At 35.1% G+C, this 72,089-nt stretch overlaps 1 protein-coding gene across 1 annotated transcript; it reads left to right on the plus strand.

Annotated features, from left to right (window-relative positions):
* Positions 1 to 3,107: 3,107 nt before the first annotated feature.
* GC (GC vitamin D binding protein) lies at positions 3,108 to 58,679 on the plus strand. Its single transcript, XM_007495659.3, has 13 exons — positions 3,108 to 3,265; positions 24,625 to 24,694; positions 25,350 to 25,482; positions 26,993 to 27,204; positions 29,069 to 29,201; positions 35,544 to 35,638; positions 37,712 to 37,841; positions 39,179 to 39,381; positions 41,345 to 41,477; positions 42,028 to 42,125; positions 48,324 to 48,456; positions 54,193 to 54,246; positions 58,230 to 58,679. The coding sequence occupies exons 1-13, from the start codon at positions 3,187 to 3,189 to the stop codon at positions 58,239 to 58,241; spliced, it is 1,485 nt and encodes a 494-aa protein (XP_007495721.2). The 5' UTR covers positions 3,108 to 3,186; the 3' UTR covers positions 58,242 to 58,679.
* The last annotated feature ends 13,410 nt before the right edge of the window (positions 58,680 to 72,089 follow it).

Below are 72,089 nucleotides of genomic sequence, written 5' to 3' on the forward strand. Positions count from 1 at the left end.
TAAGGCAACAAATATGGCAATCTAGGTGATATGGATGACTACTTACAAAAATATAAATTGCCTAGACTAAAATAGGAAGAAATAAGTTACTTAAACAACCCCATATCAGAAAAAAAAATTGAACAAGCCATCAAAGAACTCCCTAAGAAAAAATCCCCAGGTCCAGATGGATTCACAAATGAATTCTATCAAACATTCAAAGAACAACTAATCTCAATATTATACAAACTATTTGACAGAATAAGCCAAGAAGGGGTTCTACCAAATTCTTTTTACGACACAAACATGGTACTGATCCCAAAGCTAGGCAGATCAAAAACAGAGAAAGAAAACTACAGACCAATTTCCTTAATGAACATAGATGCAAAAATCTTAAATAGGATACTAGCAAAAAGACCCCAGCAAGTCATCGTGAGTGTTATTCACTATAATGAGGTGGGATTTATACCAGGAATGCAAGGATGGTTCAATATCAGGAAAAAATTTCCACATAATTGACCATATCAACAAGTAAACCAACAGAAATCACATGATTACTTCAATAGATGTAGAAAAAGCCTTTGACAAATACAACACTAATTCGTGTTGAAAACACAAGAAAGTATAGGAATAGAAGGGTCATTCCTAAAGATAATAAACATTATCTATCTAAAACCATCAGTCAACATCATATACAATGGGGCTAAACTAGATGCATTCCCAATAAGATCAGGAGTGAAACAAGATGCCCATTGTCACCTCTATTATTTAACATTGTACTATAAACACTAGCAGTAGAAATTAGAGAAGAAAAAGAAAGAAGGGATTAAAATTGGCATTGAAGAGACCAAGCTATCACTCTTTGCAGATGATATGGTGGTCTACTTAAAGAATCCTAGAGAATCAACTAAAAAGCTAGTGGAAATAATCAACAACTTCAGCAAAGTTGCAGGAAACAAAATAAACCCACATAAGTCATCAGCATTTTTATATATCTCCAACACATCTCAGTAGCAGAAGTTAGAAAGATAAATTCCATTCAAAATCACCTTAGACAATATAAAATACTCAGGAATCTATCTGCCGAGACAAACACAGGAACTATATGAACACAACTACAAAACATTTTCCAAACAACTAAAACTAAATCTGAGCAATTTGAAAAACATAAATTGCTCATGGGTAGGACGAGCTAACATAATAAAAATGACCATCCTACCCAAACTTATCTATTTAGTGCCATACCCATTGAATTTCCAAATTTTCTTTTTTACTGAATTAGAAAAAACCATAACAACATTCATTTGGAAGAGCAAAAGATCAAGATATCCAGGGAAATAATAAAAAAAATGCAAAAGAAGGTGGCCTTTCAGTACCACATCTCAAACTATATCATAAAGCAGTGTTTATTAAAACAATTTGGTACTGGCTAAGAGAGAGAAAGGAGGATCAGTGGAATAGACTTGGGGTAAGTGACCTCAGCAAGGCCATCTATGACAAGCCCAAAGATCCCAGCTTTTGGGGCAAAAACTCACTATTTGATAAAAACTGGTGGGGAAATTGGAAGACAGTTTGGGAGAGATTAGGTTTGGATCAACACCTCACACCCTACACAAAGATAAACTCAGAATGGGTGAATGATATGAATGTAAAGAAATAAAAAATAAGTAAATTATGTGAACACAGAATAGTATACATCAGACCTTTGGGAAAGGAAAGATTGTAAAACCAAGCAAGACTTTGAAATAGTCACAAAATGTAAAATAAATAATTTTGACTACATCAAATTAAAAAGGTTTGATACAAACAACACCAATGTAACCAAAATCAGAAGGGAAATAACAAACTGGGAAACAATCTTCAGAACAAAAACCTTTAAAAAAAGTCTAATTACTCAAATTTACAAAGAGCTAAATCGATTGTACAAAATAATCAAGCTAATCCCCAATTGATGAATGGGCAAGGGACATGAATAGGCAATTTTCAATCAAAGAAATCAAAACCATTAATAAGCACATGAAAAAGTGTTCTAAATATCTTAAAATCAGAGAGATGGAAATCAAACAACTCTGAAGTATCACCTCACCCCTAGCAGACTGGCTAACATGACAACAACAGAAAGTAATGAATGCTGGAGGGGATGTGGCAAAGTCGGGACACTAATGCATTGCTGGTGGAGTTGTGAATTGATCTAACCATTCTGGGGGACAATTTGGCAGTATGAGCAAAGGGCACTAAAAGACTGTCTACCTTCTGACCCAGCCATAGCACTGCTGGGCTTGTATCCCAGAGATAATAAGGAAAACGTCTTGTACAAGAATATTCAGAGCTGCGCTCTTTGTGGTGGCCAAAAATTGGAAAATGAGTGTATGCCCTTCAATTGGGGAATGGCTGAACAAATTGTGGTATATGTTGGTGATGGAATACTATTGTGCTCAAAGGAGTAATAAAGTGGAGGAATTCCATGTGAACTGGAAAAACCTCCAGGAACTGATGCAGAGTGAAAAGAGCAGAACCAGGAGAACAATGTACACAGAGACTGATACACTATGGTACAATCAAATGTAATGGACTTCTCCATTAATGGCAATGCTATGTCCCTGAACAATCTGGAGGGATCTATGAGAAAGAACACATGCAGAGGAAAAACTGTGGGAGTAAAAACACCGAAGAAAAGCTATTGCTTGACTACAGGAGTTGAGGGGATATTATTGGGGATGTAGACTCTAAATGAACATCCTAGTGCAAATACCAACAACATTGGAATGGGTTTGGATCAAGGACACATGTAATACCCAGTGTAATTGCGCAGCAATGGGAGGGATGGTAGGTGGGGAGGGAGGAACTGAAAATGATTTTTCTATCCAAGGAATAATGTTTGAAATGGACCAAATAAAAAATTGTTATAAAATTAAAAAAAAAAAGAAATCTAGTGGCAGAGAATAATGCAAGACACTCTTTTTTGTTCACATTGGCTTAACAAAGTTAATGATTAAAATGTTCTAGATTTTCCCCACCATTGCCCTCTAGGATATCTATTTACATTTATATGGTTTTATCTCCAGTGTCCAAGGATGTTTTCCACTCCCATGTACTTCAATGTGGATTAATAATTGATTTGCTCCTATCTTAAGTGGAAGGTTCATTGGAAAGAAGGCAATCATTTTTGAGATTTCTTTTCATACAGGTCATACCCATGACATCAATATGAATTCACATAGTCTACAAAAGATGAAAGTCCTCATTTTGCTGCTTTCTGTAACATTTATCCATGCTGAACACAGAGGTAAGATTTTTAAAGCAGTGATCAGGAGCTGGAAATCTTTTCTGTGTATATATTCCATTTTTTAAAATCTGAAATAAATTTTAATAAAGAACAATGGGTTTTCCCTTTTTCAGAGATGCACAGTCAGTGCTTAATTGGATTTTAAATATTTAGAAGCTTTGTAATTAGGGTATGTGCTTTGTATAAGACATTGGAGGCAAAGTATCGGTTGTAGTTTTTTTATGTTGCTCTGACAATAGGGAGTGGTGTCAAACTCATGGGTTTCAACTATGAAATTTAACCAGATGGCTAACACAGTACCTATATCATTATGGTTATATGTTTGTTGAGTTTAAATTGACATGAATTCATAGGTCCAAGAAGATGCTAAATTATTCCTTAAGAAATTCATATTTCTGCAGAAAACTAGTGAAGATGGGTAATAGCAAATATGATCCAAAATGATACTAAGTATTTTTTCAAATAGCAATTTGTACCACATTCAGCTGGATCCTTTGTCTAGAAACCGAGAAAATGTTTCTGGACAGAAAGGTTTTAGGCAGTGGCCTAATGATATCTTTACCATGTGGGCAGCTGTGCAGTCCTTTTGAAAAATCTATTCAATTCCCTTATGACTGATTGCAATCAGTGGTTAGAATGGTTTCATATAAGGAAGATCCAAGTTCAAATCATAGCTTAGACATCTATCAGATGCCTGACTCTGGACAAATCATTTATCCCATTCAGGTTCAGTTTCCTCATCTATAAAATGAGGATAATAATACCCCCTGCCTTCTAAAGTTGTTCACTACAATCCTCATAGGATCAAATGAACTAAGACAAATTGAAAACTTTAAAGTGATATGTAAATGTTATCTACTTGTTAGGACCAAAATTAAAATAAATAATAACTTTGAATTGAAACAAAATTATTTACATATACATATATTTGTGCATGCTGTGTGTTTATATGTATGTATGCAAAAATATATTTTCATTGACATTCTTACCTTTATGCTATTTTTAAACTTTTAGCAGAAATTATATTATTAAAAGGATGTAAAGAAAAAACTTCATTCTGACTGATAAAATATTCTCTATTTCCCATTGCATTGCTTCTTTACCACCTTCTGAGTGATCTACATATCTTGGTTTTTCAGTTATGAAATTATTTTTTTATTCTTGCAGAGTTACTAAATAGAAGTTCAGAATCCATTTTAGGTAATATCCACGATGAAATGAGAATGGAGTTTGCCTTAGGAGTCATCTATTAGCCAATAAAACATTAAATATAATGAAGCAAATATTTATTAAACACCCAATCTTGGAAGAGCTTCAGACTAAGGACTAGGAGAGGACACAAAATGAAAATCAGATAGAGGCCCCTGACATCATGCAATTTATAGTCAAGAAACAGTATATATCCCCAGATGAATGCATTACCAAATAATTATTGAAGGAAGATGGAGTCAAGGCTTCATATGATGTGAAAGTGAATTCAAGAAAGTGAATGAATTCTGTGATCATCTGGATAAACTAGCCATTCAAGACAATGACAGAATTTATTCACTTTTTTGAAAGCTGTCAGAGCCAAGAGTAGTACCAGAATAGACCCCTCATGGTTAGTTCAAATTAAGATGGACCCATCCAGAAATAACCTACAGAGTATAAATGGCAGTGAAGGGTGTACTCTATATAATGGGTGACCTCTCCAGACACTTGCTGATTCAATATATACTTGATGGTTTCATGCCAGGATATTTCAGCACCAACTGTCCAGTGAGAAAAACCAGAATAGTCTATAATTCTAGGACAAATGGTAGATTGGATAGAGAGCTGTCCTCAAAATGAGGCAGACCTGGGTTCAAATTCTGTCTCTGATACATACTACCTTCATGATCACTTAACTTCTCTCTGAGGCATCTCTAATACTATAAATTACAGGGAAAGTATAGACCTGCACTGGATGAGAATATTTCTCTTCCAGAAAGTTCACTTATAGCAATGAAATCACAGATCAATCTCTACCCCCTATTTAATTCTAAATATTCCTAAAGAATATTTAGAGAGAGAGAAGGAAAGTATTTGATGAGAAGGGGATATTTGGTGTGTCCACCTTACATAAGTCCATCAAGAAGCAAAGTTTTAATTTTCTAACCCCTCACCCCCCAACATTCTTCCTCAGCCTGGAAATGTAAGGCGAATCTGCATAAAAGAATTTATTTTGAGAATTACCACACCTCATCCCCAGTAGAATCTGTAAAACTAGATACTACATCTACAAACTTATCCATGAAAGCTTTCCAGAGGCAAGAAGCAATTGCATATTCCCAATGACTTCTTGGAAAATTGGACATTCTCTTTTCTGGTTGAGTAATTGCCTATCCAACTTGTCATATTTTAACTGATTTTGTCAGCAAGTAGCAACAGTAGCAATAGAATAATTTCCATTTGGGTTCTGAAAGGAAATCTTTGAAGCCATTTCTATGTTATCTTCACCTTGACCTTTTCAAAACAGCCCTAGGACCTTGTTCCATTGTCCCACTGATTTGATCTATTAGATAGTTTCTCCGACAACATGGCCTTTTTACCAATTGCCTATGTAATTGCTGAGTTATCCCAGTTGTGAGCCTGAAAGATTCCCTTGAGTAAAATAAAAATGAAAACTACTTTGTTCTTTGCCAGGACACAAATAAGCAATTTCACACTCAGCAAAGAACCTTGTGTCCCTTCCCTACTGCATACAAGCATGCTCATGTTCCATAGGAGCAAAGGACCCCAGATTAAGTGTTACAAAAGCTCATTTTACAAATGAGGAAACTGAGGCTTAGGAAGACTTATTGACTCGCCAAAAGTCACATTGATAGTCAGTGTCTGAAGCTGGAAACTCAAGGAAAACTAAAGAGACAGAGGTTTGAGGATGATAAGCATTCTGGGCATTGGGGTTAGCCAGTATAAAGAATCAGAGGTAGACAATGGAGTACTCTGTTAAAGGAATTTCAAGAAAGCCAATGGTGCCAGATGATAGAAAGGTAGGAAGGGGCCATGTTTATAATATCTAAGACATCAAACAGGAGGCTATACTTTACCCTGGAAGTAGTAGGAAACCATTGGAATTTGAGCTCATTGAACAAGTAATATGATCAGATCTATGCTTTAGAAAAATCAATTCTTAATCCCTTAATTAGCAAAGTTGTTTTTGTTATGTTTTGTCATCCGTGTATGTTTTATTTCATTCAAGCTTGAACCATTGGATAGCCTCAACGTAAATGTGACTTCAAATAATATTGCTACTCTAACTATAGCTTTATTCCAAAAATTTCTTTTAACCTCTCCTTTTCTCCGTTTATGCCCTCTCTTTTGATGATTTCATTAGCTCTCATTGACTCAACTAGATGATTCCAACTCTACTATCTCTTGTGTGTTGTAATCTTGCAATTTCCACATAACTACCCATTATATATTTCCTACCAGGTATCCCCTGAAATCTCAAACTCAATGTTTCCAAACCAGAATTTATTCTTTTTCCACTTACACCTTCACCTAAAATTCCTTTTTTTCTGCTAAGGGCACAATCAGTTATCCCAGTTCTCAACCTTAGAGCCATACTTGGCTTTTCATTTTCCTTACCTCCCCATATAAAAGTATTTGCTCCAAGTCATATATATTCTCCCTTTATGACATCTTTAAGATACATCCTTTTCCATCTATTGTCACAGTTAGCTCAGGCCCCCATCATCTTTTGCCTGGACTACTATAATACTACAATGATAATTTCAATACTATGGTAATTACTATATTATATTGTTATACTGTGTAACTACAATAATAATTACAACAGTATATTACAATAATAGTTTTGCTTATTATATATCTCTCTCTTTTCTAACCATAGTCTATTAAGTTGCCAAACTGATACCCCTAATTCACAGGCTTGACCATGCCTCTTTACTCACTAAAACAATTTCAAAGGATTCATAATTCCTATATATTTTAGTTCTATATGTGTCTGGAGAGCTTCAACCCTCATTAGAGTCCCTTGAGCTACAAGTTAGACCATCCAATGGTTATTGTACATGTCTGCCCACATTAGTTTCTCTTGCTCTGTATCATTGTGGGGGGGAAACAGTTCAGGATCATAGCTTTAGATGTGGAAGTGACCCTAAAGTTTATCTATTATAACCCCTTCACTTTATAGACAGAGACACTGAGGCCCAACAGGGCTAACTGATTTATCTAAGATAATTCAAGTGGTAAAAGGTTGAGTTCAAATTTTTATTTATTTTTAAATGTTAAAAATCCTTACTTTGTGCCCTGGTAACAACTCCAAGACAGATGGGCAAATAGGATTTAGTAATTTGCCCAGGGTCACATAGCTAGGAAATGTTTGAGGCCAGATAAGAACCCAGGTCCTTCAGACTCCAGTTCTGGTACTCAATCTGCTATGCCACCCAGTTATACCAGAATTAGAAACCAGGTATTCTGACTCTAAATTGGGCCAAAATATGATGAGGCATCTGCTTGGTCCATTCTCATATTTATGTTTTCATTTTTGTAACAGTTGAAAAAAATTCCAAGCAGAAATAAAATTTAGAATTTAATACCTGCTAGGTGTCCCTCAGGCATGAGTAGAATGGTTTTCTCTTACTGTTACTGGCATTGCTCATATATAATACAGTTATTATAAATATCTTCCATGTTCCACTAGGGAAGATGTCATAATTACAAAGGCACTTAAAAAATTTAGTTACAATGTTTTCTACAGAATAATACTGAGAACTTATCAATTATTTTTAAAAAATCATTCAAAGGCAAGACTTTTATTAAAAAGAGTCCTCATTAAAAAAAAAAACCTGTTTATGGAGGAAAAATGCCAGCCATTAGATAAATAACTTTTTTAGACCCCAGTTATCATATGAAATGAAAATACATGATTCTTCTCAGAACTGCTTAATTTATAAAAATTGAACCAGCTTCACTTTTTACAACCATTGAATAGTACATAATTCTGGTGAGTTAGGGACTGGGCTTTTGATTTCACTGTATAAGGAGTGAAAAGTTGAAGAAGCCTCCTCCATCAGAGTAGGTCAGAATTTTCTCTCTTCCAGTCTTGGGCTTTCTTAGAGCATCAAAAACTTAAGTTATTTACCTTCCCCTATCAGAAGTAGATAAATAAAACCAAAAAATAAATCAGAAAAAGTAAGGATAGTGAATGAAGTACTAGAAAAATTCAATTGATATACAGAGAAAATTGGAATAGTGATAAAAAGGAATATATCTTCTTTTCATTAGCACATGGCACATATTCAAAGATCAACCATCTACTAGGGTATTAAAACATCACAAACAAATACAGAAAAGCAGAAACACTGAATGCAGCAGATCATAAAGCAATAAAATTAAAATTAATAAAGGGTTCATGGAGAGGCAAATTTAAAATTAATTGGAAACTAAATATTCTAATCCTTCAAAACTGGCAGGTAAAAGAACAAATCATAGAAACAATTTCTGATTTCATTGAAGAGAATAACAATGAGGACACAACATATCAAAATCTATGGGATACAGTCATGGCTTTACGAAGGGGAAAATTTATATCCATGGGTCCCTATATCAACAAAGTAGAAAGTGAAGAGATCAAGGAATTCGATTTGCAACTTAAAATACTAGAATGACAACAAATTAAAAATCCTCAGATAACAATGAAATTGGAAATCCTAAAAATTAAAAGAGAAATTAATAAAATTGAATGTAAAAGAACCAGTGAACTAATAAATAAGACTAGGAGAATGTTCTTTGAAAAAAACAAAATACATAAAGTAATGGTTAATCTAATAAAAACAAAAAGAAGAGGACCAAAAACAGAGAAAGAAAACTACAGATCACAATACTTCAGCAGGTTATCAGAAGGATATTCACACTGACCAGGTGGTATTCATACTAGGAATTCAAGGATGGTTTAATATTAGGAAAACCATTCACACAATTGACCATATCAACAAGCAAACTAACAGAAATCACATGATTATCTCAACAGATGCAGAAAAAGCCTTTGACAAAATGTAACACCCATTTTTATGTAAACACTAGAAAGTTTAGGAATAGAAGGACCATTTCTCAAAATAATAAAGTTTTTATTTAAAATAATCAGCAAATAAGGATGCCCATTATCACCACTATTATTTAATATTGAACTAGAAATACTAGCAGTAGACATTAGAGAAGAAAAAGAAATTGAAGGGATTAAAGTAGGCAATGAGTAAATTAAACTATTACTCTTTGCAGATGATATGCCATATTTAAAAGAATCCTAGAAATCAACTAAAAAGCTAGTAGAAATAAATAATAATTTTAGAAAAGTTGCAGTATACAAAATAAACCCACATAAATCATCAGCATTTCTATTTATTTCCAACAAAACCCAGCAGCAAGAGGTAGATAGAGAAACTCCATTTAAAATCACTCTAAACAATATAAAATATTTGGGAATTTATGTGCCAAGACAAACTCAAAAACTCAAAAACTAAACAACACAACTAAAAAACACTTTTGATACAAATGAAGCTAGATCTAAATAATTGGAAACCATTAATTGCTCATGGGTAGAATGAGCTAATATAATAAAAACAGTGATTCAAACTAAACTAATTTATCTATTCAGTGCCATACCTATCAAACTGCCAAAATTTTTTTATAAAATTAAAATATATATATATGTATATATATATATATATATATACATATATATATATAACAAAGTTCATCCGTAAGAACAAAAGATCAAGAATATCAAGGAAACTAATAAAAAAAAATGTAAAGTATGGGTCCCCAGTAGTACTAGATCTTAAACTGTGCTATAAAGCAGTGATAATCAAAATAATATAGTACTAAGCAAGAGTTAGAAGGGTACATCAATGGAGTAGACTATGTGTAAATGACCTGAGAAAGCTAATATTTGATAAATCCAATGATCCTAGATTTTCAAACAAGAACTCACTATTTGTCAAAAACTGCTGGGAAAATTGGAAAAAAGTATGGGAAAAATTAGGTTTAGATCAACATCTTACCCTCTATACCAAGATAAATTCAAAATAGGTAAATGACTTAAATATAAAGACTAAAAGTATAACCAAATTAGGTGAATATAGACTAGTATACCCATCAGATTTATGGGAAAAGAAGGAATTTAAGACCAAGCAAGAGACAAAGAACATTATAAAATGTAAAATAAATAATTTTCATTATGTCATATTATTATATTATGTTATGCTATGTTATGTTATGTTATGTCATGTCATGTCATGTCATATTATTATATTATATTATATTATATTGTATTGTATTGTATTATATTATATTATATTGTATTGTATTGTATTATATTATATTATATTATATTATATTGTATTGTATTGTATTGTATTGTATTATATTATATTATATTATATTATATTATATTATATTATATTGTATTATATTATATTATATTATATTATATTATATTATATTATATTATATTATATTATATTATATTATATTATATTATATTATATTATATTATATTATATTATATTATATTATATTATATTATATTATATTATACCAAGCAGTTTTTGTACAAACAAGACCAACGCAACCAAAATTAGAAGGGAAGGAACAAACTGGAAAAATTTTTCATAACAAAATTCTCTGATAAAGTTCTACTTTCCCAAATATATAAGGAAATAAAGTCAGACATAAAAGAAATCAAGACATTCTCCATTTATCAAATGGTCAAAGGATATGAATAGGCAGTTTTCAGATGAAGAAAACAAAAATATTAATAATTACATGAAAAAGTGTTCTAAATCCCTCCTGATTAGAGAAATGCAAATTTAAACAACTCTGATGTACCACCTTACACCTAGCAGACTGACCTATATGGCAATAAAGGAAAATAATAAATGTGGAAGAAGATGTGGTAAAATTGTGACACTAACACATTGCTGGTAGATTTGTGAATTGATCCAACCATTCTGCAACCATTTGGAATTATGCCCAAAAAGGCTTTAAAATATTGCATACTCTCTGGATTGTCCTGTGTCACTGCATTGCTGCTAGTAGAAAAGTCCATTACATTCAATTATACCATAATGTATCAGTCTCTGTGTACAGTGTTCTCCTGTTTCTGCTCCTTTAACTCTGCATTAATTCCTGGAGGTCTTTCCAGTTCACATGGAATTCCTCCAGTTCATTATTTCTTTAAGCACAATAATATACCACCACATCATATCTCAATTTATTCAGTCATTTTCCAATTGATCCTCCTCATTTTCCAATTTTTTTGCCACCACAAAAAATACAGCTATATATATTTTTGAACAAGTCTTTTTCCTTTGTATCTCTATGGGGTACAAACCCAGTAGTGGTATGGATGTGTTAAAAGGCAGACATTATTTTATAGCCCTTTCTGTATAATTCCAAATTGTTCCCCAGAATGGTTAGACAACTCCACCAGAAGTTTATTAGTGTTCCATTTTTGCCACATTCCCTCCAACATTTATTACTTTCCTTTTTTTGCCATATTGGTCAGTCTGCTAGGCATAAGGTGGTACCTCAGAATTGTTTTAATTAGCATTTCTCTAATCAGTAGGTATTTAGAACACTTTTTCATGTGCTTATTGATAGTTTTGATTTCTTCATATGAAAACTGCCTATTCATGTCCCTTGACCATTTGTCAATTGGGGAATGGCTTGATTTTTATACATTTGACTTAGTTCCTTATATATTTGGGAAATTAAATCTTTTTCAGAAAGTTTTATTATAAAAATGTTCTCCCAGGTTGCTGGTTTTTTTCTAATTTTGGTTGCATTGGTTTTGCTTGTACAAAACCTTTTTTATTTGATATAATCAAAGTCATTTCATTTTACATTTTGCAATGTTCTCTATCTCTTACTTGGTCTTAAATTCCTTCCTTTCCTATAGATTGGACAGGTATACTATTCTATGTTCACATAATTTATTTATGATTTCACTCTTTATATTTAAGTCATATACCCATTTTTAATTTATCTTGGCATACAAAGGGTGTAAGATGTTAATCTACACTTAATCTTTTCCATACTGTTTTCCAATTTTCTCAGCAGTTCTTGTCAAAGAGTAAGTTCTTGTCCCAAAAGCTTGCATCTTTGGGTTTATCAAACACCAGCTTGCCAATATCATTTTTGGTGGATTTGATAGGTATGGCACTGAGTAAGTAGATTAATTTGGTTAGGATTGTCATTTTTTGTATTAGCTTGTCCTACCCAGGAACAATTAATGTTTTTCTAATTGTTTAGATCTAGTTTTAATTGTGTGAAAAGTTTTTTTGTAGTTGTGTTTATGTAGTTCCTGTGTTTGTCTTGCCAGATAGGTTCCTAAATATTTTATGTAGTCTAGAGTTATTTTAAATGGAGTTTCTCTTTCTAACTCCTGCTGCTGATTTTTGTTGGAAATATATTTATAAATGCTGATGATTTATGTGGGTTTATTTTTTACCCTGCAACTTTGCTAAAGTTGTTAATTATTTCCATTAGTCTTTTAATTGATTTTCTGGGGTTCTTTATGTATCAATAGTTCTTTTATTGTTAATTTTATTAATCTCCTCTTTAATTTTTAGGATTTTTAATTTTGTTTTCATCTGGGAATTTTTCATTTGTTCTTTTTCTAATTTTTAAGTTGTGATTTATGGTATATATTATGTTATTTATGGTATATATATTATAAATATGTTATTTCCTCATTATATTCTCTTTAATGAAGTTCATAATTGTTTTTATGATTTGTTTTTGACTCATCAGTTTTGAAGAATTAGATTATTTAGTTTCCAATTAATTTTAAATTTGACTTTCCAAGTTAATTATAATTTTTATTGTTTTATGATCTGAAAATATTGCATTCATTATTTCTGCTTTTCTACATTTGTTTGCCATGTATTTATGACCTCGTACAGTCTTTGTATATGTACCATGTACTTCTGAGAAGGTTTATTCCTTTTTATCCCTGTTCAGTTTTCTCCAGATATCTATTTTTCTTTAAATAATAAAAATTTAATGTTATAAAATTATAAAGAAAAAGCTGAGCCTCAAAGAAGACATTTTTCCCTTCTCATTTTTAAGTTAATTTATTTAGTCAAGTAAGAACATTATTCCTCATTACAAGAATTATATTATTTCCCTTCCCCCCTCTCCCTACATGGGTATTACATGTGTCCTTGATCAAAACCTATTTCCATGTTGTTGGTGTTTGCATTAGGATGTTCATTTAGAGTCTACATCCCCAACCCTATCCCCCTTGGCCCATGTAATGAAGCAATTGTTTTTCTTCTGTGTTTCTATTCCCACAGTTTTTCTTCTGAATATGGATAGTGCTTTTTCTCATAGATTCCTCCCGGTTGTTCAGGATCACTGCATTGCCACTAATGGAGAAGTCCATTATATTCTATTGTACCACAGTGTATCAGTCTCTGTGTACAATGTTCTCCTGGTTCTGCTCCTTTCACTCTGCATCAGTTCCTGGAGGTTGTTCCAGTTCACATGGAATTCCTCCACTGTATTATTCCTTTGAGCTCAATAGTATTCCATCACCAACATATACCACAGTTTGTTCAGCCATTCCCCAATTGAAGGGCATACACTCATTTTCCAATTTTTTTTTTTTGCTACCAGAAAGAGCACAGTAATGAATATTCTTGTACATGCCTTTTTCCTTATTATCTCTTTGGGGTACAAACCCAGCAGTGCTATGACTGGATGAAAGGGCAGGCCATCTTTTATTACCATTTGGGCATAGTTCCAAATTGCCTTCCACAATGGTTGAATCAATTCACAACTCTACCAGCAATGCATTAATGTCCCAACTTTGCCACATCCCCTCCAACATTCATTACTTTCCTTTGCTGTCATGTTAGCCAATCTGCTAGGTGTGAGATGATACCTCAGAGTTGTTTTGATTTGCATTTCTCTGATTATAAGAGATTTAGAACACTTTTTCATGTGCTTATTAATAGTTTTGATTTCTTTAACTGAAAATTGCCTTTCCATGTCCCTTGCTCATTTATCAATTGGAGAATGGCTTGATTTTTTTGTACAATTGGTTTAGCTCTTTGTAAATTTAAGTAATTAGACTTTTGTCAGAGGTTTTATTTATGAAGATTGTTTCCCAATTGGTTGCTACCCTTCTAATTTTGGATGTATTGGTTTTGTTTATACAAAAATTTTTAATTTGATGCAATCAAAATTATTGATTTTACATTTTGTAATATTCTCTATCCTTTCCTTGTTCTTAAACTCTTTCCTTTCCCAAAGATCTGACAAGTATACTATTCTGTGTTCACTTATTTTGCTTATAGTTTCCTTCTTTATATTCAAGTCATTCATCCATTCTGAGTTTATCTTGGTGTAGGGTGTAAGATGTTGATCCAAACCCAATATCTCCTACAGAAGAGCAGAACTTGGATTAGGGTTTGGGGAAGTTCCTCACTTGAAGATCATTAAGTCAATGAAACTACAGGTACACACATAAACATTCACATTCTCACACTCATGCACACTATAAGTTGTTCATCTAACTATACTAAAAACTGAACAGTATTCCTTATCTCTGGGGACTATATTAGTTCTTCCTGCATGGGTATGATTGCATCACACTTCTAAAAGTGGTCTCTGGTACTCCAGAGAGGTTCTGTTGTGTACTGCTGGGCTTGATATAATCAGTACACTGTCATCCCCAAACAAGATTTCATGGAGAACCTCTCCTTTTCTAGAGAATCTCTCTTCCTCTCAGGAGCTCCCTTAAATCTTCTCCAGAAGTATGTTAAACACCCTTTGGTATCTCATCTGAAACTGTAATGATGAACTCCAAAAAAAGCCCCAGAGCAAATGATGATTATCAGAGGAAGTCCTGGAGTGAAACAGATGGACTGGCCAGAAAAGTTGTGAGAGCAAGGAATGACAGGTATACAACCACTTGGTCTCTACTGCTATCCTCAAAATGTTAGGAGAAAATGAGGAAGGACTCTAGCACATTAAGATGGTCCCTTTTGAGGAGCTTTTGGAAGGACATGCTCAAGAATCCCAAAGGATGGGCAGGCAGGCATGAATTGTTACATACCTACACCATTAGAAAGACTATAAAAATTGAGATCACATATCCATTGAGATTTGGGCTGAGGATCTTCTTTTTGCATTACATTCATTTCCAGATATAAACCTCCCCCAATTAACAATACTTGTAACACAGATGAAAAAAGGAAAAAAGAATATACAAAGACAATTTTGTCAAACTAAGCTGACATTATGGGTAATGTTCACCGGCCATAGTCACACACATTTCCAATGAAAAGAAGAAGGTATTTTATATTTTCCTTCTGAAGAGCCAAGGATGATTAGCATAATTATTTTTATCTTCCTGTTCTTTTAATTCATAATGGCTTAGTTATTGTGTATCTTATTTTCCTAGTTCTTTATGTATTTTTTTGTATTTACCTATCAGTTGATATGTGTTTCTGTGAAATCTTAGGCTCAACTCCTTTCTACAATTTCCCCCAAATTGATATGTACACCTTTTTAAAAAAAGTTTATTTATTTAATTAATTTAGAATATTTTTTCCATACTTACATGAATCATGTTCTTTCTCTGCTCTCTTCCCACCCTCCTCTCAGAGCCAATGCACAATTCCACTAGGTTTTACATGTGTCATTGATTAAGACCTATTTTCATATTATTAGTATTTGCAGTAGGGTGATTGCTTAGAGTCTACATCCTCAATCATATCCCCATCAAACCATGTGATCAAGTGGTTGTTTTTCTTCTGTATTTCTACTCCCACAGTTCTTTCTCTAGATGTGGATAGCATTCTTTCTAAGTTCCTCAGAATTGTCCTAGATCATTGCTGCTAATAGAGAAGTTTATTATATTTGATTGTGCCACAGTGTATTTGTCTCTGTGTATAATGTTCTCCTGGTTCTGCTCCTTTCTTTCTGCAAATTCTTGGAGGTCTTTCCATTTCACATGGAATTCCTCCAGTTCATTATTCCTTTGAGCACAATAGTATTCCATCACCACCATATACCACAATTTGTTCAGTCATTCCCCAATCGAAGGGCATCCCCTCATTTTCCAAATTTTTTTTGCCATCACAAAGAGTTCAGCTATAAATATTCTTGTACAAGTCTTTTTCCTTATTACCTCTTTGGGGTATAAAACTAGCAGTGCTATGGCTGGATTAAAGTCTTTTAATGTGCTTTGGGCATAGTTCCCAATTGCCTTACACAGTGGTTGGATCAATTCACAACTCTACCAGCAATGCATTAATGCCCCGATTTTGCCACATCCCCTCCAACATTTATTACTTTCCTTTGCTGTCATGTTAGCCAATCTGCTAGGTGTGAGGTGATACCTCAGAGTTGTTTTGATTTGCATTTATCTGATTATAAAAAGATTTAGAACACCTTTTCATGTGTTTATTATACTCCTTTTAATATGAAAGTTTACCTGCAAAAGAGAAAACACTTAACAAAAAAGGTACTCAGAAATACACATTTACCAAGAATTACTAGTTATACTTTTCTAGAGAATGACTTAAAAAATAAAATAAAAACACTTTATGAGATTGCCAAAAAGACATTTCACCTCATTTCTGAACTATCTTCCCTATAGTTCCATGTCTTCTGGAAAAACCAGGCTCATCATCTTGTTTATCTATGGTAGACAAGACTATCATCTTCTCCACTCTATAATTATTCTCCTTACCACACAGTTAGCTTGGACCAAGTTATTCAACATCTTGGTCTGATAAGACTGAACACATCTATATTAGTATTACTATCTAATCCCCTATAATCAGGCATAGAAATACAAGGCTAAATGAGACACCTAGAGGGTAGCTCAAGCTCACCTAGATGAGATGAGTTACCCTTCTAGTCTTAGCCTCAAATAGTGATATAATCTCCAGATAGGGAGGGGAAGGGAGAAGACAGGTCATTTCCCTTTAAAAACCTACTGAGTCATCAGTTTTCCAACTTTTTAGCCAATGGAAGGACTACTTCATCATTTCCAATGCTTCCATGTCTTTTGGCACAGATCTGAAGCAGAAAGGACAGTTTTGTACATTTTCTATGACTCCTGTAACATTTATATTCATTGTCTCTATTGGACAGATAAACAAGCTGAGACCTACATGTTTCAGGATCTAAGCACTTTGACCAAGGCCACATAAATAGGAAGTGCCAAGAGCCAGTGATTTCAGGTGCTCTGAACCCAATGCACTATACTGAGATGAGATCACTAAGGACTGGAGAGGGGAAGTCACAAAGATAAGGACTTTTTTTAATACATCTCTGTGTTAGTTCTTAAAATTAGATTGCCAAAAATCTCTCATGTTGGGGGATTTGAGGAAAGCCAAGGCAATTTTTAAAAGACCATAATAGGGGGCAGCTGGGGTACAATGGCGAACTAGATCTGGGAGGACCTGGCCTCAGACACTTCCTAGCTAGGTGACCCTGGGCAAGTTACATAACCTTGTTTGCCTAGCCCGGGTCCCTTGTTAGAGTATTACTAAAACAGAAGATAAGGATTTTTTTTAAAGGATCATCATAAGGCAATACAAAAAAAATTAAATCTGCTTTAATCTTTCATAAGACTAAAGCAATACAGGACATAATGTTACAAAATGTAGTTTAATGAATAAGATAGGTAAACACTGTTGGTTGATCGATCAGGATGAATTTACAGGATAGTCTCTAGGTTCATGTGATATTTACTCTGATCGTGTCAAAGTCCAGAAGATCTACTTTGTAACCAAAGGTCATAAAAAGGGATTTTTTTTAGTTCACTAGAAATTCCTTTAAAATGCCCTTTAAAAATATGAATCAGAGAGAATTCAAATGTCAAAATATTAATCATTAAATACTGTGCAATTAACATGAATGTTTATTTCCTTTTGTTCAAGAGAGAAAAATACTTTATGCTTTTGTCCTTGGCCTTAAAACCTGTATCATTTTTTTCATCCAGCAAACTACATCAAAGATGCTTCTTTCCTAAATGGGGTCTTTGGGCAAGCTTGAGAGATAAATGGTGCCATATCACACTCTGTAGGTCATCATGACAACAATGGTTTCCAGTTTTAATCCATATCTTGCTTTCCTCATCTCTCTCTCTCTCTCTCTCTCTCTCTCTCTCTCTCTCTCTCTCTCTCTCTCTCTCTCTCTCTCTCTCTCTCTCTCTCTCCCTTCTCCTCTTCCTCTCACAAATATATTCAAATATAACCTGTTATAATGTCATAATGGATATACACAAAATTTGTATGAAGTTGTGCAGTGAAGAAAATTGATTTTTATGCAAACTGTGTATAATGCAATTGACAAGAGAAATTTAACAGTCCAGAAATCATATAAAATTCATTATTAGATTATTAGATACTAAAGAAACATTGTTCAGGAACTCTAATCAAAGTCAATCTGGAAGTTGTGAAACTTTTCATTAATATATTGGGAGTGATTTAATATTAAGATTTTAAAAACATGTAACTTACGTGTTAAATTGAAAAGAAAGGAATACATTTTTTTCCCTCAGCAAAATATCCTTTTACTGGGAATATAGCCAAAAGCAGCCAAGAGAAGAGGAATAAGCCAATCCAACCTTGGACCTTTTCCAAAAGTAATTTAACCCCTTCCTCAGGCACAGGAAAGAGATCAAAAGTGTTGCAATTACCTAACACATATTAAGGGACTAATACAACAAAAAACATTTAAACTGGTAAAAGTTCTCAATTACCTTACCTAAACTTTAGAGATATAATTTGAAAGCCGTGAGAAGTCAATTGACAGCTAGAATAGACCTTGATCTGATAATAAGCTATATTAACAGGAGTTTATTTGAGCATGCTCAAATACCATAATTTCTATATACAACTATTAAGTAAAAATATGGTTCAGGTGGTTAGGATACATTTTTGAGAAAATATCTAGATTACCTTTTTACATCAACATGTCAGTCTTTCCTGTACATGCTTCTATGTAATCCATAATACATCCATGATATAAATTTAGGATTGCATTTTGAAAAGATAAGTATATTAATCCATCAAAGGAAATTGTTTAGAAAGGCTAGGATACAAACTAGCTAGAGTTAAACAAACATACACTGGCTAACAACCAGAAGCAGGTTTTTTTTTTTTTAAATTACAAATAATTTCATTGGTTACTGGAAAAAGGACTCCATTATCCACCTTTATGTATGGGAATCCACATATATTTTTGAAAACAAAGATCCTATGATTTTAAACATTACTATTAAAGATATTAATTTATTTTTATTAATTTTAATTTTAATTATTAATTTTATTAATATTAATTTAATTTTGAGTTAACCCATCTCATCACACACAACCCCTTTCTCCTGTTACAAGTTACCTGTTAACCCTCCCTTTTTCTACTGCAGTAAAAAGGATTCTTAGAGAACACTAAAAATTCGATCATAAGTAGGATTAGACTAAATTTAAACACACTTTAAGATAGGATAGAATAGTTTTCCACCAATATAGTGACATGTACATAAATAAAGCTTCTATGCAGCAGAGTTAGTAAGAACTTTACACTTATTTGAGGTAAATATGTGAACATGCAAGCAACCTGTTTCCAAATTATGATAATGATTGGAATTGGAGTTTTATTGATTATGGGTGAATTTTTTGTCCTTTAAGAAATAAATAACCACATCTATTATAATTTGCCTCTATTGATATCTGATGTTTAGTCTGTGCATGTATATATAATGTGCATGTATAATAATATATATATATAATAATAATAATAATAAATAAGATCTTTTCCTCTGCATTTCTAAAATTCAAATTGGTCCACAATTAAAATGTCACTAGTATTATTTAATTATTTACTAGGGATATATAATCTAATCTTTTAAGTTAAAGGTTGGAACCTTTAGGACACGTCCTCATCATGACTCGCACCCAAACAACAAGCTGTATGACACATACCAGCAGAAAGGCAATGAAGAGAATGCAGATACAAGAGAGACTGTGTTAAAACAGCAGCTCAGGATACTCTACCAACATGGGAACAAATCAAGACACCTGCAGTCCAAGCACGAGCAAGGATTTTCACCTCCTGATTGCACTACTGCCTTCAACTTTACACTAATGACCCTGATTTTCTTGATGGTCCTACAGATACATGTTATCCCCCATGACTTTTAGAATTTCTTGTCAGGATGTATGTTAACCAATTGTCATAATCCCTTCACTATATTTTGTTGTTGAACAACATTTAGGCATTTATGCCCTACAATTGATTTACCAAAATTTAAGAGTTACATCCTTAGCAACTTCCACTGTAGCCATTGCTCAAGGAGTCCACACTGCACAACAGTCATCATCCATGACTAAGTTCTACCCTACATCAAGCCCAAGATGAATTGAAGTCACTCCATTTAAAAAACAAAAAAGGAGGAGATTTGGAGAGCCATCACACCCCTGCTGTCTGACAAAGTCACAGTCTGGGGAAATGAAGACTGCAAAGTAGCCCCCAGAAAATAAGGCACCCATGGAACTCCCTCTATATGACTTCTCTCTCTAACTTCCCTTACTAATGGAATTGTTATGACTATCATTCTCTTCCCAATACAGGAAATGAGAGCAAATACTTATAGGATTAACACATATATAATCCCACCCCCCCCCCAGATTATTATGCCAAAAGATTATAATCACAGAATTAAAAGCTACTACCACTCCCTTCTCTCACAAGCAGAGACACACTTAAACACTCCACACCCATTACAGACAAAGCACAACAGGCAAATTAATCATTCTTTGAAATGACACACTCCACTGATTTGTTATGTTTATAACAACCAAGCAACCTTGCTAGGTGCATGAATCAAGCACAAGAAATATACAACTTGGAAATTGAGGAAATTCTGAGGAATTTGAGACCAATTCTGGTCTGTCTTATATTGCACTCTAATCTTGTACCTAGCTATGAAATGTTTTGTTACCCATCTCCTATGTGATTGTGATTGATTGTGAAAGCTGACCAAAAGTAATGATTCCCCTAACTGATCATCCCTTAGGTCAGAAGGGACTAACTATCCATGACATTCATCTCCATCTCTGTTATAGCAACAATGTTACATTGACTGTCTCCTTAGGCTTCATATCTCTTGTTATGCTCTACGGAAACATGTGTGTTGAGAAATGATTGTATGCCAGAAATGTATGTACTCACTGAACCTATAAAATAAACACAAACCCTGTGCATAGCAGAACACTGTGTGATGCCTGACATGGGATTGAACATACAGTGTCTCTCATCATTTATCTGACTGGACCGCCACATTTAGACAGAAGGACCCTCCCCTCTGAGAGACCGCTGGCTTGGCTCTCAAAGCACCAACATATACCATAATTTGTTCAGCCATTCCCCAAATGGAGGGCATTCCCTCATTTTCCAATTTTTTTGCCACCACAAAGAGCACAGCTATGAATATTCTTGTACAAGTTTTTTTTTCATTATCATCTCTTTGGGGTACAAACCCATCAGTGTTATGGCTAGATCAAAGGGTAGACAGTCTTTTATCACCCTTTGGGCATAGTTCCAAATTTCCCTCCAGAATGGTTGGATCAATTCACAACTTCACCAGCAGTTCATTAACATCCCAACTTTGCCACATCCCCTTCAACATTCATTACTTTCCTTTGCTGTCATGTTAGCCAATCTGCTAGGTGTGAGGTGACACCTCAGAATTGTTTTGATTTGCATCTCTCTAATTATAAGAAATTTAGAACACTTTTTCATGTGCTTATTAATAGTTTTGATTCCTGTATCTGAAAATTGCCTATTCATATCCCTTGCCCATTTATCAATTGGGGAAATGGCTTAATTTTTTTTGTACAATTGATTTAGCTCTTTATAAGTTTGAGTCATTAAACCTTTGTCAGAAATTTTTGCAATGAAGATTGTTTCCCAATTTGTTGCTTCCCTTCTGATTTTGATTGCATTGATTTTGTTTGTACAAAACCTTTTTAATTTAATGTAATCAAAATTATTTAAATTACATTTTTAAAATTTTTTCTAACACTTGCTTGGTCTTAAAATCTTCCCTTTCCCAAAGATTTGACATGTATACTATTCTGTGCTAACTTAATTTACTTATAGTTTCCTTCTTTATATTCAAGTCATTCACCCATTCTGAGGCTATCTTGGTGTAGGATGTGAGATGCTGATCCAAACCCAATCTCTCCAATACTGTCTTCCAATTTTCTGAGCAGTTCTTTTATTTTTTTTTATCAAATAGTGGATTTTTGTCCCAAAAGCTGGGATCTTTAGGTTTTTCATAGCTGTCTTACTGAGGTCACTTATCACAAGTCCATTCCACTGGTCCTCCTTTCTGTCTCTTAGCCAATGCCATATTGTTTTGATGACCACTGCTTTATAGTATAGTTTGAGATCTGGAACTGCTAGGCCACCTTCCTTCATATTTTTTTTCATTATTTCATTATCATATTTCATTATCATTATCATATTTCATTATCAAAGCTGAATAGCTTTGATAAGAGGTTTTTTTTAAAGGAAGGAGGGAGAAAGTGAGCAAAGGAGGGAAGGAAGGAAGGAAGGAAGAAAGGAAGGAAAGAAAGAAGAAAGAAAGAAAGAAAGAAAGAAAGAAAGAAAGAAAGAAAGAAAGAAAGAAAGAAAGAAAGAAAGAAAGAAAGAAAGAAAGAAAGAAAGAAAGAAAGAAAGAAAGAAAGAAAGAAAGAAAGAAAGAAAGAAAGAAAGAAAGAACCAACCAAACAAACAAACAAACAAACAAACAAACAAACATTATTAGAAGTCCTCAGGTCCAAACTCCTTTTCAGTGTACTAATCCTTTCCATAAGATCCCATATGCTTCATCTCTACTGGAACATCTCCAGTGTTCAAACAAACAAAAACCAATTCACTATTTCAGGAGTTCTACTTTTGGACAACTCTAATTTTTAGAGAATTGTTTCTTACACCGATGTCAAACTTAGTTCCTTCCTAAGCAGGTAGGTGGCTAGTAGAAAGAATGCTGGACCTGAAGTCAGGGACCCTGGGTTCAAATCCAGTCTTAAATACTTAATAGCTGTGAGACTGGGTAAGTCATTTAACCTCTATCTTACTCAGTTTCCTCAACTTTAAAATGGAGATATGTTAGCACCTACCTTTTAGGATTATTATGAGTATCAGATGAGATAATATTTGTAAAAATGCTCAACACTTGTCATAAGTACATAGTAAATAATTGTATGTTTCCTTTCTTCCTCTACTTCTTTCTGCTATTCCTTATTCTCTTTTAAGGTAAGTTGGAATGTCTGCTTCTTCCTCTGTTTGATCTCCCTATAAATGCTGAAGATAGGGGGCAGCTGGGTGGCTCAGTGAAATGAGAGCCAGTCCTAGAGACAGGAGGTCCTAGGTTCAAATCTGGCCTCAGACACTTCCCAGTTATGTGACCTTGGGCAAGTCACTTGACCCCCATTGCCTAGCCCTTACCCCACTTCTGCCTTGGAACCAATACACAGTATTGATCCCAAGATAGAAGGTAAGGGTTTTAAAAAATAAAAATAAATGCTGAAGATAGATATTGTATCTCTCTTTAGTCTTCTCTTGATGTACAATGTTTTACCTCCTATAGAACTTGACTAAATCAAATTCCATGTCTTCTTTTGCCTCTTGGTACTTTAAGGGGGTTTGAAATATTTTTGTGACCCCTTGACTTTTGCTTTCTCAGGATGCAAGACAAAATAATGTTTTATACAACACAATTTGCCATCCTTCCAATTACTTTGTCACTTTTTCATGCTAGAATCTTATAGTTAAGCACTTCCCAAAAAGAACCTGCCTTTGCCTTTGCACTTTACAATCCAGGAAGTATTTTATGAGCCTTGAGAAACTTTGGTCAGGATCTGAATAGTAGAATATCTAGCACAGGTGAATAGGGCTTTGCTATAGAGTGCTGACATTCAATGGGGCAAAACCAGCTTCTTTCTCACTTACACATGTTTCTATGCTTCATATCAAAGTTGTTCATCAGGGCTGTGTGGCCCAAACACTCAGTGGGACCAGACTTTCAGGGAAATTGGGTATGTTTTCCTCTAGAGAAACTACATTAACTGTCACACTGACCTCTATAACTGTCCCACCCTACCGCAATTGAATTCTTTCCTGGAGAGAAAATTCTCTTTCTGCTAATTGGAAATTCTGAATTCCTTTCAGTGAATAAATAACATTTTTCCTCTATAAAGTGCCATTTTATATGTCTATGTGTTGTACCACAATCATCAAGATGGGGATATGTACAGATTCTCTTGTTTCTGTTTTTGTAGGACGTGATTATGAAAAATCTAAAGTCTGTAAGGAGTTCGCCAATTTGGGGAAAGACAACTTCCAATCATTGTACGTATATCAGGGTATACTACTTGCGCACTATACCTGCTTTAACAAGGATTGGTCTAGGGCCAGTCCAATAGATTTAGTGGTCACATCCAGGAAGCAATTTAAAGACAACAGAATATCATTTTTTTCCAAATTATTATCTCCATCTTTAGCCAATATGACCTGAAATTCTCACCTTAGATTATAGAGGCAGAACATTGTTTCCAGAAGGTCAAAGGTAAAGTATATTTGTGGGAATAGACTCTGGTCCCAAATAAGTTACTGGTTCAATCCTTTGGGATCTGAGGCAAAAATTTAGGAAAGAAAATATATTCAGAAAAGATAAATGCTGGCAGGAGGAGAAGGAAGAAGTTGTTGGAAACAAAAAGGTTTTGGTTTGGGGTGTGGGGTAGAAAAAAGAGGATGGGCGAAGAAATCAGAGAGAAGACCTAATGTGTGTGTGTTTTGTTTTGTTTTCTAACACAATTTGACCTAAAACAGTAAGTAATTTGAAGAAGTTTCATATTCCTCAATTAAACCGCAAGACAAGCAATTTGGCGTAAAGGTGTAAAAGATTTTTTGAATGCTTATTTCAACATGATTTATTAACTATAAGTGAAAGAAAAATCTTTTTTAGTAGTGGGCAGTCTGAGATTTCCACATCTTTGTTCCCCAGATCATTTGTCCTATACAGCAAAAAGTTTTCCAGGAGCACCTTTGAAGAAATCAAAGCCTTAGTGGATGAAGTTGTCTCCTTGACAGAAGAGTGTTGTGATGTGAATGCTGCCCCTGACTGCTATGATACAAGGGTAGGTCTTGGTGACTGTATGCTGCTATAGGGTCTTTCCTGACAAACCAAGCCATTGGAGCATGAAATGAGCAAATGGGAAGGGCCTAACAGGGGATAACAAGCTTTGACCATTGTGTTTATTAAACACTAGATTAATATGGTCATTTATTCCTGTGTACTGTTTACCAAACATTTATTCCAAACATTCGCCATTCTATTTCTTAGCCAGATTGTTTTGATGATTACTGATTTGTAATAGTTTGAGATTTGATATTGCAAGGCCACTTCCTTTCATATATTTTTAAACTTATTTCCCTTGATATTTTTGACCTTTTGTTTGTTCTTCCAGATGAATTTTGTTATTATTTTTTCTAGTTGTAAAAAACAATTCTGGTTGTTTTGTTGTTATGACACTGAATAAGTAAATTAAGTTAGAAAGAAGTCATTTTATTATATTGACTCATCCTACCCATGAGCAATTTTCCAATTTTTCAAAAAAAACCTTCAATTTTTAGAATTGACTTTGTGTGAAAAGCTTTTTGTAATTATGCTCATTTGGTTCATTGGTTTTTCTTGGCATTTAGAAAGTCAAATATTTTCTATTGTCTACAGTTATATTTTAAATGGAATTTCTCTTTCTATTTCTTATGGTTGAACTTTGGTTTTAACATAGAAATGCTAATTTATGTAAGTTTCTTTTATATCCTGTAATTTTGCTAATTATTTTATATTATTTTATTTTATAAAGTTGCTAATTATTTAAACTAGCTGTTTAATTGCTTTGTTAGGATTCTCCAAGTATACCATCATCATCTGTAAAGTGTGATAGTTTTGCTTCTTCATTGCTTATTCAAATCCCTTCAATGGCTTTATCTCCTTTTGATGCTATAGCTAGCATTTCTAGTACAATGCTAAATAAGAGTGGTGGTAATGAGCATTCGTGCTTTACCTGTGATCTTATTGAGACAGCTTCTAGTTTATCTGCAATATAGCTAATGCTTTCATATGTATTTTGATAGCTACTACTTAACATTTTAAGGAAAGCTCAATTTATTCCTGTACTTTTTAGAGTTTGGAATAGGATATTATATTTTGTCAAAAGCTTTTTTGCATCTATTGAGATAATCATATTTTATGTTTTGCTACTGATCTGATCAATTATCATAATTTTCCTATGATTGAATCAACCTTGTATTACTGATATAAATCCTATCTGGCCATTAAAGCTTTTTTATTTTAAAGGATATTGTGAGGAAAGTGTTTTTTTTTAATCTTAAAGCATTATGGAAATGTGAACTATCCCAAATGCCACTTAATACTAATATATGACTTAGAGTAATGAAATGTGTTGCAGTCCAATAAGTTTATATTACAGTACTATTTAAAGATAGAAGGCGCCTTAAAGGTTACATAGTCTATGCTCTTTCATCTTATTGTATTTTTTTCTCAGAATTATCCAAAGATTTACTCTACTAGTCTCCAGGAAAATCGGCAATAAGGACTTTACCTTTTTCCTATTTCTAAAACAGACTACAGAATTGTCCAGTAAGTCCTGTGAACATGACGCTCCATTCCCCAAACACCCAGATACTCATAAGTGCTGTGCCCAAGAAGGTCTGGAACGAAAACTCTGCATGGCTGCTCTCGTGCACCCACCCCAAGAATTCCCAACCTACAAGGAGTCATCAAATGAAGAAATATGTGAATCCTTCAGGAAGAATCCCAGGGACTTTGCTGAAAAGTAACCTTCCTCCCAATTGATTTTGTTCAATACACATGTATATACATGCATGTATGCACATATCGGTGTGCCCATGCATATGTGTTTGTGTAAACACACATGTACATATAGATATGTGCATACATGTGCGTGTGTTAGAATTATGTTGGATCTTCCTGGCAAAATGACATTTTGCAGTATAAAAGAGCACATGAATTTTCTTCTTTCTGATAATACAATAATTGGGTCATATTAACAGGATGTTCTAGTACTACATTGGTGACTGTTTTCCTCATAAAAGATCGAGGTAGGGACTGAACTTTAAATTTCCATGGTATAGGGAACACCTATAAGAACTCCCTCTTCCAATTCAAGGAATTCTCTATAACTTACAGAATTTTCCTGGGTCTTAGAGATTGCCTAGAACACTTAAGAGGTTAAGTGACTTGCCCAGACTCCTCCCAGTATGTGTTAGAAGTGGGGCTTGAACTAAGAGGTCTTCTTTCCTCCAAAGCTGGCTCTCTAACTAATTGGCCATACTATCTTATTCATGAAAGCCTTCTGGAAAGTTTTGCATACACTGAGAACCAAACTATACGCCGTTCCTGGAGATTTCATCCTCAACCTCATTAAGCAAAGTCAAATGGAACAGAAAGTTCTGTAGGCAATCCTTGAATAGAAAACCTGTGCAAACTTCAATTTCTAAATATTTTAAAAACAAATTTAATTAACAATGAAATTTGAGTTGGCCTTTTTTTTCCACTTCAGGGTAGTCAATAAACAGAGTAGCTTTCATAGAGGATTTAAAACTACTTTTTTTTAAAAAAACTAAAATTTATTATTTTATTTGGAGGTGTAAGGATCATATTTCATATCATTTTCCTAGGAAAATGGAAACAAGCATTTTCAAAAGGTGAAGGTAGACCATATTTTTTAAAATTTTATAGGAGATAACATTAAATAGGTTTGTTGAGTCGTTCCCATCATGACCATTTTTTAAAAGTTCAGCAAAGGCTTCAGAAAATCTACTTAGCATTTTTACATATTGTCCTCACACTAGGAGTTCTTAGGTTTTTGATCCCTGCATCCCTTGACTTGCAATTCCTATATACCCTATTCAATATGAAACAAAATAAATTCTAGAGTTTACCAAGACCCCATGCAGGTTAGTGTGAGAATTAAAATTAATATACAATAACTCCAAATATTGTATTTAATAAGATTTATTAAAATAACTAAAATAAAAAGCTAAAGTAAAAAGGGCACTAACTAAGCAGCTCTCTGGAGGGAAGAGAGGGAGAGGAAGGAGTTACCAAAAACTTATATACAAAACATTAGTAAGCAACATGGTGGGGAAAGGAAAGGAATTTTGGGAAATGCAAAAGGAATTCTGGGGAACATAGTTCAAAGGTACAAAATTTTCACTTGTATATTGGTAAATAGCTTTTGAAATATTATATTATTTTTTCATAACAACCCTGAGAGGGAGGGGTTATTAGCCTCACTTCAGAGATGAGGCAACTGAGACAGAGAGAAGCTAAATGACTTACCCATGGTCACTCAGATTGGATTTGAACTCAGGTCTTCTTGACTCCAAGAACTACACTCTATCCCCTGTGTGCAACCTAGCTACCTAAATAAAATAAACAAAACAAAAAGATTAATTAATTTCAATAGGATAATATCATTATTTACCAAATATTCTTTATAACCCCTTAAAAAGTTTCTTATGCCTTTAATGATGGTACATGTGCCCCCAGTTAAGAATTACTTTGTGCACATAGTTCCCCACAAATTTCATGGAATCTATAAAATTCTCATTTGAAATGAAAGAAAACTCAATCTGGTCTTTTCAAGAGCTGACCAATCATTCTGTACATTTCAGATTTTTACATAAATTCTCTAGCAGTTATGGACAAGCTCCACTCCCACTGTTAGTAAGTTACACCAAGAACTATCTCTCTATGGTGAGCACCTGCTGCGCATCATCTGACATCACAGCTTGCTTTGCTAAAGAGGTAAGTCCTTCTTTGTTTTAAAACCTCACCTTTCATCTTAGAATCAATATTGTATACTGGTTCCAAGGCAGAAGAGGGGTAAGGGCTGGGCAATGGAGGTTAAGTGACTTGCCCAGGGTCACACAGCTAGGAAGTGTCTGATGCCAGATTTGAACCCAGGACATCCCATCTTTGGGCCTAGCTCTCAATTCCCTGAGCCACCCAGCTGCCCCCTATAAGTCCTTCTTTACATGCCTGTCTGCTGCAGTCCCTTAATCAGAACTTTCATCATCTATTACATATGATTTTGGAGTTTTCTTAATTGAGCTATCACCTCTTCTCTGATTTGTTTGGGGTTGAGATTGAATCATGAACCAAAGTCTAGACCCATTGATGCTTAAAGGGTCTGGAAATATTGGGCCATTTTTGTGAAGTGTTGAAGATCTCTCAAGAAAGTTCCAAGTATCATTCTGAATATTCTATCTGCAAGAGCTCTATGCTTATTTTTAGAGCAGTGTGTTGGACTTGTATCTTGATACAAATGAGGGATTTTGTTTCCAGGGTTCCCATTGGGAAGCTAATGCAGCTGAGGTGATCCAGGAAGACAAACCAAAGAATCCAATAGCACATCTTGGAATGGTTGTTGCAAGGCTCGAATGAGAGGTGCAGTGTGGCTAGAGTATGGAACTTAGAGTCATTTAGATCCTAATTCGGTGGCCTTGACCAAGTCAAGTTAGCCTGTCAGCTTCACTTGCCTCATCTGCAAAAAGGTTGATAATGATAGCATCTTTCTCACAGGATTGTGGTGAAGATCAAAGGAGATAGCAGGCAAAAGTCTTTGCAACTTTTAAAACTTTCTATTAATATTATTCCATAAATTCAACTATTATTCTATAAATGATAGCTCTCATTTCTCTTCCATTACTCCACAAATAGAGGCAGTATGGTAAAATGATGCCAAATGTTTATATATCACTTTAAAATCTGCAAGGTATTTTATATTGTTGTTGGGGGGATTTCTTGGCAGAGATGTTGAAGAGGTTTGCCATTTCACTCTCCAGCTCTTACTACAGATGAGTAAACTGAGGCAAACAGATTTAAATGGCTTCCCCAGGGTAATAGAGATAGTAAGTGTTTGAGGACAGATTTGAACTTATGAAAATGAGCCTTCTGACTCCAGGTCCATTGTGCTGCCAAATATCCCATTTGAAACTCTAATAAATCCTGTAAGAATCTTCAAGTTTTATTATTCTCATTCTATAGTTGAGGAAACTGAGTGGTAAAGAATTTTGTCCATGGTCATGCACCAAATCTAATGAATTTAGGTTTTCCTTTCTCTGAATCCAATGTTCTATCCAAGCCACAAAGTTGTCTCTCTGGACACTGACCATGGAATCAGGAAGACCCCTCTCTGTGATACCCTGGGCAAATTGCCTAACCTCTATGCACCTTGGGCCACCTTGTAAAACAAAGCCCTCTAAATGGTTATGAATATTTGAAGATATCATAGACCCTTCACATATTCCCAGTGAGTGACACAACTTTTTTATTCTTGCATTTCAAGAGAAAATGTCTCCAAGTCTTGCCTCCTGGGGGCTTTTCTGTTCCTATTTTCCAGTTTGTTTCAGGATTATTTACATCCAGTGAGAAATGGCACAATATTAGCATTGTTGAATCTTTTAATAGTCTGCCCATTTTCTATAACTTTTGACTGTCTTTTGTTCCCAGTGCTGCAAGGATTTCAGGGTAAGGCTTTGCCTTGAGTTCAGCACAACAAATTAATTTTTAGTAGATTTCTTTTCAATTGTGTGCAAAAAGGTTTAATAATCTTTTTTAATTTTGAGCTTCAAATTCTCTTCTTCTCTCCTTTTCCTTCTCCCTCCTTGAAAAGGTGAGCAATTTGATATCAACTATGCGCGTGAAGTCATGTAAAATATATTTCCATATTAGCCAGGTGGCAAAAGAAAACACAGGCAAAAAATCAAGAAAAGTAATGTTTAAAAATATACAACAAATTATTTTTAATAAAAATCTATAAAGTGCCTATGACATGCACATAGACCAGACACTCACAAAATAGCACAGAAAATAACCCCTAAGTATACAAATATGAACATTCATGGCACTTGAAGAGATTACATTCTATTTAGGCTATTTTTTTGGCTGATTTTAAACAATAAGTGGCCATCATGCATGCTTGTCTTTTATGTTACATCATTTCTGGTCTGAAGCAGTGTTAAGTAACTTGCCCAAGGTCATACAGTTGTCATACATACTGTTTTTTAAAGGCATTAGTATAGGAGTAGCTATGTGGCACACTGGATAGAGTCCAGTCAGGAGGATCTGGGTTCAAATCTGAACTCAGCTACTCCCTAGTTGTGTGACCCTGGACAAATCACTTAACCCTATTTGCCTAGTCCTTGCCCTTCTTGTCTTAGAGTTGCTATTAAGAAAGTAAGGGTTGTTTGTTTGGTTTTTTATTTAAGACTTTTGTGTCCCAGAGTAGATAGAGTTGTCCTACGTGTCAAGAAGCCTTAGGTTCAAGATGTACTTGGGATCTAGGGGCAAAAGTTGAACTCATTATCTTCTTTTCGAAGCCCTCTCCTCTTCTAAACTTCTTTATTAGTCTAGGGTACCGCCATCCTTCTGGTCACCCAGACTCACAATCTAAGCATCACCCTTAATGCCTCACTGTCTCTCCCAAATCCAGCCCTTTCTATATTTGTAAGGTCTCTGACATTGCCACTATCTTGTTGTAGGTCCTCATCTCCTTCTACCAGGGCTATTGCAGTAGAGTACTTGTTAATCACCCTCCCCCATTTCTCCCCATTTCAGTCCATGTTCCACTCACTTATCAAATTGATGTGTCTAAAGGGCAGATCTGACCATATCAATCCCCTATTCAATAAACTCCAGTTTTTCCCTACCTCCAAGATCAAATAAGAAATCTTCTAAAGGCTCCTGAAATCCTTTAAAAGCTGACCACTTCCTACTTTTATGGTCTTCTTTTACTTTATTTCATTCATTTTCCATGATGCTTTCTCTCCCTTGTCTTGGACAGCTGGGGGCACCATGGATAAGATGTATGTAGGTGTGTGTGTGTGTGTGTGTGTGTGTGTGCCTATTCACTTCTGGGAAATCTCCATTTCCCCTAGAGAGACTTGCAACTCGAATTCTTTGATTAATTAATTGATTTTCTTAAAAACCCTGGCTCTCAATCCACTGAGCCACCTTGCTGCCCTCTGACTCTTAACTTCTTTTAAAACTGGCATCCCATGGTTTTCAGCAACAACATGACAATATTGATTTTTAATGGGTCTTTGTTTCAGGGAGACGTTGAGAATAATTAAAAATACTGTGGGGTTCATCTAGGTGGCTCAGTAAATTGAGAGCTAGACTTAGATATAGGAGTCCTCGCTTCAGAACTGGTCTCATACATTTCCAGCTGAATAAACCTCAGCAAGTCACTTGACCCCCATTGCCTAGCCCTGACCACTCTTCTGCCTCAGAACCAATACACAGTATTGATTCTAAGATGGAAAGTAAGGGGTTAAAAAGAATTGCATTTTCACAAAGGCCACGTCCCTTCCTTTTTAATTCTGCTCATTGTCCATTTGTACTGAATGGACAATTCTATGAATGCCCACTGTCATATTGTGAAAAAAGGGGCATTCATTGTCTACTTAGTTATTCCTCTGTAGAGGCAAGCATTCTTGAGCAAAGTCACTTGCAAATACTAAATGCTGAATAAATGAGTATTGATTTTAGGGTCAAATTCTTTTGAATTGATTTATAAAATAATGATACTGCCATGAATAAAAGTGAAGTTCTTTGACCTAGAGTTTTCAGAGTCAGTTTTCTTCTTTTAAAAAAAAAATTGGATCACTTATTACTCCCCAGTCAGACAGTGCTTCTCCCATTGTTCATGACTCTTCAGGTATCTCTAGCAATGACTAGTCAATCATATTCAGTAGCAGAGGATGGAGTTGATATGCTACTGGCGATGAACTCATCAGCTCAATGTTCTCTTACACTATCTTCACTTCTTGTGTTATTAACTATTTTTGATCTGTCCTTTTCAATCAAAAGATCATTCTCCCTGACAGAAAACATATCTTCAGGGTTATTTTTCTTCTTGTCTTCAGAGTTTCAATCTTGAGAACTCATCCTTCCTGAGATGACTTCCCCTCTAGAAATTTAAGCTACGAGATCACACCTATTGTTTCTCCAAACCTTTTGAAATCTGATTTCCTTAAATTTAGGGTATATGTCAGGTTATATGCATCTATCCTAACCTTCTCCTTCACTGATTCTAAGGTAGAACTTTCCCTCAAACTTTCCACCCTGGAACCATTTTCCCCTGATGTGTAATAAAAATAGATACTCTGTGAAGAATATTTCTAATTGCAGTGAATGATATACTCTGGCTGTGACTAGAGAGATACTAGGGGAACCTGAGGGTGCCCTAATGGAGATCGAGATACTTCTGAGAGATAGAGAGATACTAATAGAGACATATTTTGGGGTTGCCTATTGACCACTACTGATGCCTAATAGATCAATATTTTTCCTACCCTCCTCCTCTCTCAATCCCTCCCTTCACCATCCTTCTTCTGAAACCTGTGGCTTCACCCCTTCCCCCTGAGTGGACTCTGAGATTTATGAAGAAACACTCTTTTCTCTTCCTTTCTCAAGTAAGGGGGTTTATTGGGAACAACAGGATGGAGAACTGAGGTGAGATGAGATGAGATGGATGAGGGTTTCCCTTATCTATAATGTGGGATAGGAGGATTATGAGAAATGTCAGTCCTGTCACAGCTGTTACTTAGGGACAGTCAGAGAATTTGGAGGACAAGTATTTTTCTTCTTTTCTTCTTTTAACCAGCCAGATAATCTCTGCTTGAGTAATCAAGTCCAAACTCTGTCAGAAACCACAAAGGTCTCTCTCTGCATAGGTTAGGAAAAAACAAACAAACAGTCTCTCCCTTGGTCAGAAACCCAAGCCAGTCTCTCAGTTCATCCCCTGCCCAGGCTCCAACTGACTCTCCTGGGAGCATTCCACCTGGAATGCTCACCTTGATTGACAGATGAGGTCCCCACCTTTCTGTCTTGCATTCATAAAATTCTCTTTTCCTTCATGCCTCTTTCACATCTGTTCCTTTTGTTGGTTCCTCCATCTCTTGAGCAACGAAGCCATTGTTGTGGCAACTAATGAAATTTCTATATGTTCTACTGTGGGCAAAGACACAGACCCAATAGATCAGTTAACTGAAGTTCCTGTAATCACCATAACTTGCTGCCATGTCCGACTTATGATCCATTTCCCAGATTCATCTATTTTTTTTATTTCTGTTGAGATATTCTGATAATATCACTATTGTTTCTGCACCTGCTGATCTTTACACAAGTATTCTGTATTAAACTATTCATGTTCCCAAAGGACAGACCCCTTCTTGCTTAATTTTGGTACCAGCTAAGGGTATCCTTATTGACTTAACTCAGGAAGTAAGGCCAAAATCTTCGATGATGGAACTCATTTATAAGATAATATGAATGAATGAAAATAAGATTCACCAGTTTTGACTTTCTTTGTATCCCCAATGCTTAGCTCAGTGCCTGGCACATAGTAAGAAATTAATAAATTTTAGTCCATAGCACTGACTGATGGACTTTCCCTCTCTTTTTTCTTGATTTCCCCACATGCTTCTCATCTTTTCTCTTTCCCCATGCCTCTCTCTCAAAATGTGCATGCACACACACACACATATTTACCTTTCTGTTTCCTTGTGACTATGGTTTACCCTTGCATAGAAAAATTCTAATCATGGATCTGTAATCTTATCAGATTTCTGTGATATCTTTCCACGAGTCCAGTGGAATGTAAAGTCCTTGAAGGTAAGGATTATTTCATTTTAGTCTTACTACATAGTAGGTACCTAATAAATACTTAAGTGAATGAAGGAATAAAGACCTAGGAAGTCAGATTTTCCTTCTTGGACAAGAGATAAGTTTTAATTGTTTATTATCCATTTGTCTATGGACATGAGAAGGCATGCATTATATTTCTTGTTTTTTTGGTCTTTATTTCCATTGAACTTCTGGGCATCTCTAATTTCCCTCTTTCTTCCTAACATGAGCCTATTCTTTTTGTTGTACGTACTCTAGTAAACTGTAAGCTCTTTGAGAACTGGGATTCATGCAGTGCCTCATATACCTTATATATCTAAAGCACTTACATATTTATTGAATTGAGATGAATCCCAAATAAACACCAAAAAGTAAATATTTTCTATTTGAAACATTAGCTCACAAGGTTTACAGATATTTTCCATTTAACGAGATACTTTCTCTCTATTATTCTAGACGTTTCAGAATAAATACCTAACACTACTTACCATACTGTCAGATCGAGTCTGCTCAGCATTCACTATCTATGGGATGGAGAAAACGAGGTTCAGGTACAAAAGAGACACTGTTGGTGTGCTTGTCTTTGAATCAACATTCTTTTCTCCTTTGGGAATAGAAAACTGTCCTGTCAATGATGTGCAAGGGAACTGGGAGAGTAGGAAGAATAGGTTGATGCCAGTCCAGGCTATAGCATACAAAAAAAGAGAAAAAAGATGCTTCAGAATATTCCTTTTCAAAAATATTTTAATGCCAGAAAATCATATTTATCATGGAACTTTGGATTTTATTTTTTGATAAGTTCTATGCATTATAATAAAGGTCTAAAAGTCTCTGGTTGGGCAAACCTAACTTGGAGCCTATAAATATTTTGTCTTTCCTCTGATCTGGAATATTTTGAGGTTTCATGGTTGATCTCACCACCAATACAAATAATGAATCCACTAAAAAATTGTACACCTTCCCAGTATACTGTATACACTTGGTAAAGAGCCTCTTCCCATTACTAAGACTGGTTCTCAGATGACAGGTGCACAGTACATTAATGTGTCTACTTTCAGAGTCAAAATCTCCCTTTTGGAAATGGTGCCATCTGGCTGCCCATTTAGCTGGGTGATGTTTTGTGACTTCTCCATCTATTCCCAGAGTGTCTACTCCCATTAACCCCTGTTGTTGCCCATCCCAGAACTGTCTCTACATCCTGCTTAAATTCGCAGCAAGACACCTCTACAGAAATGTAGTGGAGGAGACTCAAAGCTAAAGACTGAATTATTCAGAAGCCAGGATCTAATTGTCCCTGAGAACAATCTGCCTCATGTGGGCAGAAGATGTAGCAAACCTTGCAAAAGCATGATGGTAGTGGGGAGTGTCAGCACAAACCCAAGCTCTCAAACCCATTCAGTTTTAGGAATTTCACCCACTTCCCTGTAGATCCCTATCTATAAGCTGGCTACAAATGGAATTCATCTCTACCAGGCCAGTTACAATTAACTCCCCATCTCAGACTCCTAAAAAGAGTCAGAGATTATCTTCCCTTCTGAGGCTTCAATAGATTTGTTGCTCAATCATGACCCCTTTGGACTTTTCATGGTAAAGATACTTCATTTTCGAGGTGAGAAAAATGAGACAAACAGGGTGAAGTGACTTGGCCAACATCACACAGCTAGTGAGTGTCTGAGGCCAGGTTTGAACTCAGAAGTTGATGAGGTTTCCTGACGCCAGGCCTGGCATTCTATCCACTGCTCCACTTAGCTCCCTGTAACAAATGTATTTCATTGTATAAAGTATATATTCAAAAAGTTCCCCCAAAAGTATGGAAGAGAGACTCTCAGCATAGGCTTCATGGCCTGGAACCCATTCATATTAGTGTTTGGACTTCTCCAGCAAACCTCTCAGCTCCTAGGTTGAAAAAAGCCCACGTCGCAACCTGCTTCCTGGAATGGAGAGTCCCTCTCCCTCTCCTCCTCCTGCTCTTCCTCCTTATCCTTCTCTAGGGAGCATCTGACTCTAAACCAGCATCATCTTAGTCCAATTTTTTTGTGCAAAAGGGCTCTTATAAATCATTGAAAACTTAACTTTTATTAAGGATTATTTCTTTCCCTTTAACAATATGCAAGAAGGACAAAGTGGACCTTAACTCTGGAGGAAGGGAGAATTCAACATGCCACTTAAGAGTCCATATGAAAGAATAAAAACAATGCTGAGTGTATAAGTGGGGAAAAATTAGGATTGTGGATCTAGAAAGCAGGAAGGGAGATGTCTCCTAATGAGGAAACTAAAGCCAAGAGGTCACAAAGGGAGCCGGAGTCACATTGCTATTTTATAGCCCACACTGAAGTTCAGTACTGCAGACGAGCAGAATAGTAGTGATAGAGAGGCATTGAAAGTTGCCTCTACTCTCTGGGTGATTCGCTGATGAATGAATGAGATGCATGGCAGAAGAACCCAACACACAAGCCTTGAAAGCCTTGCTAAACTACACTAGAAACAATTGTTTTATTATCTCTAAATATAAGTGCAAACATGTAATATAAATATATAATACATTCGTTTTTAATTATAACTAATAAGATCATGAAATGTATTTCAATATAAGATATTAACAAATTCATAATCTGACTGTTTAGCTACATTGTCAAGTTTTCCCAAAAAGCTCCAGCAGCTAATTTAGAAGATGTGATAAAAGTGGCTGAAAGCATGACCAACGTTCTCTCCAAGTGTTGTGATTCCATCATGGAGGACTGCATGTCTAAAGAGGTAGGAGGAAATTATAGTACTTTCTTTAGTCTCCATGTGTTTGCATTTTCAACTAATATTTTGCATGTTAGCTAGAGAGCCAAGTGGTTTCAAATCCCTCCTCTGAATGTGTGACTCTGGGCAACTGATCAGCATGTGTAGACTGAGTTCCTCATCTGGGAGTTCCCAAAGATGACCTAAAAATCCTTATCTTTATTTTTGTAGTACTTTTGAGTTTAATATAAGTAATTAACATTTTATCCATCACTTCATTAAGTTGAGACAAGCAACAAAGTGATAAATCAAGCCCTGATTTATAGTAGTTTGCTGATCTCCCAAGTGTAAATGCTCGTGTGGAAAATTAAATAGTCATCTCTCAGAAGAATACCCCCTCAGAGGGTTCTGCCTTAACAACCTTCCTTCACTGTGAGTCGCAGACTTCAACTGGTCAAGTGGCATATTTTAACCTGAAGTCACCCTTGTGCCCTGCCTGAGTTACACAGGGTACTCAGAGGTCTTTCAATAAATGTAGTTTTTATTTCCTATGCTTCTTCTATTTTCCCTCATCCTGACTCCCATCCACAGAGGTTTTACCTGCTGCAAATATATTCATAGGGTAGGACTGGGAGGGAGGCTATGAACAAATCAGGATTCCATTGTGGATTAAGATTCCTAGAGGTAGGACCCTGTATGACTGTATCTGGAGGTTAGATCAGATTCTGAGTCCAACCCCTATAACTGTATTTTTTCAGAGACACCTTCTTGATCTGAAAACTAGTCTCAGGAAGCAGTATAATGGAAGGAATGTTGGTTTTGGAGAGATAGGACCTATGTTCAAATCCTACTTCTGTCACTTATCTCTGTGATCTTGGCCAAGTCAGCTAATCTTTCTGGGTCTTACTTTCCCCTTCTATAAAATAAAGAGATGGGTCTAGATGACCCCTAGTGTCATTTCCTGCCCTTAATGTATGGTCTATTATCCTATGACCTCAGATTAATTATCCTTGTCCTACTGAAGAACAGAACTGATGGCTCACATTTCTCAACAATTCTGCAAAGAAATGAATAATCGATAGAAACCTAGAATCTGAAGGAATCTTTGAAATCATCTCCTCCAACCTCCTTATTAGACAAAAAAGGAAACAAAATTCCAGGAAAGATAACTGACTTGGACAGAGTCATGCAAAGTTAGTTGCAGATTTAACTAGGACTCAGTCTCTTGACATTCCTTCCAGTGGTCTTTCCACTGAGTAGCACTGCCTAAAAGAATAGTCAAACCATTTTCCCTCAGTGCCCTTCTTCCTCCCAATCTAAAATGCAAGAAAAAAATTAATGAAAACTTATCATATCTTTTATAGATTACAGAATATACTGTAAGTGCTTGTGAGCATTTATCTGACAAGGAAAAAGAGTTCAAAAATTGTTGTGGAGAGAAAAACCCATTGGATATTTTCTTGTGTACTTATTCAATGCCAGCTGCCCAACCCATCAAACTTCCAGATATTGTCAAACCCACTAATGAAGAAATATGCAACACAGAAAACACTAATGCAATAGATAGGTAAGTAGATTTATGCAACACAGAAAACACTAATGCAATAGATAGGTAAGTAGATTTTAAACTCATTTTCCTTTTAATATGAAAAATGAAGTAAAGAAATAAGAGAGGAAGGAAGGAGGAAGGAAAAAAGAAATGGAGGAGAAAGGAAAGGAATGAGGGAGGGAAAGAGAGGAGGTAATTAGGGAAGAAAGGAAGGAAAGAAGGAAGGAAGGAAGAAAAGAAGGAAGAAAGGAAAGGAGAGAGAGGGAGGGAGGGAAGGAGGAATGAAGGGATGAAAGAAAGAAAGAAGGAAATATCTTTTGTTGATACCAAATACTGTTTTACTCTTCTGTCATGATTTTCATTGAAGGGATTTAATTCAACTTCACAGACCACAATCATTAAGGACCTAGATATCAATTGGATTTCCAACTAGAAGGGAACTTCACATTAGTCAAGTCTAACCCTCTCATCTTAACAGATGAGCAAAGTGTGGCCCAGTGTGGTGAATGACAAGTTACAAGTCGCAGAGTAAAAGTTAGCTCAGGCTTCATGATCCAAGCAAAAAATTTTCTGGACTTTCCCCTGTACCATGATTGCTTCTTGAATAAAAATGAATATTTAAAATGCAACTAATCTGCAGTCAATCTATTTGCATCAATACATTAAAATCTTCTTTTATTAGATGAAAGTGAATTGTTAAAAGAATGTTGAGGAAAAAACAACACTTTTCTGGATCATCCCTTTTTAGCCTGTTTGAAAGAGGGAGCTAGGATCAGTTTACATGCACTAGAAAATAAAATTGGTTATTAGTTCCTGAGAATGCTTCAGACAGAATATCTGGATTTCAGGAATATCTGATAAAGTCCTTCTTTGTGGATAATTTTTTTTGTGGATTTCTTTGTGGATAAGTCAATTAGGAACTGGTGAAATGATAGAAGAGAGACTGGACTCGAGCTTTTGTTGGTATAGGGATGCCAAGTGAGAGAAAGGTGCAGGAGGAGAAGGCAGTTCTACATGCAGCCTTGATCAATTGCTATAATGTTCAGTCCCAAGAAAACTGAAAAAGACATTTTAGCTGCCCAGAGCAGAGAGAAGCCAGGCATCTTAAGAACAAGATTGACTTTTGAAGGCTGAACTTCTCAAACTGGAGAAAGAATCCAAGATATTTTAATTTCACCTCTAGAAAATCACATTGCTCCATATATGTATCTATATTTATATGCATATGTAGTATATGGATGTGCCAAATATAGAACAAGTATAAAAATAGCACACATACATATTACACATGCATAGTATACATTATATAAACATTGAGTATATCCAATCACAAGAATATGTCATTTTATACTATACGTATATTTTAGAACTGTGATAGATGTCTAATAAACAGTCTATGATGCACATTATACATGTTTGTTACATATGCATAATGCTTACATGTTTGATCTTGTGGCTTCTGCCCATGATTTCTTTGGTGTAGGAATCTTCTGCTGAGAGGACTCCTTCTTCCAATGAAAGTCATCCATTGTTGTGTAATTTCAAATCTAGATCATCCCACAGCCAGCTTGTGTCCAAGGCAGGGCTTAAACTCAGGTCTCCTTGACTTTGAGCTCAGTCTTCCAGCCGCAGCACCATGCTACTTCTTCATCTGGATATAGTGGTCCCATTCTCTTTTGGTTTGGGTACCCACAAACCACTGAAACTTATTTATTCAGAAGACAAGATTTATGGGGAAATGAATGTTGAATGAAAAGAGTTTTTATTTCTCAGTCTTTTTGACACAAACATGCTTAGTTACTTGTTTGAGTTGGCAATAATAGCCCTTGCTTTGAGTCATGCTTCATTGTAATCACTCTTCAGGCATTAAAGAAGTTTTATGACACATGTGGATCTGTGTAGTGAGAAGATAGGTACATAGTATACATACATGCACACCCATACACAGCATATTGTTGTCTCCTTTTCTCTCCTACTACAGATACACCTATGAAATAAGCAGAAGGAATCCATACATACCAGAAGTGTTCATCACAAAAGTGCACAGCTTAAGCAAGGAAGTTCTGAGTGAATGCTGCAAAGCTGTTGAGCCACAGGCTTGTCTGAAGTCCCAGGTGATGTTCCTTGGATGACTATTGGTTATAGAAAGTGAAATTTAATTCATACATACTCACAGATTTAAAAAATAATAGGTCAATCATCACCCATATTAAGTATACATTAAGAGTGTGATACCCTGGAGGTAACAAAGATTCACTGGAGATTGTTGAGGAAGAGGAGTGGCATAGTCAGAATTATGCTTTAGAAAGATTCAGTTTGGAAAATAAATGGAGGTTGGATTTCTGAGGGCAGAAATTCAAGGCAAGAGATCAATCTAAAGTTTTTTTTTTCAACAGAAGCAAGAAGTAATGAGGGCCTGAATTAGGTTCATGGCTAAATGAGTGTAGAGAAGTGGCTACCTGATAATGGTAGACATGCTACAATTTGGCAGTAGATTAGATCTGTGGGGTGAGAGTATGGAATCAAGTATGACAGTAAAATTAAGGCTGGGAGAGTGGTGACTCCCTTGACAATTATGGGCAAACTGGAAAACTGAAGTTGTACAGTGTTTTAACACAAGCACATCCTTTCTGGAAATAACATGTTCTTATCAATGTATTGCAGAGACCATTAGCAAGAAGTGAAATTACCTCATTCTTAGCCAAAGCAGAAGAACTCTGTGGTGATTACTCTCAACTTACTTTTACTGAGTTCAAAAAAAGGTAAAGTACATATTTTAGATAAGAAAGAGAAAAAGAGAGAAAGAGAGAAAGAGAGAAAGAGAGAAAGAGAGAAAGAGAGAAAGAGAGAAAGAGAGAAAGAAAGAAAGAAAGAAAGAAAGAAAGAAAGAAAGAAAGAAAGAAAGAAAGAAAGAAAGAAAGAAAGAAAGAAAGAAAGAAAGAAAGAAAGAAAGAGAGAGAGAGAGAAACAGGGAGGGAAGGATAAAAGAAGGGAGAGAGGGGGAAAGGAAAGAGAAGGAGGGAAGGAAAGAAGGGAGGGAGGCATATCTGAGCTCAAGGAAAAGGTTGGCAGCAATATGGAGAGACTTTGAGGCAGGAAGAGCAATGGGAAGGCTGTTACAAAATCCAAGTAATAAATTATGAGACACAAACTCAAAGAGGTTGGCAGGAAAAGTTAAGAAAAGGGATCAGATGTGGGAGCTGTTATAAATGTGAAAAGTACATGATTTAGCAACTGATTAGATGTATGGCATCAGGGCGAGTGAGGAGTCCAAGCTAATGCTTAGGTCCATGATGGTGAACCTATGACACACATGTCAGCATTGACACACATAGTCATTTTCAATGACATGCGGTTGCATGTGGGCTGAGCATGTCTCAAGGGCCCAGAGCTGCTCAGGGTGCCCATAGCCATGGCCATGGCCACTACAGGCAGCTGGGGTGGGTGGGACACCCACTGGGGCAGGGAGGAGGAGCTTGCTTGGAAGAAGAGAGAAGGCAGGCAGGCTGGTGGGCAGCAGCCACTGCTCTTGCAGTACCTCCTCCCCCCAACCAGCAGGCTGGGGAGGGGTGGGGTGGAAGGCTGGGTGGGGCTCCAGCCCACATCCAACTGAGGAGTGCATGGAACTGATTACCAGACACTTTTAGCACCCTGAAAAATATAGCAATATCTTTACTCACAATTTTTCCCCCTATGTACTTTTGTGAGACCTTATTCTCAGTGTTAAATAATAGCAAAACCAACAAAAGAAATAGATTGAAAGATTGAAAGCACTTGCTTGGGCTTGAAGTGTACAAAATACCAACCTTCAATTGAAGATTTAGCTAATAAAATTCAGCAACAAAAAAGTCACTAATAGGTAGGTTAGTTAAATAATTCCCCCTCCCCCTCAACTTATCTTAGTTCACAACACCTCACACAAGTTAAATAATATCAAGACCAACAAAAGAAACTGACTGACAGATGAACAAAGAAGTCACTAAGCAGGTAAATTAAATAATTAGTTTTTGGTTTGTTAAATGTATTATATATAAATATATATAAATATTATATATAAATATAATAAATATAAATTTATTAAATACAGTTATATATAATTAAACATTTTTAAACTACTTTTTTATAAATTTCATAATTTAAAAAATTTCATAATTTTAAAAATTAAAAAAATTATAAAATTTAAACTAAAATTTATAGTTTAAACAATTAAATTATAAATATCTCAAAATTATGGGTTTTTTTCCTCAAGGTGACACACCACCCAAGTTATGCTTGGTTTTTTGGTGAGTTTTGACTCACCAAGATCAAAAGGTTGCCCATCACTGGCTTAGGTCATGGAATCCAGAGACTTCAAGAAGGGTGATGCCTTTGATGGAAACGCTTGGGAAGAGGGGAGGGTTGAGGCGAGTTGATGATAGGTGGAGCACTCTACCAAGAGACAGAATGGAAAATGGAGATTGGAAATAAGAAAAAAAGACCTTGGGCAGAATCTTGAAGGAATACCCATGGTTATGTTGTGTGATATGGATGATAAGCCAGCAAAAAAGAATTTCCAATGAATGGCTATGCAAGTAAGAAAACCAATGTCACAAAAAAAACAAGAAAAGAATATCCAGGAGGAGAGAGGAGACAAAGATGTCAAAGGCAACAGAAAAATCAGAAAGAATGTGGATTGAGAAAAGATCAGCAGATCAAGGAATTAATAGATTATTGGTCACTTGGGAGAGAGAAATTTCAGTTAAATGAGTGAGTTAGAACTCCAATTGTAAAGGGTTGAGAAACAAATGAGAGGAGAGGATGTGGAGGCAGTCACTGTAGAATGATGTTTTTTCAAGGAGTTTAATGAAGAAAGAAGAAAGAAAATAGGATGATAGATTGAGAAGATAGTCGAGTGTAGTGAAAAGTTTCTTCTTTTTTCAAGAATTAGTGAGACATTTACAAGAAATAAAAATTTCCCAGACTAACAAAAGAGGAAATGGAATATTTAAACAATCCCATCTTAGAGAAAGAAATTGAACAAGCCATCACAGAACTTGCTAAGATAAAATCCCCAGGGATAGATGGATTCATAAGTGAATTTGAGCAAACATTTAAAGAACAATTAATTCCAATACAATATAAATTATTTGACAAAATAAGCAAAGGAGTCTACCAAATTCTTTTTAAGATACAAATATGGGATTGATTTCAAAGCCAGGCAGACCAAAAACAGAGAAAAAAATGACAGACAAGTCTCCTTAATGAACATAGATGCAAAAATCTTAAATAAAATAGCAAAAAGACTAAAGCAAATTATCAAAAGGATCATTCATTATGACAAGGTAGGATTTATACTAGGAAAACAGGACTGATTTAATCTTAGGAAAGCCATCCACATAATTGACCATATCAATAATAAAACCAACAAAAATCACATGATTATCCCAATAGATGAAGAAAAAGCCTTTGACAAAATGCAACACCCATTCCTATTGAAAACACTAGAATATAGGAATAGAAGGGCCATTCCTCAAAATTGTAATATTTATTGGGAAAGGAAATAGGATTGGGAAAATGGGGGATAAATGGAGGTTTGTATGGGGTAAGGAGGAGAGAGGAGAGAGAGGGTATATTGCTTGGTGAGGCAAGGTAAGGAGATGCCCCCTGCTGAGAGGAAACAGCAGGGATCCGACAAGGTCTTTTATTGCCTTGATGACTGAACTGATTTTCAGCTCCCTCTATGACCAGAAAAAATAGTCCACTTATCTGACTGCAAATTCAAATAATATAAAGTTTAATAATCCAGTTGGAATTGGAATTTTTCCTTAGCTTCAGAGTATAGGGCAAGGCCCTAGAGGCTGGCGGAGAGTTTGTCCCACTCCTGTCTACTCTCGTTGTTCTAATTCAGAATCTTAGCAGTACACAGAAAGCAAACAAGAACAAATCTGACCTTCAGAAGCCTGTGTCTTCTGGCTGAACCAAGAAGAGCATGCCACTCCAGACTGGGCTGACCAAGCTCCTCTCTCCTCCAACACCCGGCAGCAAGTCCCACATGGCAGGAAGGAAGTGCTAGTCACAAGACCCCACTGCCACTCCCGGCAGGAAGGAAGTGCTAGTCACAAGACCCAACTGCCACTCCCAGTTGGGCCCTTCCCCCACAAACTGTCAGTCTTGTTTCCTTTCCACAAAATAATAAATAGTACATATTTAAAACCATCAGCAAGTATCATCTGCAATGGAGACATGTGGTAGAAGCTTTCCCAATGAGATCAGGAGTAAAACAAGGATGCCCATTATCACCTCATTATTTAATATTGTACTAGAACCACTAGCAGTAACAATTAAAGAAGAAAATGAAATGGAACACAGTGAGGAAACTAAACTATCACTCTTTGCAGATGATATGATGGTATGCTTAAAGAATTCTAGAGGATCATCTAAAAAAGCTATAGAAATAATTTTAGCAAAGTTGCAGGATACAAAATAAACCCACAGAAATCATCAGCATTTCTATATATTTCCAACACAACTCAGCAGTCAGAGTTAGAAAGAGAAATTCCATTTAAAATCACCCTAGACAATATAAAATACTTAGGAATCTATCTGCCAAGAAAAACACATGAATTATATTAACACAACTACAAAACACAATTAAAACTGGATCTAAATAATTGGAAAAACATTAATTGCTTATGGGTAGGACAAGTTAATATAATAAAAATGACAGTCCTACCCAAATTAATCTACTTATTCAGTGCCTAACAAACTACCAAAACACTTTTTTATAGAATTAGAAAAAATATAACAAAGTTCATTTGGAAGAACTAAAAAATCAAGAATATCAGGAGCAATAATGAAAAAAAAAAGTGAAGGACAGGGACCCAGCAGTACCAGATATTAAACTGTACTAAAAAGCAGTGATTATCAAATGAATATGGTACTGGCTAAGAGAAGATCAAAGGCATAAATGACCTCAGCAAGTTAGTGTTTGATAAACCCAAAGACCCCAGCTTTTGGGACAAGGGCCCATTATTTGACAAAAACTGCAGGGAAAATTGGAAAACAGTATGGGAAAATTTAGGTTTAGATCAACATCTTACACCCTATACCAAGATAAATTCAAAATGAGTAAATGACTTAAATATAAAGAGTGAAATGATAAATTAAGTGAACATATATTAGTATACCTGTCAGATCTGTGGGAAAGGAATGAATTTAAGACCAAGCAAGAGGTAGAGAACATTATAAAGTATAAAATGAAGGACCGATTAGTTCAAATTTAAAAGGTTTTGGACAAAGAAAATCAATGCAAAGAAAATTAGAAGGAAAGCAACAAACTGGGAAAACATTTTTATAACAAAACTCTCTGACAAATGTTTTATTTCCTAAATATATAAGGAATTAATTCAAATCTACAAAAAATTAAGCCATTCCCGAAACAACAAATGGTCAAAGGACATGAATTGGTAGTTTTCAGATGAAAAAATCAAAACTATCAATAAGCACATGAAAAAAGTGTTCTAAATCCCACCTTATTAGAGAAATACAAATAAAAACAAGCCTAAAGTACCAAGTTATACCTAGAAGACTGGCCAATATAGCCGCAAATAAAAATGATAAATGTTGCAGGGGAGATGGCAAATCTAGGACACTAATTCACTGCTGGTGGAGTGTGAATTGATCAAACCGTTCTGGCAGATAATTTGGAGTTATGCACAAAGGGTTTTAAGAGAATACTTGCCCTTTGACCCAGCCATACCACTGCTGCATTTGTATCCCAAAGAGATAATAAGGAAAAAGATTTGTACAAAAATATTCATAGCTGTGTTCTTTGTCATGGCAAGCAATTAGAAAATAAAGGAATGTCCATCATTTGGGGAATAGCTGAACAAATTGGGGTAGCATACTATTGTATTTAAAGAAATGATGAACTGAAAGATTTTTCTGTGAACTGGAAAGACCTCCAGGAATTGATACAGAGCAAAAGAAGCAGAACCAATAAAACATTGTACACAGAGACTGATACACTGTGGCACAATCAAATGTAATAGACTTTTCTACTAGCAGCAGTGCAATGATCTAGGACAATCCAGAGGGATTTAGAAGAAAGAATGCTGTCCACATTCAGAGAAAGAACTGTGGGAGCAGAAACACAGAAGAAAAACATATGATCGATCACATGTTTTGATGGGGATATGATTAGGGTTTTGGAGTTAAAAGATCACTCTATTGCATATATGAATGACATGGAGATAGGTTTTGAACAATGGCATATGTATAACCCACTGGAATTGCTTGTCAGTGCTGGGAGGTGGGAGGGAAGAAAGGTGGGAAAAATTATGAATCATGTAACTATGGAAAAAGATTCTAAATATGAATAAAATTTAAAAAAAATTAGTGACACAAACGTTTTTAAAAAGTAAGAAAGGAATCAACAAATGGGGAGAGGTTGAAGATTTGAGAATGTTATTGATTAAGGATGTACTCTACCTGATAAGATAAAATGGAAGGGATTAAGTGTATATGTAGAGAGGTTGGGTATTTGAAAGGAAAAAGGTGATCTCTTTGAGTCTGCAGTGAGGGAAGAGCAAGAATGATAGAATGTTAAAGGTTTTGGAGATGAAGAGAAAGGGAGAAAAATCAGTTCACATGGAATGACCTCAACCATCTCAATAGAGTAAATGTCAAATTTGTCAGATAAGAGAGAAAACAAATCAAAGTTCTCAGATAAGAGTCCAAAAGACTATCAGCATGTTTTTTTTTTTTTAATACAAAGGAAGTTCAGAAGGAAATGCAGACAGTTAGTGTTGGAACAATCATGTTAAATTTAATAAATACTTTAAAATAACAGGTTGTATATAATTAAGATGCATAATTTCATATAAAACATTTTTCTATTCTTTGAATATGAAAATGTTTATTAAGTTTATAATTAAAGAAAGAAATTATGAATAATAATTTTTAAGTTTCCTACCCCCTAGGTTGACACAGCACTTTAAGACGAACTTTCCTAAAGCTAATTCCAAAAATATTAAGGACATGGTTGAAAATCGGACTGACTTTGCCTTCAAGTGCTGTCAGATGAATTCACCTCCACTGTATTGTGGTCCACGGGTAAGAACATTTAACTTTTCCATTTATTACCTCAGTGCCCAAGGCCTTGATTTTCTTTGGCCCTTTCTGTCCTTTCTGTAAGACTGCCTTAGGTCAGCTTTATTTAAGACTTTCCTTAGAATACAAATTAATAAATAAGTGATGACAAAGGATCACTCATATAATGATCAAATTATACACATGTTTGTCAATAGGAAAGTATATAAGAATAAAGGCTACTCATTTTAGGTAGTTCATATTCTTGCTAATATAATCCATTCATCGTGGAGGACAATCACTACATCATTACTGCTAAATATTAGCTCTGCATTGACTAGTCATCCTTTTTACAAACTCATCTTATTCCAAGGAAAGTAATCAATGATGTCAGATCATTTAGACTGGTTCTAAGATATTCATGTTTTAATTATCTTTGGGAAAAGTTACATAAATGATTCATGTAAATGAGATTGGAAGGAGAATGTTTTTCCTACTTAAGAAAACAAACTAGGCAAAATACAGATGGCCACTTAGAAGCAGCAAAAGCTGAGTCCTATGTGAAAACCCTTCAACACCAATCAAAAACAAAGTGCTTTGAGGGGATAGAAAATCAAATCTAACAGCAGGACAAAGTCAGGGGACCCTCCTGCTCAACTCAACTTAAAAGGTATGTGGGTTTCAGGATAAAGAAGAAGGAAGACCCCAGGATCCCTCCCCCACCTAATGTGCTGAGTCTCTGGTGGTTGCTGGGATCATGGGGTAAGGGCTCTAGCTGGGAGGGTGTGTCTTACTGTCACAGTTGGACCAGGCTCAGGGTGCTGACCACAGCTGGCAGGGAGACAGCTGGAGGAGAGGTTCAGACAGAAGGACAGCCCAATCCCAACCATCTCTCTCCATTTTGGCGGCCACAGTTTCATGAGGTTTTGGCTTCAGGGCATATCCAGCTCCACAGATAAGCTCCATGCCAGGCTTAATCTAGTCTAGCAGTAGGGTAGATGAGAAGTCTTCAGAGGGCAGGGAAACTCAATCTCCAACACCCTTCCCCCCATAGACTTCCCTGAGAGTAGCTATAAGAATCCAGCTAACTGGGATCCAGGCAAAAGCTGACAGAATACCTTGCTACCATGGCAGGAAAGCCCAGATCCCTTCAGCTTCTTCACCTTCACCTACACCTTCAGCTTCTGCTGCCAGCTGAGGAAGATCTGACCTCAGGGCTCATTAATACTCCATCAGGTTAATCTAGTCAGTCAGCAGAGCAGAAAAGAAGCCTCTACAGGACAGAATTACCCAAATGAACAGAGGAGCAAGATTATAGTCAATTATAGGGGGAAAAGAAGGAAAAAATATGAGCAAACAACAAAAAGAGAAAAAAGAAATTACAATCAACAGCTTCTATCCAGGTAATGAACAAAGAGCAAATGGAACAGAGGAGGATCAAGGAACACCAAGCAAATTCCACTGAATTGGACACAGGCTTTGGAAGAACTAAAAACACAAATCAAGAAACAATGTAGAGAGGCTAAAGACAATTTTGGGAAAAGGACTTACAAAGCAAAATAAGTCATCTGGAAACATGAATTAAAACAAGAAAATAGTGTCTTGAAAGCCAGAATTTTCCAGCTTGAAAATAAGGCAAAGAAGGTGAAAGATGACTTACAAATAAAATCAGACCAGAAGGAGGATGACCAAAAAGCCAGGGATGAAATTCAGTCTTTAAAAATTAGAATCTAAAATCTAGAAGCAAATGACTTCTTAAGGCAGCAAGAATCTATAAAACAAAATCAAAAGAATGAAAAAATTGAGGAAAATATAAAATGCCTCATTGATAAAACTAAAGATCTGAAAAAATAGGGGAGAGAGAATTTAAGAATTATTGGACTGCTAGAAGATCATGACAAAACAAAAAGCCTGGACATTATTCTATAGAAAATTATCCAAGAAAACTGCCCCAACATTCTCAAACAAGAGGGAAAAATAGAGATTGAAAAAATCCACAGATCACCTCCTGTATTTAATTTGATTCCCAAACACAGAACTCAAGAGAATCACCAAAAGGTAATTAAGAAAGGGGGGGGAGGGGAAATCCCTTTGTTAAGGTATCCAATAATTTCAAATGATTTGTATTCCTATATTTTGAGAGAACAGTGACAAACTGTAGAGGATAAATATAAAAAGAGGATAATATTAAGAGAAATGAAAAAAGAGACAAAATAGGGTAATTTTATATTTCATAAAGAAGTGCATGAGGGCTGGGGGGAGGGTGGGGAGAAGACCAATACAATGGAAGAATAAAAGTGGTTGGAGACAGGTAATACTTAAATCATACACACATTGAAATTGACTCAGAGAGGGAAGAACAATCGGATCCATTGGGGCAGAGAATTATATCATGTCCTATAGAAAAATAGAAGGATAATAAATGGGCTGGTGAGGAGGGAAGCAATACTAGGGAGGGAAAGGGTGGAGCATCTTTTAAAAGGCACTATAGTAAGAGAGGAACCAATAAGAGGGGAGGTACTGGGAAGAGGAATAACATTAGGGAACAGAAAGGGAGAAGACTGACTAAAAGTGAAAAGTTGGAGGGGAGGGTAAGAGGGATAAGAGAAAAGGCTAAATCTAAGGAGGAAGTCAAAATGGAGGGAAATACACAGACAGTAATCATAACTGTGAATGGGAATGAGATGAACACACCAATTAAAAGGAAGCATATAGCAGAATGGATTAAAAACTAGAACCTCACCCACCATAAGTTGTGTACAAGAAACACACTTGAGGCAGGTAGACCTATACAACGTAAAGGGCTTGGGGTGAAAAAGGGCCTGGGCTGAAACTGAGACAAAGAAGGCAGAAGTAACAATCATGATCTCAGATAAAAGAAAAGCTAAAATAGATCTTATTAAAAGAGATGAAAAAGATAATTATATTTTGATGAAAGACAATATAAATAATGAAGAAATATCAATACTCAATATATATGCACCAAATGGTACAACATTCAGATTTCTAAAGGAGAAATTAAAGGAGATTAAGGAGGAAATGGGTAGTAAAACCATACTAGTGGAGGACCTTAACCTTCCCCTCTCAGAAGTAGATAAATTGAACCAAAAAATAAATAAGAAAGAAATAAGGGAAGTAAATAAAGTGTTAGAAAAATTAGAGCTAATAGATATCTAGAGAAAAATAAGTAGGGATAAAAAAGAATATGCCTTCTTGTCAGTGGCACATGACACATAACCAAAGATTGACCATACAAACAAATATAGGAAAGCAGAAATAACTGCAATTTTTTTCAGACCATAATGCAGTAAAAATCATAATCAATAAGGACTTGTGGAAAGGCAGATTTAAAACTAATTAGAAACTAAATAATCTAATTCTTCAAAACCAGTGGGTCAAAGAACAAATCAAAGAAATAATTACTGATTTCATTGAAGAGAATGACAGTGAGGAAACAACTTATCAAAATCTATGGGATGTAGTCAAAGCAGTACTCAGGGGAAAATTTATATCAAATTAGAGAGGGAAGAGGTCAATAAATTGAGCTTGCAACTTAAAAACCTAGAAAGATAACAAATTAAAAATTTCCAATAAAAACTAAGTTGGAAATCATAAAAATCAAAGGAGAAATTAAAAAAATTAAAAGCAAAAGAACTGTCCAGATCTCCCATTTTACAGATAAGGAAATTGAAATTCAGTGATATTTTATGATTTGCCCAAAGTCACAAAAATAGAATTGAATCCATGTCTTCCTGACTCCACAATTCAGGGTTCTGCCCAATACTGTGTACTTCTCCTCTTGCCTCTATGTCTTCCAGAAAGAAATCCAGTATGGTTTAGAATTATTCTCAAGAGAATAAAGATATTTGAGGCTCTATTCAGTCCATTGTATCCTTAAGATATAGGAGTACAAGCTATTCTTCTATATAGTAACATATAGTATAGATAGAAAGATATAGTATATTTAGATATATTATGAACTATATATAGCTATATACTATACATTGTATCTATTAGTATACATATAGTATATGTAATGATAGTTTGTCTATATATTATATAAAGTACATATATAATATGTAATCTATGTATAGATATATAGCATATCTATATACAATCTTCATTAGTCAGTGTCCTTCCATAGAGTTTGTACTGATAAGTTATCTTGCTTCCATTAGAGGCTAAAATCCTCCCTGGTCTCCCTTGCAGGCATTTTTCTAGACAGAATGCTTTGAGTGTATTGTTGTTAAGCTCTCTACAACTTGACAACACTTTGCCTATCCAAATTTAGCTAACAGTCTTCCCCTTCTCCTTATATGCACCCTGTGAGCTTGGAATTCTTAACCTGGGCTCCATAGACCTCAAAGAGAACTGCTGATAGGTTTCAGGGTCAAACAGGACCTTTACCTCCTGTACACAACGGGAAAAAGAGTCTGGTAGTTTCAAAAATTCAGTTTGTTCTGTGTATAAAACCAATGGAAAGAGAATATTCCCATCATGTGGTAAAGGACTAAAAGATACCTTTTCCCAGAAACTGGTCTCTGTCCTCTCCCATATGGCTATCTCTCTATCTCTACTGAAGGTGATCTACACATGTCCCCAGATTGTATTATATTTTATAATTTTTAAATAGTCAGTTTTTAACACTTCTGAAGAACTAATAAACTTAGATGGAAACTGTTCTACAAATATGGATGAAAATATTATCTTTATTTTCATCCATCTTTAGTGGAAATCCTTTAGTTATCAGTTTAATATGTTACTCGGGGAAAGTTTCACAAGGATTCACAATAGTCTTCAAAAGATTTACAAAGGGGACCATGGTTTGAAAGAAATTAGGAAATCCTGATCTAGATGCATCTGACTACTCACCATCTACAAACTATCTCACCAACTCACCAACTACAACTTAACTCTGTACCTTTGTTTACATTGTGTGTAATGTCTGTCTGCAATGTAATGTCTGCAATGTAATCCCCTTTAACCAAAAAAGATTTTGTTTCACAGATGAAAAAAAAAATCAAGTCCCAATAGAAAGGAAGTGACTTAGATCACAATGGGTTTGTGGGTCAATAAATATTTATTAAGCATCTACTAGGTGTCAGTCACTGTATTAGAGCCTGGGTGGGAGAGGGGAACAACTTCATATACCAAGGACAGCTCATCAAAAATCTAATGTTAAATTCCATTAAGAATAGAAGTATTTCCAATAAGAATTGGACTTTGGGGATTTGGGTCCATTTTTTTTTTCTCTAGCAACATTGGGTGTGGACTCCTGAATCCAAGATTGGCATGGTTCAGGGATTTTCTGCATCTGGTACTAAAAAAAGACAAATGAAACATACCAACATCACAACCCTAATTCTTTGAACCACAGGGCCCAAGACATAGGGGATGTGGACATTTCCCCTTCATCCATAGAGCTGATGCTATCAATCAAAAAGGACCTTCACTCCCACCCTACCACATACAGTTGGAAAGAGAGTGAGAGTCTCAATTGCGTAGTTTAAAAAGTGAAGCTTGTGCCAGTTACCTAGCCAGTGGAAAGGTGCTATTTCTATACACATACTCAAGGACCAAAGCATGTCTCCTCCCAGAAACAGGTCTCTGCCCTGTGTCACATGAGTACCTTCATCTAAGTTGCTCTGGGAATGCACAAAAACCCCATTACATTTTATAGTCCTTAACATAGTCAGTTGTTAATATTATTGCAGAACTAAGAGTCCTATAAATTAAATATTTTCCATGCTTTACTTTCAGATTGATGCTGAAACTAAAAATTTCTGTAGCCATGACTCATGTCTATTGACTTCGGTAAGTATGCAAAATGTAAACAGGTAATATCAGAAATCAGAGGTTTATTTTATTAACTGTCATAGAACTGTTTAGCTAGAAGGAACCATTAAGATCATATTCTAATCTAAACCTCAGAGAGACCCGGAAAGGTTACTCCTACAGTACACCCATCTGGTTATTGACAGACCTGGGACTGCTTCATTCCTAGTTTTAGATGTAGAAGAAATAACATGGTTTAGAGCCGGAAGCTCTGACCTTTATTGGTCATGTCAGCTTACCATGTAGTAGTAGGGAGTTCAAAATTCTCATTCACTAACTAACTAATGTTTTTAAGGATGAGATTTAAATCCATTTGAATGGGATTACAGGAGAATATTTTTCTTCAGTCCAGGAGGAATAGCTAGAACATACAGGAGATTGATTGATTAATAAACTAAATCAGCTCTGCTAAAGTATCACCAATTTCTTACCCCTGGTAAACATCTTAACTATGAAAAGAGATGAAAGAATAGCATCACAAAAAGTCACTCACATGCATGTGCATACACATATACACAAATATACCTGAATTTCTGAAAATTAGACCTAAAATTTTCCTCATTAAATTCAAAGGATGACCAAGGATAAATCATTTTCTTCTTTGGGACCTGTTTTCCTCTTTTCTAACAATGTGGAATTAGATTAAATAAACTTTAAGGTTTATTTTAGTTCCAAATACCTTCTGCTAAATATATATATATATATATGTATATATATATATATATATGTGTGTGTGTGTGTGTGTGTGCGTATCATAAGATTTTGTTGTTGTTGTTCAGTCACAGTCATGTCTGATTGTTCATGGCCCATAATTTGAATTTTATTAATGAAGATACCAGTGGTTTGTCCTGAGGCAAACAGGGTTAAGTGACTTATCCAAGGTCACACAACTAGCAAGTGTCTGAGGCTAGATTTGAACACAGGAAGATGAATCTTCCTGACTTTAGGTGTATTCTATCCACTGTACCACCTAATTTCCTCTTTGTGAAATAACTTTTGTGAAAGAAAAAACAAAATAAAATAACAGCTCAAATATGTTATTTCTTAATAAATATAACTAAAATATTAATAAGCTAATTAGAAGATATATTTAATAGAGAAAGAAAAAGAGACATTGGTTCCTTCCATATATGCTAACTTACTACTTTGCCAGAGATGTGAAAATCAAAAATAGTTCAATCTTCTGGCAGATTGAATTGTTTCAAACTATTTAGCATTTAATCCCATTCTCCTACCCAGTACTTTGAGATAGTAAAACAAAAATGCTTTAAGGAATAAAAATAAGCTTATTATGAGAAATGCTGCTGAGACATAATAAAAGTGATAAATTTATTTACTATGATTAATATAATACAAATATAATTATATATTATTGATATTTTTATTATAATAAATTCCACATGTAAATTTCAAAGTTGCCTATCTTATTAACAATCCATTCTGCCTTTGTTCTATTCATGTAAATATGTTCCAATGACCCTCTTTTCTTTATCTTTTTTATTTTTGGCTATCCTAACCTTAGCCCCTTCTCTTCCTACAATTCACCTCAAAATTGAAAAAAAAAAAAAACCAGAGAAACAAAATTATTGTAATAAATATGCATAATCAAACAAAATAAATTTCTTCATCAGCCACATTCAAACATGGATCTCTTTTCTGTATCTTCTGTCCACTACTTCTGCTATGTTTTGTCATTAATATTCTGGAATGCTAGATGATTATTGAATTAATCAAAGTTCTTTAAGTCTTTCAAACTTGTATGCTTTTGTAAAATGTTTATATAAAAATAATTCCCCAATTTTATTTATCCCATTGAGAATTAGCTGATAAGTCTTCCCATAATTTCCTATAATCACTTCTCTCATCAACTTTTTTATGCTGAGATAATATTTAATATTTAATTGTACTTATATACTATAATTTGTTCAAGAATTCCCAGTTGATGAGCACCCCCCTCCTTCTAGTCCATTATTGTATGAAAAAGAGTTGATATTATAAGGTAGAGGAACTCCCCAATGTTTCATATTGAGTGCAACATCTCTCTATTCCTTGCAATATTTTGTTGAAAATATATAGAAACACCAATTATTTTTGTGAATTATTTTGTGTTCTGCAACTTGTCTGAAGCTGTTCAGTCCATTTATTTCATGTTATTGCTGTTGTTTTTTTCAAAAGTATCAGCAGTTGCCTTTTTTCAAAAATTGTTTTAGCTTATATTGAGATAATCATGAGTGTTTTTACATAAAAACCTATTCTTACATTGTTTCCAATTTCTCTGTGCAGGAGAAAGATTTTTACACTGGAAGTAACAAAACAGAAAAATGACTGATATGGAGATGATATCCAAGATAAAGAGATAGTAAAAGAGGGGGGAAATCACAGTAAACAGGAGATGTATCATAAGATACACAAAAAGGCAAATATATGCACTTTTTTAAAAAGTGAAGAGGGGAGAGAATATAATCTGCAAAGTATATGCCAGTAATTTTGCCTTTAATTTATAATGAAATTGCTTGATTTAAGCAAGAAAAAGTCATGCAAGACTAAGTTTATATCATCTTGAAAGTATTTTATCATACCTTGTTTTTATATTACAAAATTTCCTGATTACCCCCTCTCACCAAGAATTCTCCTCAAACAGTTAAGCAAACCCAACAAATCACTGCCCTTAACATTCTATATCTATAGTGTTATCCTCACACACACCTCTTCTTCGGTGTTTCAAAAATTTATTACAAATATATTTTCCCTTTTTCCCATCCTCCACCCTATAGGAAAAAAAGAGAAGAAAAACATAACAAAGTATTTGTAATAAATATGCATAGTCAAATAAAAGAAATTCCCTCATTGATTCTAAGATAGATAGATAGATAGATAGATAGATAGATAGATAGATAGATAGATAGATAGATAGATAGAGATTTGTATCTAGATAGACATCTATCTGGATAACATATGTTTATATCTACATAGATATATGTATCTCAGTAAATAGAAAGTAGCTAGTTGACTCAGTGTCAACTAGCAACTCAGTGCCCACAAGACATAGTGTCAAGAAGAACTGAGTTCATATCCAGCCTCAGAAACTTACTAGTTGTGTAAGCCTAAGCAAGTGACTTCATTTCTGTTTGCCTCAATCCACTGGAGAAAGAAATGATAAACCAAAGAAGGTCATGAAGAGTCATACATGACTGAACAACAGAACAATATAGACATATGCATGTATCCCCCTATATAGAAATACAAACATATATGTACGTATGCATCATTCTTCTCCCTAAACCCATCTCTTTTCTGTAGGAGACAATTAGTGATCATTTTACATATGTACATCCCACACACATATATCACAGTTTTTAGAGCTTTCAAAGTCGTTTGTCTTTACAGTGTTTTGTTTTTGTTGTATAGATTGTTCTGGTTGTACTCATTTCATGCTTCATCAGTATCTACACATCTTCTACAAAAGAATTCATTTTTATAGCCTGGCTATTATAGTACAAATTATTCTTCTGGATCTGCCCACTTCACTCTCTACCAGTTTATATGAGTCTCTTCATGTCTCTGAAATCCTCCATTTCATTTCTTATCAAACAGGAGTGTTCCAAAATGTTCATGCACTATAATCATTCTAATAATAGCAAAAAAATTCTACCCAGCAATAGAAATTTTCCTTCTCATATTAAAGCTTAAAAGTGAATAATGAAATACATGGATGTGTTTGTGTACAGACAAGTGACAATTTATTATAAAACAATTAGGTTCCACATGGGGTCATTTCTCATCTTGGGTATACTCAGCCATGGTAAGTGACTACTGGGCTTCCATAAATTCACCATGAAGATATTCTGGTGCTGACTTATAAATTACTGAACATCACTCAAATTTCTTGAGCAGAACTATCAACAAATGCACCTATTTGTAACATTTTTCTGACTTGGCATATCTTTCTTTTGTTTCATTAGCGAACAAAGTGATGAATGGGCCCTGAAGACCTAAACTGAAAGGAATTTGCTAAGCTTTTGGAAGAAACAGCATCAATTTCCCTCCCCACTACACAGATTCTCCCCAGAATCACAGAAATGTAATGGATGTGCAATCAAAAACAATTGATATGAATTGTATACCAAAGAAATGCTATAAAAAGTGCTGTCATACCAATGGCCCCCTGGTCTCTGAAAGATTATTTATTCTTTTGCTACAGAGACAATAACACAAAGGGTCCTGCCCTAAGAATATGGGTTCTCAGAGGGCAGAGATATTTTCATTTTTGCCCTTGTATCCTCAAAACCCACAAGGAGCTGGCACATAGCAGGTGCATAATAACAGTTTGTTGATTAATTGATTTTAAAATTCCTGTCCCTTTCAGAATCCACAGGTTTTTTTTTAATGAATAAAAAAAACCATTTATTTTACATGTATTATGTACCAAGGTCTGTGCTTAGTCCCAAGTATTCAAATGGAAAACTAAAATCGTCTCTGTTCTCAAGGAGCTCACATTCTATTGAGGGAGACAACATGCCAAGAAGGGTTTAGATGCCAGAGGAATGGCAAGACTGAGTGGCAAGATCACAAGGATAGCAAGGTGGACAAGAATATGTTTTTGCCCACTGGCAAGATGTATATTTCTTTGATGAAGAAATGGAAGTACTCCTTCCATGAGGGCTTCATTGCTAGCCTACATAGGTTTTCACTGTCATACCTGTCACTGCTGCCTATTCCAACATCCCCAGCTGGAGATAGAGAAATGTCTTTCACCACAATGACATTATGAAGCCAATGGCCTGGGCATAAAATGTCCCAGCAGCTGACAAGGAAGAGAAAGAGCCCTTGTAATTCAAGCCTTGTCTGGGTCTCCTATAGTCATTGTCATAGCCATTATCCACCACTTAAACCTGGATGACAGCTGCCATTTGAAATGCCTACTAGGAGGCAGCTAAGTGACTCAGTAGATAGAGATGACCTAATGTGTGACAATTTCTGTGCTTTGATCTGGAGATACAAATATAAGGAAAAAAGTAATACTGTTTCTGCCCTTAAAAACTTAAGGGAAGATAGTACATAGAAGAGGTCTGAAAAGGGGGTGAAGCGGGCTTACAGAAGGAAGGGACCTCTCTCAGGGTTTGTCAATAAAGCTTACTATACAAACAGGTGAGTATTTTGTGAATGGGGCCAGACCTGTTCTAAATTATGAAATAAATAAATTTGTTTTCTGGGTCTTTGCATATATATCTTCACCTTTTTTTTTAACCTATTTTGTTGTTCTTATTATTATCCTTTCAGATATTGAATGACTCAGTAAGTTTATACTAATTGAATGAATGAATATATGCAAATATATCCATGATTTCACCATGATCTCATTGATTTAGGAGTTTTGGAAATGGTTCATATCTGAACTTATCTTATAAATTTTATGCTAAACCTGTATATGCTTTTCCTTAAAGTTCATCATAGAAGGTCAACCCAATGCTCTGGAGGATTTCTATTACTTTTTCTCATTTTTTGCAAGGCTCTCAGTGGAAAAATCTAGGTATCTTCCAGCCATCCTTACCTCCTGCACATAGCCAACTCATCTGCTTTTCCTATCATTAAATTCTTAATGACATCATTATTTTTGTTCTGAATTTTTGTTAGTTTTAAATTAAAACCTAATAAATAAAAAAGCATTTATTAAGTACTTTATATGTACTATTAAATACTATGAAACCATCCTTGCTCTCAAGATGATCATACTTTAATTTTTTAAATTCTAACTTTAATGAATATCAAGAAAAAAGGAACATTTCCATATCCAAAGTAGAAAATAAAAAGATTTTTTTTATGTAAAACCATTCATATCCATTGTGTACAGCTTTCTTGGATGAGCGTACATTCTAATTACATTACATCTAGGAAGGTTTTGTGTTGGAATAAATGGAAAGACCCAGGAGTCTTTGGTACTACACTTGATCTTAGCCAAAAGGCTGAGAAGTGATGCCAAGGGTCTTTGACTGAAAATGCCCAGTGTTCTGCATGGCTCAGTGGCAAGAGAGATGATGAGGCTTAAAGGGACTCCAACTTAATGGAGAGATTGTGGTTGGTAATTCCCTGATTAGCAAAAGGATACCACCCCATAGCCAAAGTACTGGAGTGGCATTAGGGATAGCCTTGATCCAGGATAGTCCCCTGGTAGTTTCATATTGGAATGAAGTGAGATACTCAAAGGTCATTCAACAATGAACAAAATGAGGTTTATTTGGTTAATGACTTAGAAAAGATATTCACTAAAGGTACATTACCACTAAGTTTGAGTAGATGAGTCTTTCCCTAATGTCCATTTGGGGGTGCATATAAGTTATCAGAACAGAGTTTGATAACTTGTATGGTCTTGGGGAATCATCTGCTAAGGCATGAGGGCTCTGACTCCACATGGGTAGAGACAGAGTTTGCAAAACTAACACTTGGCCAATGAAAGACCAGTTCTAAAACAGAGGTTTTTAACCATCTCCTCTTTTTTTTGTCATGGACCTTGTTGGCAATTTGGTGAAATTAATGGTCAAAATAATGACTTGTTTTCCTACATTAAAAATCAATGGAAATGCTAAATTTTAGTTATAAGTCAAGGAAAATAAAGATCTTTTTTACCTTTATCAATGAGTTTCAGGTTAAGAAACCTTGGAGAATGGTTCTTAAACTTTTGGATTCCTTTATATTCTTAAAAGTTTTTGAGTATCAAGTCTAGAGATAGGAGGTCCTAGGTTCAAATATGTATGTGACCCTGGGAAGTCACTATTGTCTAACCCTTACTGCTCTTCTGCCTTGGAACAGATACTTAGTATTGATTCTAATTCAGAAGGTAAGGATGTTTTTTTTTTTTTTAAGTTATTAAGAAGAGGAAATTAAGGTAATCATTAAGAGCTATTTTGCTCATTTATATGGCAATAAATATGATAATGTAGGTGAAATGGGTGAATATTTACAAAAATATAAATTGTATAGTTTAACAAAAGAGGAAATAGAATACCCATCTCAGAAAAAGAAGTTGAACAAGTTATCAAGGAACTTCCTAAGAAAAAATCCCCATGGCCTGATGGATTCAGAAGTGAATACTATCAAACCCAATTCTCTCTCTCCCTTCCCTTTTTCTCTAAGTGCAATCCTCTATTTGCATCTTGAATTTTTACATATTATATTGTATGCATACATATTATATCATACATATGTATTGTTTCATATCACATTTACATACACATCATATCATTGTATATCATCATACACATCATATCATAATCAGCTTAATTCCCCATCCTCATTCTAAGCATATTCCTTCTATCTTCTGTACTATTGAGAGTAATTTTTGAGAATTATATAAATCCTCTTTCCATGTAGAAATATAAAATTTTTACCTTAATGTGTCCCTTAAATTTCTTCTTTCATATTTTCCTTTTAAGACATCTCTTGGATTTCATATTTGGACTTCAAAGGTTTTGTTTGTATCTGGCTTATTCCTCTGAAATGCTTGGATATCTTCTATCTTCTCAAATATCCATTTTGCCCCCTAAACAAATATACTTAGTTCTGCTGGAGAGGTGACTCTGGGTTGTAAATGTAAATCTTTTGCCTTCCTGCGAGGTTCTGAGTGATCCTAGTATTTTAATGGTTTCATTGAATCCATGGTATTTGAATGGTTTCTTTCTGGCTACTTGGAGAAGTTTTTCCTTAGCTTGGTGGATCTTGAATTTAGATATTACATTCCTAAAAGTTGTCATTTGAGAATTTCTTTCTGAGGGTAATTGTGAATTCTTTCAATTTTATCTTTGTTTTCCTGTTTGAGGATATATGGGGAATTTTCTTTGATAATTTCTTGTATTATGATGTCCAAAGTTTTTTCTTAATCATGGCTTTCAGGTAGTTCAATAATTCTCAAATTGTCTCTCCTGGATCTATTTTCCAGGTTGGTTGTTTTTTCTATATTATATTTTATGTTTTCCTCTGTTTTTTTTTTCATTCCTTTGATTCTGCTTTATTGTTTCTTCAAGCCTCATGAAATTATTAGTTTCTAGATGGTCAATTCTGATTCTTAAAATCTGATTTTGCTCTCTCAGTTTTTGGTTATCCTTTTTAAATTGGACCATTTCTTCTTGTATCATTTTCATTTTCTTCCCCACTTTTCCTCTGCCTCTCTTAATTTATTTTTGAAGTCATTTTTGAGCTGTTCCAGAATCTCTGTCCAATCCATATTTTCCATTTGGACTTTGCATGTGTTTGCTTTGCTTTCACTATCCTCTTCTGTGTCTGTACCTTGCTCTTTGTCTCCATAAAAAAAAAATTTATTTAGGTGCTTTTTTTGTTGTTTTCTCATTTTTCCCATCTATAGGTAGTTTCTGATTTCTGGGAAGTTGGAGTACCTTCTTGAGCATCAGGTCTTCTTTGATGCTGTTCTCAGCTTATATTCTAGGATTTTACCAATTTCAGTTCTTGGAGAATGATGTGATGATATGAGGGCTGAGAACTCTGATGGCCCTCTCCTCCTGCTGATTAAATTGACCACTGAGATCCCGATAACTCAAAGACCTGGCTCAGGCTTGGTTGAAAGCTTTTGGTCTTACTTTGATCTTGATCAGGTCAGGGACTACTTAAATTATAGCCTCAGGCTCAGGTGTAAGTTTTTGGTCTTAGTATTTAATTGTTTTATTTGGGCACACCCTTGATTGTCTTGTCCTGGAGCTCTGCCTTCAGCTTTAGCAAAAATATCTGGGGTCAGCCTTAGTACTATTAGCCACCCCAAATTGTGAACTATGTCCTCATTTAGAGCCTAGATTGAGATTCCTGGTTTAGCTTAGGGCCCACACTGATCTTACCCACCTCAGCCCAGACTTGCCTGGGCTGAGACTCTGGAATTCTCCACAGGTTTGAAATTTCAAGGGGTGTTGATTGGTTTGGACCACTCTTTGCCCAGGCAGGATCTCAGGATCTGAATGTTGGCTTGGACTTAGGTGTGGAACCTGGGACAGAAGATATGGGTAGGGGTCTATAGCTTGCTCTTCACTTCTTGCTACATCCTCTTTCTGGCTCTTCTCCCCTCTCATGCTCCAGAAGTTCTCTGCCTACCTTTTGGGTTTTTGTTTTTTTGAAAGTTGTTTCACTCTGTCTCCTTGCTGGTTCTTTCACTCCTGTATTCAATTTGAAGGGATATTTTAATATTTGTTGAATATGATGCTCATGGTGATTCAGAGCTACTCTGATTTACTCCATCATCTTGGTTTCATTCCTGGATGTCTCCTATAATTTGTAAATTAATATATTGGATGCTCAATTTTTTTTTTACAGATCAATATGGAATAATCACAAGCTATTTCTTTTCCTCCACTTTGGAAAGTTATTTAGTTGAAAAATCTGAATTACCCATCCAACCCCTATCATGTGATTTCTCATGCCCTTACCAAGCCAATTGTGTTTCTGCTACAAGGTACCACTGCCATTATATATAGAGAAGAAGAAAGAAATCAACTTCTCTTCAACTGGACACTTTAAGAGACACAAGGGAAAAAGAAAAGAATGAGTTCTCAATAACTTTTTTCCCTAGCTAATTCTTTTCAAATGACTTCATAGCTCATTTATTAGTTGGGTGGGTGTCCCTGTTTTGAAACTTATATTACCTCTTGTTCAGGGAGTACACAGAAGCAAAGGAAATGGATTCATTATTTCAACCAAGTTCTCTGATGCTTTGAGATTAAAATGACTTCAGATTCAAATTCAAAATCTTTATAATCTGAAAAGAGGGCCACTCAAGATGGTGATTTAGGATATTTCTGTGTTATCCCCCTTTTCAGAATTTCAATAATCTCATAATTTCATTAATAAAATTGAGGATTTAATTGACCAAACTTCCCTGTTGAACCCTCTAATTTACACTCCCCTTTTTTGAATAAAATATATTTTGAGTTGGTTGCTTAAATGTATATTTTAATGGTTTATTGTGTGTGTTGAATTTCCCCCACCATTCACAAAGTGGTTATAAACCTTAAGAAAAGAAAAGAAGGAAAAAAGAGATAATCTACATTTCTGAACCACTCAGAGTTCCTAATAGGGAGGTAGACATTTCCAAGCTGAAAATACACTACTGGAAACCCAGATGTCTTTCAGTATCATATTTTCCCAAGACATTCAACACACTTCATCTTATAAAAAAGAATATAAATAATGATTCTGCCTTCCTGGCAACGACAAAAACCAAAAGAGAAAGTTTTATAGCTTTATTTAAGAATTAGCAATAGCACTGTGGTTTTCACCATTCACTAATTAAATATTCTGGAATGGTAATAAGCACGAGGAAGTCCTGGCAGATCAACAGAAATCCCAGTTCTATAATCTTAATCTAATGAAGTTTGCATACCAGTTGCCTTCATGAAATGTCAAACAGGTATTTTTTAATACCTCATGATTCGAAATATTAGCCTCCTGTAACTTAATTTAGTTCATCTACTTCTTCCCCAATTATCTCCTTTCCTATGAAAAAGTAATTTTCAACTAAAAATAAATGAAGTTTCTCCACTGGTTACTCATAATTTTGGCAAAAGTGGCATAGTACAAGAAGAATCAAAGACATATGCTACTTCTTGTTCACTTAGAGAATTTAAAGTAGTCCTCCAACATCCATGGCTCCAAGGAAAGGAAAAACATCAAAATGGGAAGGAACTTCATTCGTTTCAATGGGATGACCAATCTGGTGTTCAACATTTCAGAAACTGAGCTCACTATTTTCACCCTAAGACTACCTTACATTCTTAATTTCTTTACCAACAGGTACCCTCTATAGCCCACAGTGGCAGAATTTTAGATGTGGTTTAAATTTTCTTTTTTTTCCTCTTTTTTACTAATCATTTCTGTTATGGGTGGGTGCCATTTGCTTCCTAATGCCTTGTTTGACTGCTGCAGGTTCCCTATCATTTTAATGCATCTTTGATGCATTAATGTCTGTCTACTGAAATAAAGCTAACTGATAAACTATATTATGTGGGATTTCATTTATTTATTGCTTAATGAACAGTGAAATCATAATGTAACCCCTACTTGTGGAAATTCTCTTCCTAAGTAATAAAAACATTTATATAAAAGAGAACGTGTTTGTAGCACTCCTTTTGGGTTATATGTCCCCAACTCAAAACTCACAGGTGTGCTAGTTTGGACAGCAGAGAGTGGCTACTCCCAGGTTTACTGTATGGGTCCTGAATTAAAATTCAACATCAATCATTTACTAGCTGTGTGACTCTGGGGACACAACTCCTGTTTTTCTTAATCCATTGGAGAAGGAAATGGCTAATCATACCAGTGTCTTTGCCAGCCATATTCACTCCATTCATCTCTGGGTTCTGCTCCTAATCCTCCACACTCCTTCCTTCATCTCTCCTTCTTCCTACTTGTTAGCTCCCTTTTAAGTGCTATCTTCACTTATTAGGACATAAGCTCCAAAAGGGTAGACACTGTCTTTATTATAGCTTCTATTTGTATACCCAACACTTAACAAGGTTTCTGGCATATTTTAAAAACTTAATAAATGCTTGTTGGCATGTTAATTAGACTCATGTAGGAAACTTTTATGACCAAGGCAACACATACCTTGCATACAACAGAGCCCTGATATATTTTCTTTGGGGTGCACCCATGATTTTCCCTGACAAATGCAGCATCTTTAATGTATCAATCAATCATTTAGTCTCCCTTATCCTGCTCCTCTCCATGCTCAACTCCCAAATGTCAGGGATGATTCTCTCATAACATTCTTAGCCCACCTATGGCAAGTTGACCTAATTTCAGCAAGGAAACTTCTTACTTTATAAAAGGATAATAGGTCATGGAAATATATGTTTTCACTTTATTTAATGCACAATTACTTCTATGATTATGTCAAGTAGGTCAGGGTAAGGGAAGCCAACTTACCCTTCTCCCCCCACCCCCACACACACACATACCACATACCCCAAATTGAAAACATTTCTGCCCTCACATTGAGATAATAGTTCTCTTTAAAGAATGATATAAAAGACCTTGCATTCCCACTCAAATAGTAGCCCCTTCAAGGTTATTCTGAGCATAATTTTGCATAATATAAGTCTTTCAAACAGAAAATACCTACCTGTGTCCAAAGTTGTTCAGGCTGTTGAATTCCTGCCAAGGCTCCAAAGACTAAGTATGTTTTTTAAAAAGAATGTTCTTTTTTGGGAAATGAATGAGGGAATGAGCACTTCTCTAACCTCCTACAGTAATGTATTGAACACAGGAATATTTCTACCTTCAATCATATACCACCAATGTCTCTTTTGTGATATCTCTGAGATCTACAACTTCTTTTTCATTTTCAATCACCATTCACTAACTTCAAGCCTTTAATGCCTTATTATGAAATATACCGGAGGGCTCCTTGCCTACCTTTCTGTCCCTGCTGCCTCTAGTTTCCAAAGAAATCTGGTTGCTATGTGTAAAGTCTTTAAACATTTTTATATAATATAATAAAATCATAATATTATATAACAAAATATATAATAGAAATAAAAATAGTACCTAATTTAATTTATTTACTCAGTATCATACTAAACTTCCAAAGAATCACTTTAGAGAACTTTTAAAAATAATATAGTCTATATCTATAGTAAGAAAAGTTCAAGATTCATATAAAGAAAAAAGTAGTAAGCAAGAGGATCTAATTGTACCTGATCTCAAGCTATTCCTCAAAGTAATAATGATCAAAGCAATTTTGTAATGCTTTGCAAATTAGATCAGTGCAATATAATAGGTACACAACATAAGTAGAAAAATGAACCTAACAACAGTCTTCAATACACCATCACAATTACTGAGTAAGGAATCGCAATTTAACACCAAAAAAAAAAAAAGCTAAGAAAAGTGAAAAGGAATTTGGTAGAAATTAGGTTTAGATCAGCATTTCACACTTTATATACCACAATGAACTTCATATATATATATATATATATATATATACATATATATATATATACACATATATATTACCTAGTTATAAAAGCCCATATCAGATATAAAATAGAGGATCAAAGAAGAAAACAACACTGACAGCTATGGATATGTGAAAAGTTCACAGCACTCAGTGCCTAGCAAATAGTAGGCACTTAATAAATGCTAATTGACTGACTGACCAGGCAAACGTTAAAGAAGATTATAGAAAATAATATGGACAGTTTTCATTACACAAAATTAAAAGTTTGGTTTTTTTTACAAAAATAAATGCAGTTCAAATGAGAAGGGAAATAGTTAACTGTGGGGCAGAGGGAATCCTTACATTTTTTCCTCTGTAAAAAGTATAATATCCAAGACAAAGAAGGAAAGGAATAAAGAAATCAATCCAAATGTATAAGAATGACAGCCATTTCCCCAGTCAAAGGACAGGAAGAAACAATTCTAAACATAAGAAATTCAAGCTAAGATATGAATAAATGCTCAAAGGTAAATGCAAATTAAAATAACACTGAATATCTACCTTATATGCATAAATTTTATAAATATGACAAAAAAGAAAAGACTTGTTAGAGGAGCTTTGTAAGGATATAGGCACACTAATAGAATGTTGGTAGAACTATGAATTGATCTAGTCATTCTAGAATGTAATTTGGGTTATTACTTATCTGAATAATCTTTGACCAAGTTATATCAATGGTAGACCTATATGTCAAAAAAATCAAAGAGAGACAAAGAGGGGATATCAAGTGAATAATAATATTTATAGTTGCTCTTTTTATTTTAGCAAAGGATTATAAATAAATGGGATGCCAGTCAATTATGGAATAACTAAACAAATTACAATTTATGAATATAATTGCATTGTAAGGACTGATAACAATTCAGTGAATCAGACTACAAACATACTTTGTACATTAACAACAACATTTTAATGGAAATAAAATTTGAAAGACATAACAAACCAATCAATGCAGTGAAAAATCTTGAATGAACAAACAATTCACAGTAATGGTGATGAGGCATGACACCCACAGTGAATTTCCAGCATATATCTGATGTATTTGTAGAATGAAGATGATGGACTCAAGATGCAAAATAAGATCTACACTTCTGAATGTGGCTAATATAGGATTTTATTTATTTATTTTGTTTTGTTTTATTTGTTATAAGGATCATGTTTCTTTTTTTTTTAATTGGGGGTAAAGATTTGGGAAAGAGAGAAGGAAGTTAATAATCATGACTCTAAAAATTGTAAGAAAGGAAAGGAAGGTCACTAAGATTTTTTAAATTTAAAGAAAAGAACAAAAGAAATACAAATGAAAATATAGTCAAATGGGTAGCTTTCAAAGTAACATGACAAATTTAAATACTCAAAAAGCAGCAAAAAGTTATAGGTAATTGGTGATAACCAATATATAAAGAATACAAAGAAATTCTAAAGAATCTTCTTGTATTCTACTTTTTATATGGAAATGTTCTTTTTGGTGTTCATTAAATTTAGATTTTAAAGAATATAGTTGATGTAAAAATAAAAGATATCAATAAAATTTACTATTTAAAAAAATATGGGTCAAGGTGGTCTTGATCTTACCAAAGTAGAACAAATCGAGTCATTTTGGTTGTCATGTTTCTGCTTATGTAATCTCACATCAGAAGTGTTTGTTTTTTAGCATAAAACTCCTGTTAAAATTCTCTGGTCTTTTCCACAAGAAAAGCTTTTCAATTATGTTTCCTCCATTAGATTACATGGCAATTGACTTTTTTTTAACTTGTGAAAAAATGGCAGTCATTGCTACTAGATGTCATTTTATTAGACAGACCACTGGGTTGGGATATTTTGGGATCCTGATTCTGTCATTCAGTGTTTGAACTATCCCTCCCAGTTTCATTTTGTCATCTGCAAGTTCGATGCCAGTTATCCTGTTAGCCACCTTGGGTGTCCCATCATCCCACGATACCAGTACATAAAATTTCAGAGCCAAGTGATTGAAATGGAAACTTGGAGCAAATGGAATTTCTTTTGTTTGGCTTTTAAAGTCTTCAAAACCTGACCCCAATTTGCCTTTCTAACCTTATTACTTTCCTTCCTGCACTTTTTGGTTTGGACAGACTGGTCTTATGTTTGCTCACACACACCACTCCATCTCCCATATCTGCATCTTTGAAGAAGCTGTCTCTGATTCCTTGAAAGTATTCTCCCCTCAGATCTCCCTTTCCAAGTCTGTCATTTCCTTCAAAACTCTCCTCAAACACCACTTGCTACAGGACACTTCTCCTCATGCCCCTTCCTCCTCCACCCTTCCAAAGAGTTACACTGCCTTTATTTTGTATCTATATGAAATGGGGAAGGAAAGATCGAGCACACAACATGGAACAATGCTCAGTGTGGAAGAATTGAGGTATAACATAACAACTTATTGGTGGTACCTATGATGGTAATATGTTTAAGGGGATTAATCTAAGAGGTTTAGCTTCAGCAGACTTTAAAAGGAAATATCCTTTCTTTTTCTATTTTATTCTCTGAACCATGTCATAGAAACTCTCTTTGTAGCACTTGTAGGGACTACTGCCCCAACATCTATGACATCAGGCATATAAGCTTATTTAGGGAATCATGATTAGGGATTATTATCAGGGAATCCTGGACTGCAAGCATTTCTTTCCTTGAACTTAAGTGTCCAAACTGCAATCCTGAGATGGGTGTGCCCAGTCTTGGAGACAACCTTGAGAGTTCTAAAAGCTAAGAGCTGCTGATTTTCTCAGCCAGAGATGAGTGGCAGCAGGAGGAGTTTTCTTACACCATAATCCTCTTTTTGCAGAAATGACCAACAATAGGAAGATGAGCCCAAGACAGCCCTGGCTGGGCTCGAAGACACAGATATTGTAGGAATTATTAGGACCCTGGAAAGGCAGTATGAAGGTGAAATGATGATTCAGGAGTCCTACAAAAATATTTCATATTTTTACATTTCAAGTCTCAGCCTCCTAGGATAGTATAAAGGAGTTATGGATTACTATGTCACACTTTAATTCTTTTTCAATATGTGCTTTTAAATCGTTCATGCTTTTTGTGTGGAGAAAATAAATACTTGTCCTATGCCTGCGAACACTAACTAGTCACTGTATCTGTGACCTTTCACTTGACTCAAACCTAAACTTTAAGCAGTTTTTCTAAGATCTCCCTGGTGGGAGCTTAAAGACCCAAAGACAATAAGAAGAGTCTTACTCCTTTCTTTAGAATCCAAGATCACCATCATCTAAACCCAAGGCAGCTTGATAGTGCCATGGATAGAGTAGTGGGTCTGGAATTAGGGAAAGCTGAGATGAAATGCAGCCTCACACATACACTTGATATCTGTGTAACCCTGGGCAAACCACTCAACCTCTGTTTGCCTCAGTTCCCTCATCTGTAAAATGGGAATAATCATCCACATCCCAGGGTTTTTATGATATCAAATGAGTTTCTCATTGTAAAATGCTTGGGACATTGCCTCGTATACAGTATGTGATATATAAATTCTAGATATTATCATTATTATTACTACTTAACCTCTGTCTGACTTGATTCCTCAAATGTAAAATGGTGATCATAATATCACACTTTTTTGTTATATTTTATATCACTCACCCTTCATTTTATTTTTTAAAACAAAAAGGGAGATGTGTAGCATTCCAGGCATATTCACATCTAAGAAATATAAATGATGTATGGATATTGTATCTTCAGACACAAGGTTTGAACTCTGATATTTGTGGGTAGACTCTAAGAGTTATTCTGAGAATCAAATGAGATATTTGTAAAGCACTTAGCACAGTGCCTTGAACACAGTAGTTGCTCAATAAATGCTTGCTCCACTCAAAGAGTTGGGTTTTTTTCCTGAGATAAGAGGTTCCCCAAACCCCAGAACTGATGGGAGCTCTCATTACTGATATTTATTTTATGTGTGTTTTCTCTCATGGTAGAATGCAGGGTCCTTGAGGGCAGGAGTCTTTTTTTCACTTTTGTCTCTGTATCCACAGCATCTTAATAAGTGCTAATCAATGCTTTCTGAGTGGTTGATTGATTGATTGATCGATTTCATGAATTGTCCACAATATTTTTATATACATGTACTTGTCAATTATCTTAATTGGCATCACTGTAGCTCTTAAAATAGTAATGGTGTGGGATAGTATACAAAGGACAACCTTGGAGTCAGGAATACCTGGGTCCAAGTTTAGCATCTGATACATACTAGATAAGTCCCTGAACCTCTTGGGATCTGAGGTCATTTTCAAAGACAATTAATTATAGGAGATTTTATGTTCTCCATCAATAGATGAAGTTTCCTCTTTGAGAGTTCCCTAAACTAAAGAAATTGAAGCTCTGGACACACTCAATGTCCACAGCAAGCTATACACCTGGATTTGATTGAGTAGAGGAAATAAGATCAGATTGGTCCATATGGGAAATTACTTTGGCAGCTGTAAATAGGATGGAGTGGAATGAAGAGAGTTTTAAGGGAAGAAGGCTAATTAGGAAGCTGTTGCAATAATCCAAGTGAGAGGTGATGAGGACCTAAGCTAAAGATAGCAGCTGAGAATGAAGAGGGAAGGGTTGAACAAAAGACAGGCTACGGTGGGGTTTGATTTGATTCTGGGCTAAGAGAAAGCAAATGGCTCCAAAACTGGGAGCCTAGAAGGTGGTGCCTTTGACGGAAATGGTGAAATATAAAAGAGGGGACATTTCAGGGGAAAGATAATAAATTCAATTTCTACAGTTAAGTTTGAATAATATCCAGTTTGATATGTCGAATACAGAATAGGCAATAATAAAACTGACACAAGAGAGAGACTGCGACTGGGGGAGA

This window comes from Monodelphis domestica, chromosome 6 (genome assembly GCF_027887165.1).
Source record: "Monodelphis domestica isolate mMonDom1 chromosome 6, mMonDom1.pri, whole genome shotgun sequence".
NCBI lineage: Eukaryota > Metazoa > Chordata > Mammalia > Didelphimorphia > Didelphidae > Monodelphis > Monodelphis domestica.

Bases quoted from the DNA above. Each gene is read 5' to 3' on its own strand.
- GC (XM_007495659.3), top strand. From the start codon at position 3,187: ATGAATTCACATAGTCTACAAAAGATGAAAGTCCTCATTTTGCTGCTT. The intron at 39,382-41,344 runs GTAAGTAGATTT...CTCCTACTACAG, and splicing joins AACACTAATGCAATAGATAG to ATACACCTATGAAATAAGCA. The intron at 48,457-54,192 runs GTAAGAACATTT...CTTTACTTTCAG, and splicing joins CACTGTATTGTGGTCCACGG to ATTGATGCTGAAACTAAAAA.